At 33.3% G+C, this 61,113-nt stretch overlaps 2 protein-coding genes across 2 annotated transcripts; one reads left to right on the plus strand and one right to left on the minus strand.

The window, feature by feature from the left end:
* The first annotated feature begins 28,199 nt into the window (after positions 1–28,199).
* Positions 28,200–49,992, plus strand: LOC132714431 (eukaryotic translation initiation factor 2A-like). The gene is made up of 16 exons (XM_060697318.1): positions 28,200–28,281; positions 32,537–32,606; positions 33,087–33,161; positions 34,262–34,380; positions 34,891–34,990; positions 35,638–35,720; positions 36,011–36,111; positions 36,680–36,977; positions 37,296–37,397; positions 38,237–38,411; positions 38,822–38,988; positions 42,117–42,224; positions 44,420–44,484; positions 45,726–45,842; positions 46,332–46,397; positions 48,561–49,992. The coding sequence occupies exons 1-16, from the start codon at positions 28,263–28,265 to the stop codon at positions 48,621–48,623; spliced, it is 1,728 nt and encodes a 575-aa protein (XP_060553301.1). The 5' UTR covers positions 28,200–28,262; the 3' UTR covers positions 48,624–49,992.
* A 4,967-nt stretch (positions 49,993–54,959) lies between these two features.
* On the minus strand, positions 54,960–60,488 carry LOC132714432 (uncharacterized; the record flags this gene model as incomplete). The annotated part of the gene is given in 4 exon segments (XM_060697320.1): positions 54,960–55,163; positions 56,212–56,337; positions 57,221–57,442; positions 60,323–60,488. Coding segments are annotated over 4 exon segments (654 nt in total), but the record flags the coding sequence as incomplete, so codon positions are not given.
* Between the last annotated feature and the right edge of the window lie 625 nt (positions 60,489–61,113).

Here is a 61,113-nt window from a genome sequence, read left to right on the forward strand (position 1 = left end):
TCAGTAAAAGTGTTATTATTATTATGCTTCCTTGTTTTTAGTCCTCCCTTTTCTTGACTTAAGTCTGAGTTAACAGAATGACATAATTTCGCCTCAGAAATGGGATTTAAACACAGACGGATAACCTCCTTACATCCTGAAGCAAATGGAATCGCAGAACGTTTCATGAAAACGCTGACAAAAACTGTTCTTGCTTCACATGCTCATTTACAGTAAACATTCTTATTTGTGGACTTCTTATAGCCATTGAAAGTATGGACTCTGAAATGTTCAAACCATAAAACATAACATCTTGTAAAAAGTTGTTTTTTATCTAGGGAAGAAGTATGTATTTGCATCATTTTATATGTAGTATAAAGCATGATAATATATGTAATATTAATTATGAAATACAAACAGGAAAGTACAAAACTCATACAAGTATCAAAAACAGAAGTACACACGACTTAAAATAATCATTGCATGATTGACTATTCATGTAATACAGCAGAAAACGTAGTAATCAGACGCAAAAAAAACACACACAAAATAAAAAAACAAAAATCGTATCAATTATATAATTTCCTTCCTTATCATATTGCATCACAACAAATACACACAGCTGAGAATTCTTAATTAAGTGAATACTGCAGAAAAGATTATAATCAAATGCAAGTTAGTGCTCTCTATATCAATTTTCATATTAAAGCAGGCATAGATCGATGTGACTTCAGTTGTCCTCTTTTTCTTCTCTGACACCAGCATCCAATGATATGCCATCTTTCTGCTTTTTCTCTGGAGGAGCATCATCTTCACCAAAGGCAAAGTCACTTTCAAGGAACGCCTGTGCAAGGGTCTCACCATCCTGAACCTGCTCCCTGAACAACAGGTTTTGTTTCATCCTTTCCTCTAGACTCTCTACCTTCTGTCTTAACTCATTTTTCTCTGTTGTGTATGTATGCAGTCATTGTTGATATTTTCTGTGAGTCAGCACTAGACTTTAACATTACTTCTTTGGGAGTTACTGCTTTCTTGTTATGGAAGTCCTTTAGTGTTCTCCTCATACCAAGAATTGTTTTGCTTACATCCTGAGTTTCCTACACAGACAGGGAGAAAAGTGTGGTCCTCAGTTGTGTATCCATTTGTTCACTGAAGCTGTCTACAGTGTCTTGCATCAACTTTATCATCCCCGGGCCAGACTTTTTCACAGGACTTTGTAAAGGAGAACAGTTTGTGCTGGGACACTTACTGGGAGTTACACGAGTTGTTGCCACAGTGTCAGATGCCAATGATGTACATTGCATGTACATTGGACTTCTGAATCAGTAGACATTTTAGATTTTCTAATATCCATGTTTCAGTTTAAGCTATTTCTGAAAATACACAAGAAGGGCAAGATATATTTACTGCAGGAAGACATCATTTGAAGCGACTTCAGCCAGGAATTCTGGAAGTGTGCAGTTCACAACGGCTAAAATTGTTCCCCATCTGAAGTGACAAAAAATCCATAATGCCCATTTCCTATACACTATGTTAGGTGCTAATCTAAAGTATATTACTTGTGCTAATATAGAGTATATAAAATGTAGGGAAAAGTTGTTTGTTACTGGTTTGTATATTCCAACCATCAAGTTGTTTAAGAACATTATACTTTATTCCAATTTGTTCCAATTTTACTGATTATCAATCACAGTAAAAAGTTTAAAATTTACTTTTCATTACAATTAAGATTGACAACAAGAATTGAAGAAAAAAAAATGACAATAAAATATGCTTGGACCTTTACGAGAACAAAAACCCAAATGTTTTAGAAATGAGAAGTGCAATTGGCAAACAACTATTTTGCAATGTTTGTGGATATAAGGTAAAGGTTAAAGCACTACACTCCAGGATGCCTGTTGACGGTGCCACCACGGGAAGGCGCCGCTTCGTTTTACTGATTCATATGATAAGCTAATGTGTACACGAATATTTTCATAAACATAAATAAAAAAAGGATTAACCCAATAAAAGAAAATACAGTTACCCTCTATTCCATTGCAACCATTTAGGAATTTAAAAAATATTTAAAACAGTTTTTTTTTAAACAAATAATATTGCAAATTATTAATTTAGACCAAACAACATTGGATATGATATGAATCAGTATAACTGACACCATGAAAACATGCTATATATAATATACATATTATTGTAGATGTTGACATATTCTTTCCTGTTAGGCTGTGTCCAAGGAAGTAAAATATTCTGAAATGTCTATTCTAGCAAAGGTTTTGTTAAATACAAGTAGTAACAACAACAAGAGGGCCATGATGGCCCTGAGGTCGCTCACCTGTATATAGGCCCCCCAACCCCACCCCCCAAACGTTGCAGGGCCAATTTAACCAAAGGGCTTTTATTTGCACAAACTTGGTAGACACCCATAAGAAGATGTTTCATGCTAAACATCTAAGCTCTAGCTCATTGGGCTATTTAAAAGAAGATTTTTTTAAGTTTTTACTATACACATATAGTTAAAAACAATGACACCCCTGGGGCCGGGCCAGTTATGACCCCAGGGTTTTTATTTGAACAAACTTTGTAGACACTTACTAGAATATGTTTCATGCTTAATATCTAAACTCTAGCTATTTGGTTTTTTTCAAAGAAGATTTTAAGTTTTTGCTATACACATATAAGGAAAATCAATGACCCCGGGGCGGGGCCAATTTTGACCCCAGGTCTTTTATTTGAACAAACTTTGTAGACACTCACTAAAAGATGTTTCATGCTTAATATCTTAACTCTAGCTATTTGGATTTTTTCAAAAAAGATTTTTTAAGTTTTAGCTATACACATATAAGGAAAATCAATGACCCACGGGGCGGGGCCAATTTTGACCCCAGGGCTTTTATTTGAACAAACTTGGTAGACACCTATTAGAACATGTTTGATGCTAAATATCTTAACCATAGCTCTTTGAATTCTTTAAAAGAAGATTTTTTAAGTTTTTACTATATGCATATAATATTATTATAGGGAAAATCAATGACCCCCCGGGGCGGGGTCAATTTTGACCCCAGGGCTTTTATTTGAACAAACTTGGTAGACACTTATTAGAACATGTTTCATGCAAAATATCTTAGCTCTAACTCTTTTGGTTCTTTAAAAGAAGATTTTTTAAGTTTTTACTATATGCATATAGGGAAAATCAATGACCCCCTGGGGCAGGGCCAATTTTGACCCCAGGGCTTTTCTTTGAACAAATTTGGTAGACAAATATTAGAACATATTTGATGCTCAATATCTTAGCCATAGCTCTTTGAGTTCTTTAAAAGAAGATTTTTTAAGTTTTTACTATATGCATATAGGGAAAATCAATGACCCCCCGGGGCGGGGCCAATTTTGACCCCAGGGCTTTTATTTGAACAAACTTGGTAGACACTCACTAGAAGATGTTTCATGCCAAATATCTAAGCTCTAGCTCTTATGGTTTTTTAAAAGAAGATATTTAAAGTTTTTTCTTTCGGTTGCCATGGCAACCAGAGTTCTGCATGGAATTAAATTCTTTGAACAGTTTTTAAAGGTGACCACCAAAGGAACATTCCTGTGAAGTTTGGATGAAATTGGCTTAGTGGTTTATGAGGAGATGTCATTTAAAGTAAAAGTTTACGGCCGGACGCCGGACGAAAAGCGATCACAAAAGCTGACCCTGTCACTTTGTGACAGGTGAGCTAAAAACTTGAAATTGCCAAAGAGTTCAATTTATTTATTCAGTGACCTCAATTGGACCGGACGAAAAGCGATCACAAAAGCTCACCCTGTCACTTTGTGACAGGTGAGCTAAAAATGACAAACCTTCCCCAACTAATACAACTGTAACACAAAAAAATATTCTCTAGCTTTGATTGGACATACTTTAAGGAAACAATATTCATGAAAACCATTATCAACTGAAAATAAATAGGGGTCTTGTACATGTCACAACCAACTGCCCCACAAATTTCTAAGACTATACATTATATTATTTATTGGGAGGTAAAGTTTTTGAGTTAAGGCCACTGTAACCATGACCTTTAACCTACTGACCTCAAATGAATAAACTGGTCATGACCAACCTCCATACCAAATATGAACACAGTGGGCTAAAGGGTTTTTAACTAATACAGGGCAGTTAAGCTAACCCAAAGAGACAGAAAAGCTGATTCCAGCCAGAGACAGAAAAGCTGATTCCAGTATGTCCTCCTTACATTGTTGTGTGGGGGAATTGGTTATGACCAAAATGCACTGTGGACAGGCATAGTTAAGCATTTGAGAAGAAAAGCTTATTGTAGTAAAAGCCAAGTGACCTTTGACCCAGTGACCTCAAAATAAATAGGGGTCATCTCCTAATCATGACTAACCTCCATGCCAAAAATGAAGGCTGTGGGTCAAAGGAATCTTAAGTTACAGGGCGGACATGCTTTCTGTTGACAAGGCCCCTGTGACCTTGACCTTTTACCCAGTGACCTCAAAATGAATAGGGGTCATCTCCTAATCATGACTAACCTCCATGCCAAACATGAAAGCTGTGGGTCAAAGGAATCTTAAGTTACAGGGCGGACAAGCTTTATTTTGACATGGCCCCTGTGACCTTGACCTTTGACCCAGTGACCTCAAAATGAATAGGGGTCATCTCCAAATCATGACTAACCTCCATGCCAAACATGAAGGCTTTAGGTTAAAGGAATCTTAAAGTTACAGGGCGGACAAGCTTTCTTTTGACAAGGCCCCTGTGACCTTGATCTTTGACCCAGTGACCTCAAAATGAATATGGGTCATCTCCTTATCATGACTAACCTCCATGCCAGACATGAAGGCTGTGGGTCAAAGGAACCTTAAGTTATAGGGCGGACAAACTTTCTTTTGACAAGGCCCCTGTGACCTTGACCCAGTGACCTCAAAATAAATAGGCATCATCTCCTAATCATGACTAACCTCCATGCCAAACATGAAGGCTGTGGGTCAAAGGAATCTTTAGTTATAGGGCGGACAAAGAAAAACTGATTCCAGTATACCCCCCCTTACAACTTCTTTGTCTGGGGGTATAAATATCAACCAAGGCAACTTAAGTTGTCGAGTTATTGGACAGAAACCATGTTAAAGTACAAGATCAATTTGACACTGACCCCTTGACCCAAAATTCAATAGGGGTCATCTACTGGTCATGACCAATCATCATATAAAGTTTGAAGTTCCTACGCCTAAGTGTTCTTTAGTTATTGGTCAAAAACCGTTTTTACTTACAAGGTTAATGTGTCCCTGATCTTTGACCCCAAATCCAAAAGGGGTCATCTACTGGTCATGACCAATCATCATATGAAGTTTGAAGTTCCTAGACCTCAGCGTTCTTTAGTTATTGATCGAAACTGTTTTTACTTACAAGGTCAATGTGACCTTGACCTTTGACCCCAAAATCAATAGGGGTCATCTACTGGTCATGACCAATCATCATAGATTACCAAGTTTGAAGTTCTTAGGCCTAAGTGTCCTTTAGGTATAGAGTGGAAACCATTTTTAACTTCAAGTAAATGTGACCTTGACCTTTGACCTCTTTACCCTAAAATCAATAGGGTTCATCTGCTGGTCATGACCAATCATGATACCAAGTTTGAAGTTCCTAGGCCTAAGTGTTCTTAAGTTATTGATCGGAAACCGTTTTTACCTACAAGGTCAATGTGACCTTGACCTTTGACCCCAAAATCAATAGGGTCATCTACTGGTCATGACCAATCACCATAACAAGTTTGAAGTTCCTAGGCCTAAGCGTTTTTTAGTTATTGATCGGAAACCGTTTTTACCTACAAGGTCAATGTGACCTTGACCTTTGACCCCAAAATCAAAAGGGGTCATCTACTGGTCATGACCAATCACCATGCCAAGATTGAAGTTCCTAGGCCTAAGCGTTCTTTAGTTATTGATCGGAAACCGTTTTTATCTACAAGGTCAATGTGGCCTTGACCTTTGACCCCTTGACCCCAAAATCAATAGGGGTCATCTACTGGTCATGACCAATCACCATACCAATTTTGAAGTTCCTAGGCCTAAGCTGTCTTTAGTCATTGATCGGAAACCGTTTTTACTTACAAGGTCAATGTTACCTTGACCTTTGACCCCAAAATCTATAGGGGTCATCTACTGGTCATGACTAATCACCATACCTAGTTTGAAGTTCCTAGGCCTAAGCGGTCTTTAGTTATTGATCGGAAACCGTTTTTACCTACAAGGTCAATGTGACATTGACCTTTGACCCCAAAATCAACAGGGGTCATCTACTGGTCATGACCAATCACCATACCAAGTTTGAAGTTCCAAGGCCTAAGTGTTCTTTAGTTATTGATCGAAAACCGTTTTTACATACAAAGTCAATGTGACCTTGACCTTTGACCCCTTGACCCTAAATCAATAGGGTCATCTACTGGTCATGACCTATCACCATACCAAGTTTGAAGTTCCTAGGCCTAAGGCTTCTTTAGTTATTACTCGGAAACCATTTGGTCTACGGACCGACGGACAGACAAATGCAAAGCAATATACCCCCTCTTCTTTGAAGTGGGGGCATAACCAGCAATAATTTGGGAAAGGTTACGACATTTTAACACAAACTTCAAATTATCTTTTAACATTTTATTTGACATATTAAATTACATGTACAAATATAGAAACACTGCTTTTAATCAGCAGTCAATGTATCTCCTTTAAAACCAGCTTAAAACACAGTTCATATGTCCAGAAGAAATTCAATGATAAACAAATCACAAACTTTCACCAATCAGAACCTATAGTTAATCATTTTGAATAAACATTTGTTAATCCTTTCTCCATATACTTTAAAGAACAGAAGTTGGGCATCTATTAACAATACATTTGAACATATCTCTTCGAAGAAAATATTTTCTAGTAATAAGAAACTTATAAAAAGACGTGCGAAGTTGATAAAAAAAACCTTTTTCTTGTTTTATACAATGCACATAACTCTCACATATGTAACACTGAAATAAAATGGTACAAAGAACTTATTTAACAAACTGGAATGCTTGTAGAAAATTTCCTTAGCACAATTTACCTGCCAAACAATACAAGAATAGGTATACAATTATACTAATAGGTTTTTCCATACACAATAACTGAAAATCATAGACAATTAGAGGATTATTTTAGCTGCATGACTAGTGAGGTGAACATAATGAGATTATGTAATCACAAAAAAAGTTGTTTATTTCTTATTTAACAACATAACAAAAATTTATGAACAATTTAAATTAAGATAAAAATAAACATTTTATGTGGTGATGAAAAAAAAAATCCAAATCTGTTGATGTCACCATCATCCAATTTAAATAATTGTTCCGATTGTTTAGGACAATTTATAAATGAACAGAAAAACTGGAAAATGAATCAAAAATAGTATTACATAATTTAACTTATTCTTTGAATACTAAATGGATTCAAACTTCATTTGAAAAGAGAGAAAAAAAACAGTATACTGGCAAAGAAAATATTGACATTAGATCAAAATTATATACTAGTATGTCATTTCATCAGGTGAAAAAAAATAAACAAAAATATTCTCATTAAGTCTCTATATTAACAGACAAACATTTAAATGTATTGCATATCAATTACATATGAGCCGTATCACGACAAAACCAACATAGGGTGTGTGCGACCAGCATGGATCCAGAACAGCCTGAGCATCCGCGCAGTCTGATCAGGATCCATGCTGTTCCGAACCAACCCTATTACAAGTAGAGAAACTGATAGCGAACACCATGGATCCTGATCAGACTGCGCAGATGCGCAGACTGGTCTGGATCCATGCTGGTCTCAAACGCACTATGTTGGTTTTGTCATGACGCGGCTCAATTATGATTGACACTCGTAAAAATGGTCATGTTCCCCGAAATAAAACAATAAAATAACAACCTATTATATCATTTGGAATCAGATACATGAATCCATGATATCTTGATGGACTACGCGCCTCTATACAATAATTTCACTATAAAAGATTTTGACTAATAACATACATGTATATCTTCTTTTTTTTTAAATCGCTGATGTTCCAATTTAACAAATAAGATCCATGATCATTGTAAAGGCTTAAAACAATATTTAAAGTCCCATTATGACTCAGAAATGATGTCATTTTTATTTTTCAACACATTTATTTCATCACATTTACTGATTATTTCAAGAGAGCACATAATCCCAGAGGAAAATTTCTGAGAAAAATGGAAGAAGTTTATCCTACAAAAATTTGTTAACTTTGTTATACTGACCTAGAAATAGACAATGGAAAGATGTTAACTGACTGTGAAAAAAAATATGAAAAGTTGTTAATGCATTACATATCCTAAAGACTAAATACTGTACTGAAATTCTTAGACATTCACAAAAAAACGCTTTCTAAATGCTATTGGCAATTTTTATCTGTGGCACAGTTAAATATCCGTATATAAATTTACATATTAATCTTTTTTATGTATATGATCCCAAACGATCTGAGAAAATGTGTATTTTGCATTATAACCCAACAATAAATAATGACATTTTTTATATATCTCAAAATATATTAGTTCAAAACACAGCACTATTTTACTTTAAAATGCCATGGTAACAACTAATGTTATATTTCCATACAACTTTTAAAGTTAAAATTAGGCCAATAGCAATGCAGGCATACATGTGACTGAGTTAATACAATGACTTTTTTTGCATGCATGCCAGCACTCAACATTTTAAAATCTGTTTAATTAACAATTAACTAATTGTGTTACCATAATAAAACGGTTGCTGTAGTTTTTGTTTAGTATTTTTATATCTTTTTAAATAAAGTAAGTTTTAAATAAAAATGCTACATTTTTTTCTTCTAAAAATAAACTATATCATAATATGAATGATAAAGTTCTATGCTGCATTTCTCCATATGATTCTAAACAAGTACATTTGGAAGGAAGGCCTTCTTACATAGATAGCACCATGACAAATATTTTGTATATCAAACTTGCCTTTACATCAATTTGTATGAAATTTCTAATAACTTAATAAGCCAAATGCTGTGACATCAATATCTGGATATCTGTTATTTTATTGTTAAAAGTTTTCTTTTTTTCCATTGAAATGCATGCAATAAAAACACATTAGCATACATGTTAAATGTAATTGTCAATTTGAAAGAATTTTAGGGAGAAAAGCAGCACAGTCAAAAAAATATATAATACTATTCTATAAAACTGAATTCACTTTTACATACAATCTACAATCATACATTTATAATGCATGTAAATTTCATGTATATTTTTTCTGCTTTACAATAGTCCTTTTTAATAAAGTCAGAATTAAAGCATTTATTCCAAAAATAAAAATTTCCCATGTCTAAAAGTTAAAAAGCGAGTGTTGTGGAAATTTCACACTTGACAGTTGTTTTTTTTTCAACATAAATCCTGAGACATTACCAAGGTCGTTAATAAAAGGGAGAGAATCCATGTCCATTTTCCGCTGTTAGTACATCCGTATACTTTGAATAATTTGGAATATTGCTGAAGTAAAAAAGAAAAAATTTGTTAAAACAAGTTCATCAGTATAGTTTGAATTATTTTGAATATTGCTGAAATGAAAGAGAAAAATATTGTAAAAGCAAGTTCATGCTAAATGGAGCTTTATTAATTAATTTAATTGTAATAATATACATGTATTATCCATTTCATTTTATTTTTTGCTACATGTACATTGTATTCTTAGGGATTTTCAGTCTCTTATTATCTTATCTTGACCTAGTTGAAACATATTCAAATATAACAATGTACGTGAATTATTCTTAACCGCTGCTTAAAACTAGACACATTCCTTACATGTTTCAAAATTTTGTTATTGATTTGATTAAAACCATACATCAACTTACATGTATGAATTACCAATTTTTAACAACTACATATGTATTACCAAATTATCGTTAAGATCATGTGAAAAAAACTTTAGTACATGGTTTATATCTTGCATGTTATGATGAATAAACTTGTAACAACATTGTCATTTGTAAACTACATTAAATTTACCAGCACTGTATTTCTAAATATGTTCAGAGCAAAATAACCAGCCATATCCACAAACTATATGGTACATAATTAATTATTCATATATAAACCATGTGCATCATGTTTAATAAATAGCCAATTATTGAATAAATTTGAGCTACACAATACTGCACATAGCAAACTGTAGTGTAGCATCTGTGACCATAGCAAAGCATTTTTTTTATAACTTATGTTTATTAAACATTATAGAAGTTAATTCAAAATACAAAAAAACAACATATTGTCAGTGTAATATAACATAAATAAACCACATTGTATTTATCACATGTACATGTATGGAACAAAAAGTAAAACAGAAGTAATTTACTATTATTAAAGTAATTATATAGAAATATCTAAAATCTAGATAATAATTTTCTCTGTCAATAATTGTCCTGAAACTATCATCTTTACAAATCATATAACAATAACTCCTCATATCTCACAAAATGAAAAGTTATTTTGACAGATTTTATGACAATATTGACAATGGAAATGTCAAGAAGAGCTATTTTCCATAAATCTTCAAAGAAAATGCCTGGGGATCTCATATTACTTCCTTACACAGACAGTCCAGGTAATTATGTATAATACATACGGTAGTCTATTTCTGCCACATAATTTTTTCTTTTTAGATTGAAACATCTTAAAATAGTAACATGAAGCTGACAGACTAAATGCCAGGAAAAGTAATATCAAAATGTCCATTTTCGTTGAAACCAGTATATTAAAGCATTCTTTTAGATAGTAATATGACATAACAATAATATGTACAGGGAGGGGAAAATATTGTTAACTCAACTGTTTCTGGAAACTGTAGAAATTTAAATGGATTAAGATCATGATGCAAAGAAAATGAGCTGACATACTTTTTCTTATCTAATTACTATAAAGTGAAAAATTCAAAATAAAAAACTTAAACATTGTCTTAAATCTTCTAAAGATAAGCAATCAAATTATCTCCAAATGGTCAGACTGGCAAATGGCCAAACACCTTTTCAATAATGATGAAAGCTTTGTTTATCTAATCATTTGGTAATATATGGCAAAACAAAATCTACAAAAATCTTATTCCTGTACAATACATAAACACATTATGTTAAAGGAACAAGACAAGTTTTGGCTAAAAGGCTTCAATACTGTGTCTTTTTTTGCTTCATTTCTATGCGATATATGTAAGACAATTTACAGACTACTATCACTAGTATACAATCAAAGTAAAACTTGACATTTCCAACAATACTATTCACATCACACAAGATTGACACAAAAAATAAACTTGCAGATCTGCGAAAAACTCCAAAACGCATTCCCCCACATTATATTTTCATTAAGTGTCTTAACTTACAAAGTAAGAAATCATTAAATACATCATAAAAGTCTGTAATATTGACTGAATCAAGTGATAGGAAATGTCCGGCACACCCATTATGAAAATTGTGAAAGACAGTTCTGGATTGTGAATGGTTCCTTTATTCAGTAACCACTTACATTATAAGGAAAAAATGCCTAAATACTGATCATTATGTATCACTTTAAAAGCAAGCATTTCTGCTTGGAAAATTTGGTTAAAACTTACAAACTTAAAGCAAGAATCTTACCTGAGCCACAAACAACAAAAATGAACAAAGCCAGGAGCCATGGTCCCACTGGATACTTCTCTTCTGTTGGTTTCTGAAAAAATTATGAAATGTCTCACTTTCCACACAGCTGACTTTCAGATGAATAATACTTTTACATGATGCTTAGTTATATATATATTTATACATGTATCTACATGTAACTTATAATGCTTAAATAAGATTCCTTGGTTTAGATGTTTTATTATCTCGAAAATTTCAGTCATTATTTCACAATATCATTCTACATGTTGTAGCTGTGGGATTATTAAGGTGGGTTTGCGATATTGCTCAAGATTAAATCACTAACTGTATGCCTGATTTGCAATTTATCCATATTATTGGATACATTTAAAGTGAAAATGTATAAGTTTGAAAGAACTATTTTTAATGCATCCTTTTTGTTTTGTTATGTAATTATGACTGTTATAATGGAGTCATCGGAGTGGATCTTCTTGGGAGTAACATGTCTGCACAAACTGTGTTACCTTATGTAATTTATGTAATAATTATATTAATTATCAACACATTTAAATTATCTCAAATTCATCAGCTGATATCAACCTGACTGCAACATAAGTTAACCCAATTATCTTTAGTCATTTTTTGTTTACATTTAAACATGTATCAATATTCACTATTTTCACTGATCATTAATTTGATAACCCCTGTGACTTCCAAAATACACTGCTTTCCTTCCTTACCTACATAATGTGGCTTCAAATGTCCGCGGACTTCCAAATTTTGGAACTTAATGAAAGCCCTGCTATTAATAACAATATCCTGTTTCTCATAAACACTGACTTCAAAACAAGAATCATATATAGAGATGCTCAATAGCTTAAGGCACCTTATTAGCTTAAATAATACATTTATAATACCAGCCAAATATTTTTGTCATAATATATGAAAGTAGGCAAAACCTATGAAGGGGTAGGGAAGATAAAAAAAACAAAAAACGATTTGTTCATTTTTATTTTACAATTTTCAGTTTTAAGGTGTCAATCGTATTCCATGCACCGCTTCAGTTTTCAATCAGAACATCTCAACTAATTTTCTTATGACAAAAAGTGATTGTTGCGTTACCCCGCCAATTATTATTGAGTTTAACTGTTACATTGAAAAATGAAAATGGTGGTGCCCAATTGGAACAGACACTGAAAATTTCATTGATGGATAGAATTTTTTTATTATTTTCTTTTATTTGATTCCTTTTAAATATACATGTGAAGTCTTAAGACAGGCAAGCTAAAGCCCAGGTCAGCTTTGCAGACCCGGCCATTGACTTGCCCTTATTAACCACACGAAATTCAATGACAGGGGACCTGAATGTTTAATAATAGCATTTTAATAGCGAACTCAAAGAGCCTGCTCGCAAAGCAAGCTTTACGGTAATGCGAGTACCTGCTTGATAGTGATGGTTTTGAAAACTTTCGTCCGAATTGACACATCGCAACTTTTCGAATTACAAGATAACTATTAAAGCTGAGGTATTCTGATTGAAAACGGAAACATAGACTGGTATCCTGCGCACTTATATGGGAACCATAATAGGTCAGGGAACCAGAATAAACGGAATCAGTGTATAAAATACCAAATGACAATTTTAAAATGGAAGATGTTAATTAAAAATGAACCATTATTTTATACTATTTCATGATAAAGAATATCGAGCTCGCTTTGAGGATAAATTTACCTTTTTCATATTAAGGGAAGTCAAAGGCGGGCCAGGGCTTGACTGGTTATAGACTGCAAGTGTATAATTAAAAGAAAATCAAATAAAAAACAATTTAAAAAGTATATAGAATTCTATATCTATCAAATTTTCTATGTCACAGGCCTAGACATTAACTTTTGAATCAGGTTGTCCTGTCGGGCAAGTAGTTTTTAAAACTACTTGCCCTGACCTAAGACTTACTTGTCCTGACCTAAAAATGGTAAAAATGTATAAATCAGAAAAACAAACAAGCTCATACATTATTAAATACTTCTTGTTTTAGGTAATAAACTGGACATTTTGTTTATGAAATTGATTGTTAGTTAGACACAAATATTTTTTGTATTTAGTAGTTTTTCTAAAACATCGGTTCATCTGTTTATTCAATGTGAATATACTTCGGTCATGTACATTTGTTGATGTAGGAAACGGAAGGAAAAATATGAGCATGCGCCGCGGTAAGGTAATTCCCCGTTCAATCATCAAGTCAACAGCCGTAAACGAGTCTTCGTTGTGTTCATAATGTTGTTATATATGATTAAACAATAAATCATTTTAAATGCAAAAACTTTATTTAACAATTATATTTAAAGATCAATATGATTATTTACATATTTTAAATGATATCTTTACATGCAAACATCAAAATTTAAACAACAGCTAACCCGGGAATTACCTTGTACAAAATTAGATATAGTCTATTATTAGAACGGGGAATTACCTTACCGCGGCGCATGCTCATATTTTTCCTTCCGTTTCCTACATCAACAAATGTACATGACCGTAGTATATTCACATTATTGATAATGATTCATGGTGTATTTTGTTTTAAAGATGTTTCTTCTTCTTCTTCCAGTATAAGAGCCGGGATCCAAAAGGAACGTAATGAGGCTCTGCGAAAACTATGTACATGGTGAGATGGAACACTCTTCCGCTCAGCGATAAAAGTTGTAAAAACTGATAAAAACTTTATTTACAGAGACGTTGTGAAGTGAATTTAGACGGAGGCCGGCAGGCGCGCGCGGAAAGCATCCAATGTTTCCGCGGCGGTGACTGTTGATGCCAGGCCATTCCAATCAACAATTGTCCTGGGGAAGAAGGTATTTGTATACATCCTGCCAGTGGTGCGTTCTTGGTAGAAACGTATACGTGTTCTACTGTCGCTGGTGTTCTTCTTGGATTGGTTACTCAGTGGTAGGTACTTGTCCTTGGGGATGTCTACTAGGTCATGTTGAATGCGGTAGAGCATGCCTAACCTTGCTTCCTTCCTTCTCTGTTGGAGGGTATTCCAATCCAGGCTCCTCAGCATTTCTGTCATACATCCAGGTGTTCTGGATTTATAGTCATTTTTGACAAACCTGGCTGCCCTTTTCTGGATCTGCTCAAGTGAATCTATGTGTGTCTGAAGATGAGGATCCCAAACCGTTGCTGCATATTCAAGACCTGGGCGTACAAAAGTGCAGTAACTTGCTGCTTTCAGTTGTGGTGTACAATCCTTCAAGTTTCTCCTCACAAATCCCAGTGTTCTGTTTCCTTTGGCAGCTACATTCTGTATGTGCTTGTCCCATGAGAGGTTGTTGGAGACAGTTACACCAAGGTATTTGCTGTGGTCCACTGATTGCAGGACTTGGCCATGAAGTATATACTGGTGTTGGTGATCTATCTTTCTGTTTGATGATATGTGTAATACATAGCACTTGGAAGCATTGAAGCGCATAAGCCAGGTTCGTTCCCATTGTTCCAAAGCTTCAAGATCCTGTTGCAGCCTTGTCTTGTCATTTGTACTCTTGATGACTCTGAACATGAGGCTGTCGTCCGCAAAGAGTCGGATGTCAGATGATGTGCAGTCAGGCATGTCATTTATGTAGGCCAGGAACAAAAGTGGACCTAGAACGGTTCCCTGGGGAACGCCAGATATAACATCATCTTGATCAGACTTGGTGCCTTCAAGGACTACCTGTTGCTTGCGGTTGCTCAGGAAGGATTTGATCCACTGGTTTAAGGGACCTCTCACGCCATAGAAATCTAGCTTGTAGAGGAGTCTGGAATGAGGGACTTTGTCGAACGCCTTCTCGAAGTCAAGTAGAATGGCGTCTACTTGGGTACCCGCTGAGAGATACTTGGCGATGGTGTCAACTGTTGTTAAAAGTTGAGTTTCGCATGAGCGACGTTTCCTGAAACCATGCTGGTTGTCTCTCAGTATATGGTTGGTGTCAAAGTGTGACATTATATTACTGTGGACAATGTGTTCCAGGATCTTGCAGGTGATCGATGTAAGTGAGACGGGCCTATAGTTGGCCGGGATGTGTGTATCTCCCTTTTTGTAGATGGGTACTACATTTGCATCTCTCCAGTCCTGAGGTACTTCAGAAGAGTCAAGGGAGAACTGGAAAAGGCGGGTAAGTATTGGTGCCAGTTCATCAGCAGCTAAATGGAGGAACCTGGTCGGAATCTCATCAGGGCCTGCAGCTTTATGGCAGTTAAGATTTTGGAGTAATTTCCGTACTCCTGGTTCCCTAACTGTAATAGATGACATGCTGGGGTGGCTACTTGGTCCCTTGTCAGGTAAGTTCTCTGTGGGTTCTCGGGTGAAGACAGAGCTGAACTGCTGTTTATAAATGAAAAGATGTTATTTCTATTCATTTTGTACATGCATTTTGTCAATGATGCTTTTTATTTTCACTTGCCCTGTCGGACAAGTGCTTTTCAAAATAACTTGCCCGGACCAAACTTTTAGTTGTCCCGGGCAGTCGGACAACCGTTAATGTCGAGCCCTGTGTCAGTTCTAGTTGGGACCCGCCATTTCCAATGTAACTCAATCACTGTCAATGATAATTACTAAGCCTAATAGGTAGGGTATTCCAATAACGCAACAATCTTAACTTTTCAGATTAATAATAATAATTGTCGAATGATCAGATTGAAAGCGGAACTGGTGCATAAAATACTGAATGACGCCTTTAAATCCAGAAAATGAACTATTTATTTTCACTGACTTCCCTGTTCATAGGCTTTGTCTAATTTCAAATTACTTTTACCAACTTCCCCGATCATAGGCTTTGCCTGATTTCATATTACCTTTCTTGATTTAAATATAAAAATGGAAAATGTTAAAAAATAGTAAACCAAATAGTGAAATACGCCGTTTACCTACCCCTTGATTTTCCGGAAAAATTAATCCGACTTCCCTGCCTACATGTACTTTCATATTAATGAAATAACTTCACTATTTTAAAGGGGTCCTACTAAACACTGCTAAGGACCGCTAAGGACTGCTAAGGAGCCACAAAGGACTACTAAAGAGGCACAAAGGACCTTAAAATACCTCCTAGGCCATTCTTATATTACATGGTATTATTTTAAGTGAAAAAAAAAATTATAATTTTAAGAAAAAATATGATTTTGGTGAAAATTTTATGAGTTGTCGGACCGCTAAGGACTGCTCAGATACACAAAAGACTGCTAAGGAGGCACAAAGGACCTTAAAATACCTCCTAGGGTATTCTTATAATACAAGGTAGTATGTTTAGTGACAAAAAATGTATTATTTTAAGGAAAAATATCATTATAGTGATAAAATTCATGTTTTTGAAGAGTTGTCGGACCGCTAAGGACTGCTCAGGTGCACTAACAACTGCTAGGGAGGCACAAAGGACCTTCAAATCCCTCCTAGGACATTCTTATAATATATGGTAGTAAGTTAACAGACAAAAATGTATTATTGTAAGAAAAAATATAATTTTGGTGATAGAATTTATACTTTCGATGAGTTGCCGGACCGCTAAGGACTGCTCAGGTGCGAAAAGGACTGCTAGGCAGGCACAAAGACCTATAAATATTTCCTAGGGAGGCACAAAGGACCTTAAAATAACTGTTGGGGCCTTCTTATAATTCATGGTAGTATGTTTAGTGACAAAAATGTATTATTTTAAGAAAAAATATCATTATAGTGATAAAATTCATGTTTTTGAAGAGTTGTCGGACCGCTAAGGACTGCTCAGGTGCACTAACAACTGCTAGGGAGGCACAAAGGACCTTCAAATCCCTCCTAGAACATTCTTATAATATATGGTAGTAAGTTAATAGACAAAAATGTATTATTGTAAGAAAAAAATATAATTTTGGTGATAGAATTTATGCTTTCGATGAGTTGCCGGACCGCTAAGGACTGCTCAGGTGCGAAAAGGACTGCTAGGGACCTTAAAATATTTCCTAAGGAGGCACAAAGGACCTTAAAATACCTGTAAGGGCATTCTTATAATACATGGTAGTATGTTTAGTGATAAAAAATGTATAATTTTAAGAAAAAATATCATTATAGTGATAAAATTCATGTTTTTGAAGAGTTGTCGGACCGCTAAGGACTGCTCAGGTGCACTAACAACTGCTAGGGAGGCACAAAGGACCTTCAAATCCCTCCTAGAACATTCTTATAATATATGGTAGTAAGTTAATAGACAAAAATGTATTATTGTAAGAAAAAAATATAATTTTGGTGATAGAATTTATGCTTTCGATGAGTTGCAGGACCGCTAAGGACTGCTCAGGTGCGAAAAGGACTGCTAGGCAGGCACAAAGACCTATAAATATTTCCTAGGGAGGCACAAAGGACCTTAAAATAACTGTTGGGGCATTCTTATAATTCATGGTAGTATGTTTAGTGACAAAAAATGTATAATTTTAAGGAAAAATATCATTATAGTGATAAAATTCATGTTTTTGAAGAGTTGTCGGACCGCTAAGGACTGCTCAGGTGCACTAACAACTGCTAGGGAGGCACAAAGGACCTTCAAATCCCTCCTAGAACATTCTTATAATATATGGTAGTAAGTTAATAGACAAAAATGTATTATTGTAAGAAAAAAATATAATTTTGGTGATAGAATTTATGCTTTCGATGAGTTGCCGGACCGCTAAGGACTGCTCAGGTGCGAAAAGGACTGCTAGGGACCTTAAAATATTTCCTAAGGAGGCACAAAGGACCTTAAAATACCTGTAAGGGCATTCTTATAATACATGGTAGTATGTTTAGTGATAAAAAATGTATAATTTTAAGGAAAAATATCATTATAGTGATAAAATTCATGTTTTTGAAGAGTTGTCGGACCGCTAAGGACTGCTCAGGTGCACTAACAACTGCTAGGGAGGCACAAAGGACCTTCAAATCCCTCCTAGAACATTCTTATAATATATGGTAGTAAGTTAATAGACAAAAATGTATTATTGTAAGAAAAAAATATAATTTTGGTGATAGAATTTATGCTTTCGATGAGTTGCAGGACCGCTAAGGACTGCTCAGGTGCGAAAAGGACTGCTAGGCAGGCACAAAGACCTATAAATATTTCCTAGATATATATAGATGAATACACACAAATCAAATAATATTGCAAGTCTTAAAGACATATCAAAACATCTGTATTGATATACAGACACATATCATGACAGAATAAAAGAAAAAAAGTTTTTATACGAATGTACAAGCACATATCAAATAGTGGATATAAAAAAAATCATATTTTGGTGAATCACATACCATCTTTCTTATATGCCTAAATCATTGATCTAGGCTAGCATGCATATCTGTGCAGTCTGACAGATCAAATCTTTCAAAAGCTACAATTATTCATTGTTATACAAGCACATTTCATTGTATCAAATTTTAAACACATAGCAAAACATCTATATATAAACATATATTATTACAAAATAAATGCAAGTACACATATTTATGTTTAAGCACATATCAATTATGAAGCCGGTCTCTAACACACATCATAACATCTATATACAAAGACATACCCTGACAAAAATGCAAGTACACATTTATGTTAAAGCACATATCAATTATGAAGTCGGTCTTAAACACACATCATAACATCTATATACAAAACATACCCTGACAAAACAAATACAAGTATACATTATTTATGTTTAAGCACATATCAATTATGAAGCCGGTCTTAAACACCCATCATAACTACTATATACAAAGACATACCCTGACAAAACAAATGCAAGTATATATATTTATGTTTAAGCACATATCAATTATCAAGCTGGTCTTAAACACACATCATAACATCTATATACAAAGACATACCCTGACAAAAATGCAAGTATACATATTTATATACAAGCACATATCAATAATAAAGCCAGTCTTAAACACATATCAAAACATCTGTATACATGAACACAGATCCTGACTATACATATAAATGTACAAGCACATATAAAAAGAATATATATACAAACACATATCATTATGAATCGATCGCATTTTTTCATATACATGTATGTTGAAAATGTGTATATTGGCTGAACAAATTGTCCCTTCTGCACAGTAAATGGACTATCTATGTCAAATAATAAAGTAATTAAAATATCACAGAAAGGATAACTATTTGGATGAATATTCTGAAAATTGTCAATCTTAAAACAAGATACAAACACCAAATCATTCTTAAATCAAATATGCAAACACATTTCCTAAAAAAAACATCAAAAATTCTATGACTTTCTAATCATTTTTTGTTAGAAAACCCAGAAATTACACACCGCAGGGAGGCGTTTGTTACATTTTTGGGGGAAATGTTACACTAGATGTTCAAATCTCATAGTCCCTGGGATTTGGGTTTTAATATAATGATAATAGCTTTATTTGCTTTAAATAGTACATAATGTTCAATTAATGTTAAACAAATAGAACAAATTTCAGCAAAAATACATAGAATCAAGCTCCTTGATCAAGGAGTTCCTTTCTTTTTGTATTTCAAAATGAATAGTTGCATAGACATTTGAATGAACTGTTCTGAATTAAATAAGAACATTGATAATGAAAGGAAGATTCTTTATTTCCAAATATTGTATTACCATTGTGTTAAAGAAAATTATCATACAGACAGTAACTTTCTATATATATTTACAAAACAATATATAGTGATATAATCAGATTTATGTTTTTAATAGATATTATACAGGCTGAAGTAAATTATAAGTTGTCATAAGCTTGAATTTCTATTTACTAAAATAGTAAATACCAACAAATAAAAATTTTCATTAAAAAATTTACAGATCTGCTTTTAAATTGTTGTAATTTATTACTACCAATTGATGAAATTTTATTTTTATTTATGTGAAATGTCAGTAACATTATTATATGAAGATGTTATTATGATTCAGTGTTATAAGTTCATTATTTCCCAGTATTGATAGTTCTCTATGTTAATGTTTCAGTATAAATGGACAGCTGATCATTCATTAAAATTTATAGAGTCAAAATATTTGTTTAGGACTTAATGTTTACAAACACATTTTAATTATTATCACTTTTTCATTACTGGGGTCATAACCATATATTAAAATCCTTTTTCTTATGATCTTCTTCCATTTCTTATAATAATTATATTGGTCAAGTGATATGACAATGTGCTGGAATATGGAGACAAATACTTTATTCAGGGTGGTTATATATATTTGTTTTTTGGGGTTTTTTTTTCATTGACTATATATTTGGCCAATAAAAAAATGATGTTCAATAGATCCTTAGACTTAATTGATCTACAGCCTACTTAATAGGCATTCTCTAACAGAAAGTCCCTCCCACTGTTTTGAAGTATATCACCCTATATTGGCACCCCCACTGGTTTGTAATATATCACACATCCCAATATACAATACACAGCTCCCAATATACAGCTTGTTAACTTCCAATAATGTGCCAGCCCCATCTGTATGTATATAGTTAGGATCCTTATCCCACTGTTTTATGAGGGGCTGGGATAGATGATTTGTTTTTTATTGAAGTAAAAAGAATGATCTTAAAGAATCTATGTTTTAACCATTGATTAATTTTAACCACAATGTCACTTCAACATTCTATATATCCTACTTTAATAGTTTTCTGTGAATATATAGCCTGATAAGATTATTCTGTTATGATTATTCTATTTAATTTTAGTGTGAAATATTTCTATGTACAGTTGCAAAGCTAACTACTTCCATATCATACAACATAAGAACAAAATAAGTTTAGTGTTATTGTAAAAAGAATCATTTGCTCATTTCTGTTACATCTGTCCACTTCAGTTCCTTAAAAAAAATATTTATATATATATATTTTTATCACATAAACCCCGGCGCGGGAGTGTTATAAAGCCATTTAATAAAAACGATATTACACTAGTGTAATAACACTTTGACATGACGTCATTTGCGCTATATATAAACATAGCGTTACACTATGGGCGCGTCATTGTAGAATTACTCATTTTAACAGTTCACTGTTCTTATTTTGTATATGTGATAAATAGAATATTATATTTGTGTAGATTCAATTCTAAATTTATTGAACTCGTTGAATAAAACAGTATTATGTTCGCCAGAGGCTCGCATAATATGATTTTATTCAACTCTTTCAATAAATTTAGTATTAAACTACACTCACTCAATATCCTCTATATATGTGTCCGAAATTCATTTAAGCTTTAATATTATGTTGATAAATTGTTGGTCCACTGAAGGTTAGAGTAACATATAATCTATTTTATTTAAATAATTTTCGTAGAAAAAAATAATATCGGTTGCTTTGGAGATTTAGGGTAAAACTCCCTTTGTGATATTAAGTAAGCACCATATGAGCAGTGTCATGACAAAACCAACATAATGGCTTTGTTGTTCGCTTACCAACTCTATTACATGTAGAGAAACTTATAGCGAACAGCATGGATCCTGATCAGACTGCGCGGATCTGGATCCATGCTGGTCGCAAAGCCATTATGTTGGTTTTGTCATGATGCGGCTCATATATATTTAATACTGATGATAGGGACGGATGTTACAGACAACTGTTACATAATTGCCGGAGAAAATGGCAATTTTTGTAACATTTTCATTGTTAGACTATCAATAAGCACCAGTAACATGGTTTTGTCATGCGTAATGCGCATTTGTTTCACAATTGGATACTTTATGTGGGGTGAGGGGGTGTTTTAGTTTTTTTCATTACATTTTATTTTTCTCCTCTATAATGAGTGTTATGGTAAAAATGTTTTAAATATATTATATAGGATTACCTATACCAAGTGATATATATCATCGGAAAGGTCATTACATTTTCTATGTGCATGTAAAAATAATTTAGTAAGAAAATGAAACAGATAATAGTGGTGGTTACTCCACTATCACCAAAAAAAAACAAACAAAAAAACAAAAACAAAAAAAAAACAAAAAAAAAGATGCTTATGTATTACATTACATATAAAATTGGGCAATTTTAGGGTATAACAATGTCTGTATCTATATTTTGATATGTGAAAGGTGTTGACAATAAACAACTGGTTTCTTTAATTTGGAATTGACCCCTATATACACTGGTGGGGTTTTGTCCGTCTTCCATACATTACTGATAATCCATTTATTGACAATTCATATGTCACTGTATTGAAAATGGTAAAATAAATTCAGATTCTTTTAAATTGAAAAAAAAAAAAGACTTCAAATCAATCCAAATCAAAGTTTATGAAATTATCACCATAATAAAACAACAAATATAAATCATTGAAGTTTAAATACAGAAGTTTACATAGTATTACATAGTTCAAGATTATGCCTTGACATAACATGCAATACAGGTTTATCAAATAATGACAGTGTTTGTTTTCACAGTGTTTGTTTTCATTGTAATATAATTAGTGCATAGATTCTTTCAATTCAACAAGTGAATATTCTGTTATATGTGAAAACAATTTTCAATGTATGTCTATATCAAGTTTCCCTATCCTTAATATTCAAATGTGAGGAAGAAAGCAAATGAGTTCTGAGTACACAGAAAATTATTTTTTTTGTTTATTTGATCATTTATTACATCTGATTTCCATTGAACTTAAAATTGTTCTTCTTCAATCCTTCATAATATAATTTCATTCACTACAGTGATTTTCTTTATATATTTGATTACCACTTAACATAAGAGCATTTACTTAAAGACCTAGTCAATTTTCACATCCTATGCAGTCCTGTTACTCATCCAAAACATAATAATCAACACCAAAATACATAAAAATAGAAAGATCACTAAACAAAATTAAAAAGAATTACTATATACTCTAATAATTATTATTTTAAGATTCTTTGTACCTCCCTAGCAGTCATTAGCGGTCCTCCAATTCATCGAAAACATAAATTCTATCACCAAAATTATATTTTTTCTTAAAATAATACATTTTTTTATCTATTAACTTACTACAATATAATATAAAAATGCCCTAGGAAGTAATTTAAGGTCCTTTGTGCCTCCCTAGCAGTTGTTAGTGCACCTGAGCAGTCCTTAGCGGTCCGGCAACTCATTGAAAGCATAAATTCTATCACCAAAATTATATTTTTTTTTAAAATTATACTTTTTTTTCTTACTAAACATACTACCATATATTATAAGAATGCACTAGGAGGTATTTAAATGTCCTTTGTGCCTCCCTAGCAGTTCTTTGCGCACCTGAGCTCTCCTTAGCGGTCCAGCAACTCATCGAAAACATAAATTTTATCACCACAATTATATTTTTTCTTAAAACTATACATTTTTTCTCACTAAACATACTACCATATATTATAAGAATGCCCTAGGAAGTAATTTAAGGTCCTTTGTGCCTCCCTAGCAGTTCTTTGCGCACCTGAGCAGTCCTTAGCGGTCCAGCAATTCATCGAAAACATAAATTCTATCACCACAATTATATTTTTTCTTAAAATTATACATTTTTTCGCACTAAACATACTACCATATATTATAAGAATGCCCTAGGAGATATTTAAAATGTCCTTTGTGTCTCCCTAGCAGTCCTTTGTGCCCCTAGGAGGTATTTTAAGATTCTTTGTACCTCCCTAGCAGTCCTTAGCGGTCCTGCAATTCATCGAAAACATAAATTCTATCACCAAAATTATATTTTTCCTTAAAATAATACATTTTTTTATCTATTAACTTACTACAATATAATATAAAAATGCCCTAGGAAGTAATTTAAGGTCCTTTGTGCCTCCCTAGCAGTCCTTTGCGCACCTGAGCTCTCCTTAGCAGTCCAGCAACTCATCAAAAACATAAATTCTATCAAGAAAATTATATTTTTTCTTAAAATAATACATTTTTTGTCACTAAGCATATTACCATATATTATAAGAATGCCCTAGGAGATATTTAAAATGTCCTTTGTGTCTCCCTAGCAGTCCTTCGTGCCCCTAGGAGGTATTTTAAGATTCTTTGTACCTCCCTAGCAGTCCTTAGCGGTCCTGCAATTCATCGAAAACTTAAATTCTATCACCAAAATTATATTTTTCCTTAAAATAATACATTTTTTTATCTATTAACTTACTACAATATAATATAAAAATGCCCTAGGAAGTAATTTAAGGTCCTTTGTGCCTCCCTAGCAGTCCTTTGCGCACCTGAGCTCTCCTTAGCAGTCCAGCAACTCATCAAAAACATAAAATCTATCAAGAAAATTATATTTTTTCTTAAAATAATACATTTTTTGTCACTAAGCATATTACCATATATTATAAGAATGCCCTAGGAGTGATTTTAAGGTCCTTTGGACCTCGCTTATAGTCTTTGGTGTACCTGAGCAGTCCTTAGCGGTCTGGCAACTCATCGAAAACATAAATTCTATCACAAAAATTATATTTTTTCTTAAAATTATACATTTTTTCGCACTAAACATACTACCATATATTATAATAGTGCCCTAGGAGATATTTAAAATGTCCTTTGTGTCTCCCTAGCAGTCCTTTGTGCCCCTAGGAGGTATTTTAAGATTCTTTGTACCTCCCTAGCAGTTCATTAGCTGGTCCCCCAATTCATCGAAAACATAAATTCTATCACCAAAAAATATATTTTTCCTTAAAATAATACATTTTTTTATCTATTAACTTACTACAATATAATATAAAAATGCCCTAGGAAGTAATTTAAGGTCCTTTGTGCCTCCCTAGCAGTCCTTTGCGCACCTGAGCTCTCCTTAGCAGTCCAGCAACTCATCAAAAACATAAATTCTATCAAGAAAATTATATTTTTTCTTAAAATAATACATTTTTTGTCACTAAGCATATTACCATATATTATAAGAATGCCCTAGGAGATATTTAAAATGTCCTTTGTGTCTCCCTAGCAGTCCTTCGTGCCCCTAGGAGGTATTTTAAGATTCTTTGTACCTCCCTAGCAGTCCTTAGCGGTCCTGCAATTCATCGAAAACATAAATTCTATCACCACAATTATATTTTTTCTTAAAATTATACATTTTTTCGCACTAAACATACTACCATATATTATAAGAATGCCCTAGGAGATATTTAAAATGTCCTTTGTGTCTCCCTAGCAGTCCTTCGTGCCCCTAGGAGGTATTTTAAGATTCTTTGTACCTCCCTAGCAGTCCTTAGCGGTCCTGCAATTCATCGAAAACTTAAATTCTATCACCAAAATTATATTTTTCCTTAAAATAATACATTTTTTTATCTATTAACTTACTACAATATAATATAAAAATGCCCTAGGAAGTAATTTAAGGTCCTTTGTGCCTCCCTAGCAGTCCTTTGCGCACCTGAGCTCTCCTTAGCAGTCCAGCACTCATCAAAAACATAAAATCTATCAAGAAAATTATATTTTTTTCTTAAAATAATACATTTTTTGTCACTAAGCATATTACCATATATTATAAGAATGCCCTAGGAGTGATTTTAAGGTCCTTTGGACCTCGCTTATAGTCTTTGGTGTACCTGAGCAGTCCTTAGCGGTCTGGCAACTCATCGAAAACATAAATTCTATCACAAAAATTATATTTTTTCTTAAAATTATACATTTTTTCGCACTAAACATACTACCATATATTATAATAGTGCCCTAGGAGATATTTAAAATGTCCTTTGTGTCTCCCTAGCAGTCCTTTGTGCCCCTAGGAGGTATTTTAAGATTCTTTGTACCTCCCTAGCAGTCATTAGCGGTCCTCCAATTCATCGAAAACATAAATTCTATCACCAAAATTATATTTTTTCTTAAAATAATACATTTTTTTATCTATTAACTTACTACAATATAATATAAAAATGCCCTAGGAAGTAATTTAAGGTCCTTTGTGCCTCCCTAGCAGTTGTTAGTGCACCTGAGCAGTCCTTAGCGGTCCGGCAACTCATTGAAAGCATAAATTCTATCACCAAAATTATATTTTTTTTTTAAATTATACTTTTTTTTCTTACTAAACATACTACCATATATTATAAGAATGCCCTAGGAGGTATTTAAATGTCCTTTGTGCCTCCCTAGCAGTCCTTTGTGCCCCTAGGAGGTATTTTAAGATTCTTTGTACTTCCCTAGCAGTCCTAAGCGGTCCTGCAACTCATCAAAAACATAAATTCTATCACCAAAATTATATTTTTTTCTTACAATAATACATTTTTGTCTATTAACTTACTACCATATATTATAAGAATGTTCTAGGAGGGATTTGAAGGTCCTTTGTGCCTCCCTAGCAGTTGTTAGTGCACCTGAGCAGTCTTAGCGGTCCCACAACTCTTCAAAAACATGAATTTTTTCACTATAGTGATATTTTTCCTTAAAATTACACATTTTTTATCACTAAACATACTACCATGTATTATAAGAATGCCCTTACAGGTATTTTAAGGTCCTTTGTGCCTCCTTAGGAAATATTTTAGGTCCCTAGCAGTCCTTTTCGCACCTGAGCAGTCCTTAGCGGTCCGGCAACTCATCAAAAGCATAAATTCTATCACCAAAATCATATTTTTTTTCTTACAATAATACTTTTTTGTCTATTAACTTACTACTATATATTATAAGAATGTTCTAGGAGGGATTTGAAGGTCCTTTGTGCCTCCCTAGCAGTTGTTAGTGCACCTGAGCAGTCCTTAGCGGTCCGACAACTCTTCAAAAACATGAATTTTATCACTAAAATGATATTTTTTCTTAAAATAATACATTTTTTTGTCACTAAACATACTACCTTGTATTATAAGAATGCCCTAGGAGGTATTTTAAGGTCCTTTGTGTCTCCCTAGCAGTCTTTTTTGTATCTGAGCAGTCCTTAGCGGTCCGACAACTCATAAAATTTTCACCAAAATCATATTTTTTCTTAAAATTATATTTTTTTTTCACTAAAAATAATACCATGTAATATAAGAATGGCCTAGGAGGTCCTTTGTGCCTCTTTAGTAGTCCTTTGTGGCTCCTTAGCAGTCCTTAGCGGTCCTTAGCAGTCCTTAGCAGTCCTTAGCGGTCCTTAGCAGTGTTTAGTAGGACCGATTTTAAAGCAAATAAAATAACAGTAAAATATTTAAACAGTGCACATGTGTACAGTGTACACGTCAAAGAAAAAGAAGAACCTTCATACAATTAATTAAACTTTAGGTTATGAATATTACAAACTTTTGAATTTGAGTATTGTATACAAACCAATGATTTTGGTACATTTCCTCTGGTTAAGATGTTTCTACTGTGCTTTTCACTCTGAAGTCTCATTCTTTGTTTGGCAGGCATGATTAAGCTAGTATTTTTTTATCAAATCTTAAAAGAAATAAGATTTAATCAAGCAATATTGCTCTTTCCCAACTGATTTCTGTCAAATCTTTCCACGTAGTGAAAGTAGCGGAAGCAGTTATTAGCCTCACCGGAAATGACTACGCGTGAAACTTTAAATTTTATAAACACAAAACAAGAGAAAGAAACTATATTGATTCCTAAAAACTGACATGAAGTTATAAATATCACGAAATAGATATTTAATTTATGTCGTTATCTTCAAATTCATATATTTATATTCGCGTATTAATACAGCCACGCACCAGTGCTTACACAAAATGGCGCTGCCCATTGCACGTGAGAATTTTTCTTTTTGACAACTTTCAATCGAGTTTGACAACTCTGGTTGAATTGTTTTCAGTTAAAGGCTTAAAAGATCTAAAAGATAATGTTTACTCGTACATTGCGAGATGGTGTTCATGTTTTTCAATATTTGAAATTGTTTCGTCCCCTTGTATGTTCGTACCCGGCCGTCTCTAAAACTGAAAATTATTGTCAACAAATTATTGCTATAAAAAATAAATTAAGGTCTTTCCCCTTATATTTTTGGGGAAAAAGTGCCTTGTTTAAAGAAGGGAAATTATGAGAAGTTCCTCAAAATTTTATACTTACCAAAGAAAACACAGCCCTGGTCTTTCTTTGTCTTGCTTATGATAATATGGACCTGATCAAATTAGACCCATAGTGCTCAAAAATACCAGTAAAGAATTAGCCCCTATAGTGTCCAAACTTTTCCAGAAATCACTGCAGTCCAGCACTCTACCAGACATCTGGAAAATGGCAAATGTCGCCCCTGTCTTTAAAAAAGGTAGCAAGTCAGACCCAGCCAACTATCGCCCTATCTCTCTTACCTGTATCTTGTGTAAAACCCTGGAACACATTGTCTCCTCCAGTATAACAAAGCACTTTACTAGATCAAACTTGTTCTATGAATTGCAGCATGGTTTCCGAGAAAAAAGGTCATGTCAATCCCAGTTATTAATGCTTATAGATGATATTCTACAGTCAGTAAATCAGAGAAGCCAAGTAGACTTAATCCTTCTTGACTTCTCTAAGCCTTTGATATGGTCAACCATGAAAAAACTCCTGTATAAGCTGCATTTCTACGGTATAAGGGGTCAGACTCTTAAATGGATCAAAGGTTTTCTTGATAACAGGTCACAGTCCGTGGTGGTAAATGGCTCCACATCCAGCTCCATACCAGTCTCCTCCGGTGTTCCCAGGGCTCGGTCCTCGGACCTCTCTTATTTCTTATATACATAAATGACCTTCCTGAATATGTCCAATCCTCTAAGGTCCGCCTATTTGCTGATGACACAGCCATCTATCTATCTCTGACTGTCGCTTCTCATTCTAGCTTACTTCAACATGACTTACACCAACTTGAACAATGGGAAACAAAATGGGACATGCAATTTAATCCATCAAAATGCCAGTTATCCAAATCACAAAACGAAAAACAGTCATTCCAACAAAAATACCTCCTACATAACACCACAGTAGAAACAGTTCCATCTGCAAAATACCTTGGCATTACAATATCAAATGATTTAACATGGAACAAACACATAAACAACATCACAACAAAGGCGAATCAAACACTTGGTTTTCTACGCCGAAACATCAAGTTCACTCAGAAAGGTTAAAGTCAAACAGCATACAAGACACTTGTCAGACCCCAGCTTGAGTACAGCTCCACGGTCTGGTCCCCTACACAGGAACTCTCATTGACCAGATAGAGTCAGTCCAAAGAAGGGCTGCTAGGTGGGTCAAACATGACTTTGGCCGTATGTCAAGTGTCACTGACATGTTGACTTCCCTTCAATGGAGGCGCCTTGACCTTCGGCGTATTGACCAACGCCTGGTCATGTTTCACAACATCCTGCAGGACCAGGTGGCTATTCCTTTCCCAAAGTATATCGTCCCTCTTACAAGATCATCTAGAACATCCCATCTCCATGCATTCCAACAAGTCCAAACTAAAACTGATTACTATAAATATTCATTTTTCCCAAGAATAATTGTCCACTGGAATGCTTTACCACCTGAAATCATAAACTTGTCTGGCCCCAAGTTCAGTCTGGCTGTAAGCCGGATTGAACATACGTCTCCTTAAAAATACCTTTTCTGTTTTTAACCTGTTTTTAACAATATACTCATTTCCTTTACTTTTATATTCTTTTATTTCAACTCTTTTACTAACATTCTTGTCAGTTGACGCGCGTCAAGTCTAGGTCCCCAGCAGGGGTTTGACTATATGGAAGATAGATAGATATGCATGTGTAGTCTATAGCCGGGCAAGCCAAATCCCGGGCCCGCTTTGCGGGCCCTGACTTTGACTTGCCCGTATTAATATGAAATTAGGCAAAGCCTATGAACGGGGAAGTCGTTAAAAAATTTATTTCATTCTTTCCGTTTTAAAATTGTCATTCAGTATTACATGTAGTCCAATATATTAGACGTTACAGGCTTGTTATAGTTTTTGTCGGTCAAGCCTGACGTCTAATAGTTATTGCTCAAAAACGCATAGCATCATAAAAAATCAAAAAATGTCTATTGTCTTGCCTTTCAAGCTTTATTCAAAAGCTTATCATATTTTCTTTCAATTTCATGCTCAATCATACGCAAAAACGTTCAAACGATGTACTTATCATTTAAAATGAAATATAAACATCAATCTATTTTTGTCTATCAGCCATACTGGTTAAGCAATGTGCTTTACAGATTGATTCCAAATTTTTGAACGGAAAAATATATTCGAACACACTGACGGTGCATGGGCAATTATTTCGTTAAAAAAATATTCCGTTAGATTGCTCTGACTCAGTTAAATGCTTGCATTTGAATTAGCCAATCAGATTTCGCGCACTTTACGGCCGCCATTTGTTTATCGGCTGTAAAAGGAATTGAAATAGACCTCTACATGAGAGGATTTAATCATGATTTTTCGGATGTGACAGTTTAATTATTTTGACAAAAGGTATTTATTTTTTAGTTTTGTTCATAAATAGGTCAAAAATTATGTAAATAAACGCTGTCTTCATTGTTTTTCGTTCCGCCCGATTTTCTGGCGGAACATGCTATGGGTTTTTGAGCAATTTCGATATGACGTTGCTTTGCCCAGAAGCAAAAATATCTCAAAGCGACGTCATATTTATAGGACTATATAACATGCACCGCTTCCGTTTTCACTCGGAACACTCAACGTTTATTATTTATCCGAAAAGTTGAGATTTGTTCCGTTATCGGAATACCCCGCCTTTTATCATTGAGTTACATTGTAAATGGCGGCGCCCGACTAGAACTGACACTGAAAATTTCATTGATAGGTATAGAATTCTATATATTTTTTAATTGTTTTTTTTATTTGATTTTCTTTTAAATATACACGTGTAGTCTATAGCCGGGCAAGCCAAAGCCCGGACCCGCTTCGCGGGCCCGGTCATTGACTTCCCCGTAAAATCATAATTATAGAAAAAGTAATGTTTCAGTCTTTAACTCGTTTTGTTTTTAAAAGCATTATATATGATACAAATAAAAATATTTGAGATGCCTTTTATATTCATTATTTCGCTTCTTCATATTTTCAGGAAACAAAATACTTTAGAGTTCATATGTTACAATATGAAATTCTTAACTTGTCCAGCTAATGTTGATTAGCATGTGAAGTTGTGCACCTGGGTATTTTAGTGACAATTTATTTAGAATTTGGCAATTTGTAGAGTAATTGCCCTTGACTAAGTAAAAATTTGCAATTTTCAACTTGTGTCACACGTAGCTCAAAAAGTATTTGGCATAGGGTCATGAAACTACAGGAATGTTGATCAGCTGACAGCATGTGAAGTAGTGCACCTGGGATGCTTGGGACTTTATATGTTTTGTCAGAGTTATTGCCCTTGACTTAGTGAAAAATTGCAGTTTTTAATTTGTATCATGCATAGCTCAAAAGTATTTAACCAAGAGTCATGAAACTGAACAGAAATGTTGGTGAGCATGTGTAGTTGTGCACCTTGGGTTTCGCTTGGGGATTTATCCAGTATATTTGTAGAGATATTGCCCTTGACTTAGTAAAAGCTGTTTCATTATGTTGTTATTTGTTCCTTGAGTGCTTGAGTTAGAATCAACTCACTTTACAGGAATAATGATGAACATCACTGTGAAGCTATGAACCTGGGATTTTGCATGTGGATTTAGTCCACATGTAGCCCAAAAAATATTTGACCTAGAGTCATAAAATTGACAAAACAGTGGAGTGTGCCGGGCACCCTTGTCCTATGGAAACAATCTTCTAGTTTATGTCATAAGCCTGAGTCTGCTGAAGAATATTGTAGTGATTTAAACTTAGGAAAGAACTAGATGGATATGTGCAGGTTTTTCTGGTTTTAATTTTTTTTTTTAGAATTTAAGTGAATATGACAGATGATTTTTTGTCACCATTTTGGGCGCACACCAACCTTCCCCAAAATATGAAAAAAGTCACTGTAAATATTTGAAAGTAAAAATTTGTATCTATAGAGATAATCATTCATAAATATCATTTGTAATATTACAGTGAGAGGTTCATCAGGTATATGGATGATCAATGGACCACCAAAACATGGATCTGATGCACCATTCACGAAGTAAGCCTTCAATACTTACACCCTAAGCTAGTCTGCTGGGTTTGTGCAATGGATTTGCCCTGTTTTTGAAATTGGAATGGTACATTCAAAATTAAATGAATTTGAATATTAATATTGATAAAAAAAAGAAAAGACTTAATCTGCAGCGCTTTATACATTATGTAGTTAACATCAAGTTGTTATAAACATAATGCTGATGGAAGGGTCTAGAAAGTAGAGCTGTCATCGATAGAGACAACATCTATGTATCGTTGATATTTTTCTGATAAACATGTCAAAAAATTGATAATTTTGATTAATTATTTAAATGTCTATGAATTATGAAAATTCACCCAAAACATATGTAAAAGTAGGTGGCCATGTTTAACACTAAGCTGTTGTTACATAATGGACACATTTCATAGCAAAATCATGCAAAGGACATTTATAAACAGGACACAACATTTTTGTATGAACAGAACATTATTTTAATTATTTCAGGGAACCAAGTGGAAAATGTAAGGTTATGGTGTTCAGTAAAGATGGTTCACTATTTGCCTGGAGCAATGGTGACTGGTAAGACATTAATTTAACTTATTTTCATGATTTATAGATTTGATGCTGTCCATTATGTGATCTATTTGTTATATGAAGAAAATTTTATACATTTGTTGTATTGGATTGAACTGTATTTAAAGATTAATTATGTTGCAAATATTACAAAAAGTACAACACGGAGATAGTACAAACACTCAACATGTGACAGCATTTAAAGTTGCACTTCAGAGAGATTAAAAAAAAAAAAAAGTAACTAGAGAATACCTTTTTTGCTTTAAATTGTACCATCATTTACTTGATATTTATTTACAGTTTGATTAAATACCATTCTTTTGTTTAAAATATGAGTTTCAGGGTTTACCACTTTGAATTGTTTCATCATTATTTCTGTTATTCATATGATAGTTCAAATAGCCAAGTTGAGATTTCATAGTATGTTGTCACCTTTGTGTAGTAACCGGTTTATTTCCTTCTAAATTAATTAGGAGTTAAGCAGTTACTGCACTAAGGTGAAGGTAATTTATTTTATGCATTGAATTAGATGAGGCACATGCTTCATCTTTGTAATTTTTCACATATAGAGGATATTGAATGAGTGTAGTTTAATAACTAAATTTATTGAACGGGTTGAATAAAATCATAGTATTCGAGCCTCTGGCAATTATAATATTGTTTTATTCAACAAGTTCAATAAATTTAGTATTGAATCTACACGAATATAATATTCTATTTATCACATATATAAAATAAGAACAGTAAACTGTTAAGATAAGTAATTTTTCAATGACGCGCCTGTAGTGTAACGCTAACATTAGGTAGTTAATCGCTTTAAGAGAGAATGGCATGTGCACAAAAATCATTGCTGAACGGATAAAACCCTACTTAAATTAGCGAATAATATTTTGTTCCGGAGCATTTTATTCTGTTTGTATACAATATTCATGTGTGTTAAATAATGGAGACATTCTACGTTTTTTGGGAACCAACCATATAATAATGGAACCAGTATAATTTCACTGTTGATAAATTTTATAAAAATATTTCATAAGAGATAGATCTATACCCTTTAACCAAATCACTGTTTTATATGTTACAATGTATGTCACTTGGTTTTTTAGTGTGAAGATTTTTGATACCCAGAAGAATGAAGTGATACAAGAGTTACCGAGACCAAAGGCATCATGTATGGCATTCTCTCCACAAGGCTCATTACTTACCATCTGGGAACCATACTCGGGTAAACTTTTCACTGTTACAATTGTTAATTAACTGACCTTTGTACATTTACAATTTGATGTTTTTCTGTAGTAATAGTATAATGTAAACAAAAAGGTATCAATTGTTTTTACCAAGATCTGATTAATGTTATGAATGCTTCAATGATATAAGTAATTAATCAAAGAAAACTGGAATTAATGCATATCTTAATTTTCATTTTGTGATATTCAACATACATTGTACGCCTCTTCTAAAGTATAAATTTTAAATTAACAAAGATTCATTTTGTGTGGAAGCATTTGTAAACAAAATAACTGAAAACATAAAGTGATTCCATGATTATCATGACTCTCTTTTCATGAGATAAATAATGCACAGTGTTGTACCTAAAGTCTGCCTTTACCAGTAAAGATAGTGTTAGTATATGTTAAAGCCCAACCAAAAATAAATATCAGCAAATACATTATTTACATGTATCATAGTTTTGATATAGTGAATTGATATTTATGAAATATGTAATGTCTTGCAGTTGACAAGGAAACACAAGCTGGAGTTCCTAATCTTCATATCTACAATGTGGCTACAGGAAAATGTGTGAAAAGTTTGATACAGAAAAAATTCAGCTACTGGTAAATTAGTGTGACAACCCATCTCATATTCTATATAGAATTGTTGTTTACAATTATTCAACTTATTGTCTTGCTTTAGTTAAGGAATTGATTAAAGAATAATTGCTAATTGGCTGATTCAGTCTGATTGGGCAAGATTTGAAGTTAAAGGATGAGGGGAGCAGTGGTCTAGTGGTTAAGGTTTCTGCCTCTCAACCCAGGGATAATGGGTTCAAGCCGTACTTTGGTTACGACCATGTTTCTTCATATGACACTAGTTCTGGTTGGTTCCAGGAAGCTGACTAGAAAGTGATAAATATAAGTTGCAAGAACTTGTTTTGCAATTAAGTATAATAATAAGTATGTTTAAACCAAAGGATGAGGGGTGCCGAATATATTTCATTTGCAAAGAAAGAAAGAAAAAAACATGTGTTGACAATTTTGTATGATATAATTTTATAACTGTGATATAATAAAAAATATAAGTTATGCATGCTTCTGATGGGGTAGATTGGAAAATATAGCCTGTGAAGATTTTGTATGCGTAACGCTATTATACATGTGTTTTAGCTATATTAAGAGAGAAATATATTAATTTTCATTAATTTAGCTTATTTGATGAAGACATTATTTACAAATGTATTTGTATATATCATTGATTCATGTAGGGCTCCCCAGTTTTCTAATGACGAGAAGATTTGCTGTAGAAATGTCAACAATGAGCTACACTTTTTCGAGGATAAAAACTTTGGTAAATAACTGATAACTTTATTCTGTACTTTCACACATTATTCTCCGTCGTGATTAAAATATGATATGATATCTTCCAAGGTCATCTGCATGTGATCAATTCTGATTGGCAATGATCTCTTTTGACATAGATATAAACATGACAGTATTTACATGTGTCATTGATGACATAAATTTAACATTTTCTGCTTTTTGTGATAAAGATACATGTATGTTTTATAATGTGATATTTTGCAAATAGTGACATGCCAAATATATTGCAGTAAAGATGTAAATAATGTTTATTTTCAGATGAAATTAAGACAAAATTACATCTACAGAAGGTAGCTGGGTATAGTTTAGCCTCGGCAGGGCCTCCATACATGGTATCTGGCTATGTGCCAGGTGGAAAGGTTAGTTTATTCTAACTTGCTATATTCTGTTGGGAAGTTCAAGTTTTAAATGAATTTATATTATTTTATTTTTCATTGATAATGACATATTTGTTTAAGATATGTTTTTATCTGGGTTGTATATTAACTAAATTGTATGCAAAACAGTTGATTTAAGAACTAGGCCTTAGCAAGCCATAGCAACAAAAATAACAAGACTTTTATTTTCACTCTTTTGAAAGATAATTTTTTTTACAAATTCCTGTGTTTTTGATCTAATCAAAAATATTAATATTTATGAATTTTCCAAAAATGTCCATGTTATTTGATAAACATGAATTATTTAGAAAAAAAAGCAGAATTAACTTACTTTAAATATTTCATGCATTTTATCACCATTTTTTTTTGGAAAATTTACAAACATTTTTCTTTCAATTGATATACTTTGGTATGAAATTTATCAAGATAATAACAAAGATTTTACTTATCACAGACAAGATGTATACTTATAAAGTTCAAATTTATATGTAGAATTGTAAGTATATATTTCTATGCCACAGGTCAAAATTGTTTTATTTTTATGACACAGGGTCAACCATCATTTGTCCGAGTATACAAGTACCCAAATTTTGGTGGACCGAATGCTGCAGTGGCTAACAGAACTTTCTTCAAGGCAGATAAAGTGGAGATGATGTGGAATAAAGCGGGGACAGCTCTCTTGTTGCTAACGACAACGGATACGTCAGAATCTTCTTACTATGGCGATCAGGGTCTTCATTATCTAGGAGTGAATGGGGAAAGTAATTTGGTACATTTAGGTAAAAATGGGCCTGTTTATCATGTAGAATGGAGTCCCAAGTCAACAGAATTCTGTGTTGTATATGGATGTATCCTTTATTATAAGACACTTAAAACAGTATTAGTAATTTTCAATATTCTTTAAGCTTAAAGGGTATAAAACAATATTTTATGAAATAATTTTATAAAATTTGTCAACAGAAAAATTATATTGTCTCTGTTATTTAACATAAACAGAATAAAATTTTCAGGAATAGAATATTCTGCTATTTAAAGTAGGCTTTTATCCATTTAGCAATGATTTTGTACATGCTTTATACACTTATTTTGTTGTTGTTGTGTTATATTATTGTAAATGGCATACACGAATATACTGACTTAATTTCCTTGACTAAGATTTTGTTAAGTTATGCCAGCAAAGGCGACAATTTACAACTTGAAGACAGAAGCTGTGTTTGATTTTGGAACTGGACCTCGTAACTTTAGTTTCTACAACCCTCAGGGAAATAATATCCTTCTTTGCTATTTCATTAGTGAACAGATGACATAGAAACTAGAGATATCATAAGATAAAAACTTAAATCTAAATTTATTGACTTCAATATGCTATATTTAGATATAAACCATTAGAAAATAGGGTAAAACAAGCAAAATGTCTAAAAGATCTATGCTACATACACTACAGTTAAAGCATAACATACACCTTTGCATGTGTTTTGAGATTCTATGAGTAGGATCTGTTGAAGGGTAGTTGTAATAGTGACCCTGGTTGTGATAAAAGATATTACATCTTATACATTTCCAATATATGTAGAGCCAGTATGTCAAACATTATCTAATAAGCCCAGTTGCTGTAGGATATACACTGCTTATTAGTCCCCTATCCGGTTATCCGGAAAAAGTTTTATGTTTACCCTCCGTCCATCAGTTTTTGTCCGTCCACAGAACTTGGTCCCGTGATAAGGTACATACATGTTGCAGAGAGAAGTTCACGAAATTGACTTGAAAGTAAAATAATTGAATTGGTGTAAACTGTTAATCATTACCTTTCTGGCTGCAACTGAAGATGTCCATAGCAAACAAAAAAAAGCTGGCACATCTGTTCACTATTCAGTCACTACCTGTTTAAAAATTTTCCCTAAAATCAGTCATTACCTGTTCTGAAATTTTCTCTAAGAATTGTGAATGGTCTAGTCCAGATTTAAAGATGGACAAGTCCATTTAAGATATTTAGCAGAGTAAATGTCAAAAACTTGATTATCAAAATTGCCATTTGATTTTTTGTTAAATCTCCTTGTTTTAAAAGTATGTAACTATGCATGTGTTGAATATCCTTAACTAGCATTACTTTTGTGTTTGTGTGGTTTTGGAAATCTCCATGGCAACATGGAATTCTGGGATGTTAAACAGAAGAAGCTGATCTGTCAAACACAGTCCCCAGACACAACAAGTTTTCAATGGTGTGCCAACGGAGAACATATCATCACAGCTACAACCTCACCTAGGTTACGTGTAGGCAATGGGTAAGTTTCATTGTCACCAATCAAAAGGAGTTCCTGTTAAACGAACATGACATCTTCAAGTTTAAATTTAGACTCCCCATTTTTGGTAATCCTGTCAAAAAGTATGGATAATATTGTGTCAAACTTATTTTGCAGCGTGATTGGCCAAGTTTAAGTTTGCTGTTACCTACAATTTACTGTTTAAAAGATATAGGCCCTGCTACGTTGTAATACAGGTCATAGCCATGTTTTCCTCAAATAACACCAGTACTGGTTATTATTACAGGACTTTGACCCACTAGTGACTCAGATTTGCCTCAAGCTTTCTTTCACAATCAAGCTTATAATGAATAGTTTTTAAACTGACATGTTAAAACAAAAATCGAATATTGGCACCTCAGCATGTTTTGAAATGCTCTTTGTATTAACAGATACAGAATATGGCATTACACTGGTGCAGTATTAGAACAGAAGTTGGTTGACAAGGGAGAAGAATTATGGGAGGCATTCTGGCAACCTGCCCCTGACAACATGTTCCCAGAGAAGTCAATCAGCTATAGGCAGGTGGAATCAGAAGTACAGGCTCCAGCTACCACAGGTACATGTACTACTGTTGTGGTGAATTTTTCCAAATGCATTATAACACTTATGTTTCTAAAGAAGGTATTGGGCAGAAGTTGTAAACATGTCATGTGGTTAGCAGATTACCACTTAACTTTAACACATAATCTGCTGAAACAGAATGTGATTACACTTTGCCATCAGTACAGAGCCAGGCCAGCCTGCACATTCATACAGTCTGACTAGGCTCAGTAAATGTTGATGGGTCAATTTTTATGCCCATACTTAAAGAGTGGAACTAAACTGTAATTTGATCAGCCTGTATATATGAATGTATATCAGTCATCCTTGTTCAGTCAATAATTTAAAAAGAAATCAGCCACCTTTATGTGTCTTGGTAGGGACCTTGTTCCAAGGTCAGTAGATAACTCCTATTGATTTTAGGATAAGAAGATCAAAAAGGCCTTTGTATGGCCAATAATTAGGAATGCTTTGATCTACTTTCCTCAGATTTGGTGTTGGTGTTTGTTGTGACTAGTAAATAACTCCTGTTGATTTTTTGGTCAAAAGTCACCATTTAAACAGTATTTTGTAATTAAGGTATTAGATGCCTAATGCAGAGTCTCCTTTCTAAAGAGTATTCATTTTCAGTGAGGACATAGAGTTTCGATATGTTTCCAGATTCATGATAATTTCCATGAAAATTTTGAAAATAAATCAAAAAGTTAATAACTTTGAAGTGGACAAAAAAGTGATAAAAATGACAAAAGAGGACAAAAATATGCAAAAATAGCCCTTATTGTATTAGTCATGCAGTAGAAATATGGTGATAAATACTACAAAATCAGTCAATTAATCACACATAACTTGTAAATTATTACTAGAAAGTTGAATCTTTGTACTTTTCTTTACATTTTCTTGAAATATTTTGGCTCCATCTGTAGGCATGCAGCTTTAAAATTTTAAAACATGAGGAATATTTGAGTTGTTATTATGTGTTTTTCTTATTAGCTCACCTGAGCTTGCTCAGGGTGAGCTTTTAGGATCGGTATATGTCCGTCGTCCATCCGTCCGTCGTACGTCCACAATTGCTTGTGGACACACTAGCGGTCGCATTTTTGCCTCAATCATCATCAAACTAGCGGTCGCATTTTTGCCTCAATCATCATCAAACTTGGTCAGGATGCTTATCTAGTTGAAAGCTCGGATGAGTTTGAACATGGCTCATCTTGGATGAAAAACTAGGTCACAAGAGCTAAAAAAAGAAAAACCTTGTGAACACTCTAGAGGTCACATTTTTGACCCAATCATCGTCAAACTTGGTCAGGATGCTTATCTAGTTGAAAGCTCGGATGAGTTCGAACATGGCTCATCTTGGATGAAAAACTAGGTCACAAGAGCTAAAAATTGAAAAACCTTGTGAACACTCTAGAGGTCACATTTTTGACCCAATCATCATCAAACTTGGTCAGGATGTTTGTCTAGGTGATAGCTCGGATGAGTTCGAACATGGGTCATCTGGGATGAAAAAGTAGGTCACCGGAGCTAAAAATAGAAAAACCTTGTGAACACTCTAGTGGTCACATTTTTGAACCAATCTTCATCAAACTTGGTCAGATTGCTTGTCTAGTCAATTGCTTGGATGGGTTCGAACATGGGTCATCTCTGATGAAAAACTAGGTCACAGGAGCTAAAAATAGAAAAACCTTGTGAACACTGTAGTGGTCACATTTTTGACCCAATCATCGGATGCTTGTTTAGATAATAGCTCGGATGAGTTCGAATATGGGTCATCTCGGATGAAAAAGTAGGTCACAAGAGCTATAAATAGAAAAACCTTGTTAACACTCTAGCGGTCACATTTTTGCATCAATCATCATCAAACTTGGTCAGGATGCTTATCTAGTTGATAGCTTGGATGAGTTCGAACATGGCTCATCTTGGATGAAAAAGTAGGTCAGCGGAGCAAAAAATAGAAAAACATTGTTAACATTCTAGCGGTCACATTTTTTCATCAATCATCATCAAACTTGGTCAAGATGCTTGTCTAGGTGATAGCTCGGATGAGTTTGAACATGGGTCATCTCGGATGAAAAAGTAGGTCACCGAAGCTAAAAATAGAAAAACCTTGTTAACACTCTAGTGGTCACATTTTTGCATCAGTCATTATCAAACTTTGTCAAGATGTTTGTCTAGGTGATAGCTCAGATGAGTTTGAACATGGGTCATCTTGGATGAAAAAGTAGGTCACCGGAGCTAAAAATAGAAAAACCTTGTTAACACTCTAGCGGTCACATTTTTGCATCAATCATCATCAAACTTGATCAAGATGCTTGTCTAGGTGATAGTTTGGATGAGTTCGAACATGGGTCATCTCGGATGAAAAAGTAGGTCACCAGAGCTAAAAATAGAAAAACCTTGTTAACACTCTAGTGGTCACAATTTTGAGACAATTGTCATTAAACTTGGTCAGGAAACTTGTCTAGGTCATTGCTGGAAATAAATCGAACATGGGACATCTCGGATGAAAAACTAGGTCACGGGAGCTAAAAATAGAAAAATCTTGTTAACACTCTAGTGGCTACTGTTGTGATCCAAATATTCTGTTAATTGGTCTGAAAGTTTGTTTTGATGATTTCTAAGTCAAGATCGAACATGGGTCATCTTGGATGAAAAACTAGGTCACACCGCCCAAATATGGAAAAACCTTGTTAACATTCTAGTGGTCACATTTTCGACTCAATTATCATCAAACTTGGTCAGGATGATTGTCTAGGTAATTGCTTGGATGAGTTCGAAATGGTATGTGAAACTAGGTCACCGGAGCTAAAAATAGAAAAATCTTGTTAACACTCTAGTTGCTACTGTTTTGATCCAAGTATCCTGGAAATTGGTCTGAAAGTTTGTTTTGATGATTTCTAGATCTAGTTTGAATATGTGTCACCTGGGTAAAAAACTAGGTCGCACTGCTCAAATTTGGATAATCCTTGTTAATACTGTAGTGGTCACATTTTTGACTCACCTGTCATGAGACTTGGTCAGAATGCTTGTCTAGGTAATTGTTTGGACGAGTTTGATAAGTCAGGTGAGCAATCTAGGGCCATCATGGCCCTCTTGTACTTTAATAAGCAGAATAAGTGATCAATGATGTCTTATCTATTACAGCTGCAAAGCAGGCATATGTTCCGCCTTCATTAAGAGGTCAACAGAATAAACCCTCCACTAAACTGCACGAATATGAGCTTCCCTCTAATGTCAAACAATCTCAAGCAGGTATTATTTTCTTTCTATTTATTGTTTACAAAAAAAAAAAATGTCAATCATGAAAACTACTAGTAAAAGTTTTGTTAAGAAGATTAAAATAGTATTTTTATGCTCCCCAAAAAATTTCGGGGGAGCATATAGTCGCCGCCTTGTCCGTCCGTCCGTCTGTCCACACTACAGAAAAGGGATAGGGGGGCCATCTAACTGTAAACAGAACAAAAAAGAACAATAGAGTTCATTCCGTAACAATAAAGTAAGGGGCCATTGGCCCTCTATTAAACAATAGAAAATAACAAAAGAAATGGCCCCTTATTCCATTTAGGTCGGACGGCCGTCCGTCTTTCCGTCCGTCTGTCCCCTTTTCTTGTCCGGGACATAACTTTGAAACAACAAGAGGTATCAACATGAAACTTTGTAGGTAGATAGATCTCATTGAGTAGGTGTGCAGTGCACAAGAACCGTAACTCTGCCTTGCCTAATTTTTGAATTATCCCCCTTTGTTTATTTTACACTTTGAACTTTGTCCGGAACATAACTCTAAAAGTATAAGAGGTATCAACATGAAACTTTGTAGGTAGATAGATCTCATTGAGTAGGTGTGCAGTGCACAAGAACCGTAACTCTGCCTTGCCTAATTTTTGAATTATCCCCCTTTGTTTATTTTACACTTTGAAATTTGTCCGGGACATAACTCTAAAACTATAAGAGGTATCAACATGAAACTTTGTAGGTAGATAGATCTCATTGAGTAGGTGTGCAGTGCACAAGAACCGTAACTCTGCCTTGCCTAATTTTTGAATTATCCCCCTTTGTTTATTTTACACTTTGAACTTTGTCCAGGACATAACTCTAAAACTATAAGAGGTATCAACATGAAACTGTTTAGGTAGATAGATCTCATTGAGTGGGTGTGCAGTGAACAAGAACCTAAACTCTGCCTTGCCTAATTTTTTAATTATCCAACTTTGTTTATTTTTACACTTTGAACTTTGTTCGGGACATAACTCTAAATGTATAAGAGATATCAACATGAAACTTTGTAGGTAGATAGATCTCATTGAGTAAGTTTGCAGTGCACAAGAACTGTAACACTGTCTTGCCTACTTTTGGAGTTATTGCCCTTTGTTCATTTTGACACTTTGAACTTTGTCCGGGATATTACTCTAAAATTATAAGAGATATCAACATGAAACTTTGTAGATAGATAGGTCACATTGGGTGGAAGTGCAGTGCTTAAGAATCATTACTCTGCCTTGCCTTATTTTGAAGTAATTGCCCTTTGTTTATTTTTACTTTTTGACTTTTGTCTGGGACATAACTTTAAAACTATTAGGGATATCAACATGAAACTTTGTAGGTAGCTAGATATAATTGGATAGAACTGCAATGCTTAAAGAACTTAGACAAAGCCTGGTCTAATTTTGGAGTTATTGCCCTTTGTTCATTTTTACACTTTGAATTTTACTCGGGACATAACTATGATGTCATCAGGAAACTTAATAGATAGATAGATCTCATTGAATAGAAGTGCAGTGCAAAAAAAACATAACTCCGCTTTGCCTAATTTTGGAGTTTTTGCCCTTTGTTCATTTTTTTATACTTTCCTGTGTCCAGAACCTCCTTTGGGAGCATCACCCGGTTCAACCGGTTCTTGATTTATTGATTGGCTATTTGAAGTACCACCCTTGAAATTTGTGATATTAAGTTGTAAATGATATTTATTTTCTGATTATTATTTTTTCATTCGTTATTCAAGTTTAAAAAGTTTATTAGTACTAAGGCTTCTGGCCAATATACAGCATTTCTACAACATGTAACAATAACATAATTATGAATGTTGATAAGATGAGAAAATGAATGTCAAACATATATGTTTATAATACAGTTCTTATACAGACAAAAGTACTTTTGTTTACAGTTTCCAATAGTTAGATTTATGACTGATGAAGAAAATGGCATCTTACAATAACTGAATGATATAAATGCATTGCAATGCTTTTTATTACATGTACGTTTTTAGAAGAAGTCAACATATGAAATTCTAGCAAAGTTGTGTTACTTGTATATTTTGATTATTCATCGTTCTACCTAAACTACTTTCGAGTAACACTTTAAGATAAGGCCTAACATTTTCAGTATTAGATTAAAGACATTGCAAAAGTCAGAGAACTAATAGTATCAAACCTTTAACTGTATTTATTTAGATGCAAACAAACCAGCAAGCAAAAATAAAAAGAAGAAAGAAGCTCGAAAAGCCAGACAAGCAGAGGTATGTTTATAATACATGTAATTATAAATGATGGCCATATGTTTATTGTTGTAAATGTTCTAAAAAATTTGATAATTTTATGAGACAGGTTCTATAGATCAATGAAATTTAAAGATGTACTATGCTCATCTGTGAGTTAAATTTTTTAATCACCGAAACTTATCAAAGTCTATGGAATTCTTATTGAAAATGTGAAATATGAATAAAAGAATGAATAAACTATGTATGGGAAGCTGTGTTCCTTATTACTGGTCAAGTAACGTTGGTCTTTTCTTAAAAAAAAAACTGCCAGTTTTTTTAATGACACAATGACACTATGTATTCATAATGTGTCAACCTATAGGGTATAGAGTTTGAAACATACTATATCTAGTTCATATGAAGACAAACCCTGTTTATTTTATACATTCAAAGATACTGCATAGCAATTTACAATATTTTCAAATATCAAATTGGAGCATAGTATATCTAGAGTTGTTGTTTCTGAAAAACTGCCACTGTTTGAACTTTATTTAGATAGCATGTCATTGTTAAAATATTGTCTATGTCTACAAAATAACTCTGCAATTTGTTGGTGAGATACTGGAAGGAAAAGAAAGCACTGGTTACAAATATTTGCATTAATGGCTCATTAAATGAATACCAAATTTTTCTGCCATGCCAAGATACTATTTCCCGCAGTTTTAACTGTTACTGCTGATACAGAAATTATAGGGGATTTGTTGTACATTTGTAGAGAAGATTATATATCCAGGAAATCAAGTTACTGCCAAGTTATGAACAAAATATTAAAATCAGTTTAATAAAAAAGAATGTGAACGAATATGAAATGAGCAAGGGCTATACAAATGTACAATGGATATTAAAGTGACATTATGCCCATCCAGGGGTATAAAGTGAGTGATAGTCAAAATAAGTTTACAAATTTGCCATTATTCCTTTCAATTTAACTTACTTGGCTTGAATGACAAATAACACATGGCCCCAAGGAAATTTCTATAAATATCCATCGGAAATTACCTGTAACTTTCAAATTATAAAAAGAGTGGGACAGTCTTTTTATATTTAATGTAGATTTTTGTTTCATCCTAAACATTTTCCCATATCATCTGATGGTCATTCACTATATATAACAGTCAGTCTTTTGAAATATATAGTTAATTCAGCTCAACTTGCCAATGCAGAAATGAGCATTATGTCACTTTAAGTCAATATATATTTCCTTATGTTATATAATATAGAATGATGAGAATGAATCAGCCAATCAGGCAGCAGCAGGAGCAAGTAGTGCACCTAGTGTTCCTCAACCATCTACTGGGGACCCTGAAAAAGACAAGAAAATCAGAAATCTCCGTAAAGTAAGTCATGTTTGCCTTGTAATAGGGTTTCTCTTATTAATCTGCAGTGAAAGACTTGACAGGTTTTGATTCACACAAATATTTATTATTATCATATTTGCCTAGAGTTTTGAGTGATTCTTTTTAGCACAATGTATGCTGATGGATTTGTCCAATGATATGCATGTGTACTATAATAATCAATGACATTTTACTGGAAATTGTATTTGGGTTCCAAGTTGTAAATTGCAAAAAGAAAACTTCTGCTTCTGGGTTAATATGTAAATACAAGCAAAAGAGATAAAAAGTTTGAATTCTTTAGAAACCTGGTTTTGAACGCAAGGTTTAAAATCTTAGATAAATTGTGTATAAAGCACAGTTATGACCCCTAATTTCAACACTATTCCTGCAGTTGAATAATGCATATTTCCGTACTAGCATTATAATAAATCATGGCTTTAAAAACAATAAATTAGCAAAATAACATGAATTTCAACATTTATATTGTAGAAACTGCAGCAAATTGAAAAATTGAAAGAACAGATGAAAGCAGGAAAACAGCTTGAAAAAAATCAGGTTTGTTTACTATGATGTTGTATTCAATTTATATCAGTAGTTTATTGCATAAAGCTAGGTAATACAATACCTGTAGCCAACACATACATGTATACCATACAATTTTTGTGGTTTGACATGCATGTTTTAAGTAAAGAAACATCATGTAATTTAGTCCTAATATAAGGAGAGCTTCAGTTCCCTGAATCTAAACATGTATTACTGGATGTTATGCTTTACCAGTGGAAGAAGGCCTGGGTGTGCATCCATGTATGATTTCAGGCACAAGGGGGTATCTGATTCTATCTTTGGGCAAGCAAATATTTTCTGTGATGATTATACCCCCACAAACGAAGTTTAGGGGGGGTATATAGGAGTCAGCTTGTTGGTCGGTCCGTCCGTCCGTCGGTCGGTCCACATCATGGTTTCCGGACGATAACTAGAGTTTGGAATGAGGTATTGTTATCAAACTTGGTATAAAGCAACCTTATGTGGAAACGGTTGGTATTGCATTTGGACCCTCTAGGGTCAAGGTCACCGTTACTAAAAATAGAAAAATGGTTTCCGGACAATAACTAGAGTTAGGAATGAGATATCGTTATCAAACTTGGCGTATAGCAAGCTTATATGAAGACCTGGGTTGGTATTGCATTTTGGCCCCCTGGGGTCAAGGTCAAGGTCACCATTACTAAAAATAGAAAAATGGTTTCAGGACAATAACTAGAGTTAGGAATGAGATATTGTTATCAAACTTGGCGTATAGCAAGCTTATATGAAGACCTGGGTTGGTATTGCATTCCAGCCCCCTGGGGTCAAGGTCACCGTTATGAAAAATAGAAAAATGGTTTTCGGACAATAACTAGAGTTAGAAATGAGATATTGTAATCTAATTTGGTGTAAAGGAAGCTTTTATGAAGACCTGGGTTGGTATTGCATTTGGACCCCCTAGGGTCAAGTCACCGTTACAGTGTTTCTAAGAATAGAAAAATGGTTTCCAGACATTTGGGCGCCCTTGGGTCAAGGTCACCATTACAAAAAATAGAAAAATGGTTTCCAGACAATAAGTAGAGTTAGGAATGAGATATTGTAATCTAATTTGGTGTATAGGAAGGTTATATGAAGACCTTGGTTGGTATTGCATTTGGACCCCTAGGGTCAAGGTCACCGTTACAGTGTTACTAAAAATAGAAAAAGGGTTTCTAGACAATAACAAGAGTTAGGAATGAGTTATTATTATCAAACTTGGCGTATAGCAAGCTTATATGAAGACCTAGGTTGGTATTGCATTTAGGCCCCCTTGGGTCAAGGTCACCGTTAAGAAAAATAGAAAAATGGTTTTCGGACAATAAGTAGAGTTAGGAATGAGATATTGTAATCTAATTTGGTGTATAGGAAGCTTATATGAAGACCTGGGTTGGTATTGCATTTGGACCCCTAGGGTCAAGGTCACCGTTACAGTGTTACTGAAAATAGAAAAATGGTTTCCGGACAATAACTAGAGTTAGGAATGAGATATCTTAATCAACCTTGGTGTATAGCAAGCTTATTTCAAGACCACAGTTGCGATTACAAATAATTGAAATATTTCTTTGTACACAGTTGATAGTTTGTGTTATATATATCTTCTGATTACTTTTTTTCAAAAAGTCAAAGTTGCAGGTGGGGGTATTAATCACCTTCAGTGATAGGTCTAGTTAATCTTATTATCTAGGACATTGTGTCTTATGGTCATGTTAATATATTAATTATTAATTATCTCATTGCTGATTCAGTGGGATTAGTTGTAAATCATTATAAAAAGTGTGTTAAAACCAACCAACCAAGTTAACTAGTTAATGCTTTTTGGTCACATTGCTTAAAGATCTTGTAACACATTTTTTCATGGTTTTAAATTATGAATATGATGTTCAAATTAAGATTTATAAATACATATTTTTAAGAACATATTTTACATATTCTTTGATGTTTGAAAATTGTTTTATTTGCATAATTATGTACATGTAATATAATTTCACTTAGTGTGGTTTATTACCACTTTGATCACGACATACAGGATCTTTAATTTTGTTTGTTAAAAAGCAATTGAAAATAAAATTGAATTTAGCATTAGCATTAAGAAATTTACCTTCACATTTCATCATCATTGAAATACATTGTTACATAACTTTATTTTACAATTTTTAGTTGGAAAAGCTAAAGACTGAGGAATCTTTGATATCAGAACTTGAAGACTTAGAAATCAGCTGAGAGATAATGGGGATTTAGGTTGATAATATAGTGCTTCAAACAATTCTGTGATATTCAGATAGATATAAGAAGGTACTGAAATTACAGACAATTGTGTGTTAAGGTCTTTGTCTTTGGTTTTGAAAGCCAAAAGGATTGAGGTTACTTCGTAAATTAATTGAACTCGTAGCAGTGTCAAGTTTTTTAAATTATTTGTAAAATAAATTATAGAGATATGAATAGTAACTATAGTTACATACAGCATCAGGAAGTTACAGCAACAGGAAGTTACAGCAACAGACATACGAAACAACTTCATGTATATATGAATGTATTATCCACTGGTGGCCATAATTTGTTACCCTAAGTCTTTTACAGCCTATTGTTTAATACACTTTATTTTCTTATGATCCAAACATTCTATGTTGAAGAAATTTGGCAGATATCATGCATTAGATTTACTTTGCATTATATTTAAAAAATATCCTAATCTTTTCCTTCTTAACAAACATTTGTTGAGACTATCTGACATACACAGTTAGTGTGTTGACTCTAGGACAGGGACGAATTAAGGGCACCTGACAATCTATGATACATTATTTAAAATGTTACAGATGTAATATATGTCATATCTTACCATTTATCAACTTAAGACCCCTTGTTCTCAAAGATATAGAAATTCAAGAGTAAGATCAAAATCTGCAATTTATTCTTATAGGAATTATATTTGTTGTTACATTTATTGTTACTTAAAATGACATAAGATAGAGAAATTTTAGAAATGTCATTTGATTAAATGGCTATGTGCTTCTAAGAGCTCTTTAAAATATTGATCATGACCTTTTTGTTGATCATTAATTTTAACTAATTAATTTTAATTTATAGCGAGGTTTAGAAAAAAAACATATCAATCATGTTCACTGTGCCATTGTGGTAGTCTTCATTGACGATGTTATCTTGCAAATAATTTAATATGTAGCTAATTAATGGAACATTTTTAAAAGATATTAACAGAAAACTTGGAATTCATGACAAGGTGCTGTTATATGTCAATGTGTATGGACCTTTCCGTTTTTTTGTAGCGGAACATTCAGCCACACCTTTTCCATTCATTGCTAGGTCAACTGCTCACAAACAGTATCACAAACATAACAATGTGTTCTTTTGTTCAAACCAGGTCAACCAGTGACTATGTATTATCTCAGTGAAGCAATTGGATAACAAGTTAGCCAATTTACATAAAACTGTAAACACTGGAAAGGTCCATTATTTTGATAGCTTTATTATAGGAGTTAAGTCCCTTTTGTAAAATTATCATTTATGTTGAATCATTTCAATGTTATAAAAGGTATCAAAACATGACACTTGAAATACTTGCTTATTCATGACAATGGACATTAATCTGAAAGGGGGGGGGGGGGGGGTTATTCCCCCTTTTAACATAGAATGTGACAAAAAAGTTTGTTATTAATAGTTGTTTAATGTTAACAAACAACTTTTTAAACAATTTGTGTGCGTTACTCCCGAATTTCAACTCAAAATACGTTACTGTAGTTTCATTGCTTATGTCACTGCTAATTTGCAGTTATTATATTTTGAGTATATTCTAAAGTTTGTATGTTGGCATAAAGAAAAAGTAGTTTCAAATGCTAGAAATCGAAATTGCTCATTTATCCTGATTTTGATCTTTTTTTTTAAAAACATGGGCCAAAATTAAAAATCTTATATATAAAAAAAAAATTTATTACAAGTGCCCTTTCTATGTGTCCCAGTTAATATATTTATAATTTAGTAAAAAAAAATTTTTTTCTTTCATTTTCATTTTTTTGAAAACAGGGTTTTTGAAATTTTCCCCTTTTTCATGTCTTCATGAACTGTTCGATTTTTAAACAGTCAGTTAGTTAGTGGGGGTGTCTTCAGATTTATGTATATGACTTTTTCAAGATTTTGGTTATTGGATAGTTCAGATTTTTTTTATCACTATGTCAAAAGCTTATCTTCTTGCACAAGGATTTTTTTCTACACATAAAAATCTCTTAGTCCCTGGCCCAGTGGGTTAAGGATGTGACTTCAAACCCCCTTGCCCCTTTTTAACGTGGGGAAAAACCCTAGGGGGCTTTGGATCTTTTTATGTAGGTTTCTATCCGCAACTTACAGAAAATCAGTGGTTCTACTCAGGTGAATTCTGTTTCTGTCTGAAATCATGCATGAAGGCACCTGGTGTCTTCAGAAGTAAAGCTTTTTAGTCACCATATGGCCTTTGTTGGTGCATGGATCTTAATTTATATATAAATACATGGTTGGTGTGATGAAATACTCCACCAAAAAATAAAACCTGAAACTAGTAAAACTGTACCTAAAAATGCTTCTTTGACAAAGTTTAACAAAAAAAAATAATAACGTTATTTTGTGCAATACTATAGTAATGAAAATAAAGTTGGAAATGTCTGAGTTATGAAAGGGACTCCACTGAGTTTGTTTTTTTTCAACATATGGGACTTTAAATATTTTTCTGAGATTTGTGTACCACTTCATGTACCTTTTGATCAATAACTGGTGTGAAGATTTTCATGTCATTCTCCCAACTATCTGTTTCAAGAATAATTATTTTTATTGTGCAAATTGACCCAAAATTGAAAAGCATTGCAACACTTTTCACTTATATCCAGTTAAGAATCAGACAAACATCGATTTTTTAAGTATTTCTTAATCATCATTTGCAGATTATTATCCCCCGCCGAAAAATTTCGGCGGAGGATATAGAAATAGTCTCCGTCCGTCCGTCCGTCCGACCTTCCGTCAGTCCGTCCGACATTTTTGTCCGTAGCATATCTCTAAAAGTATTTGAGTTATCAACTTGAAACTTCATAGGTGGATAGACCTCATTGAGGAGGAGTGCAGTGCACAAGAATGATAACTCTACCTTGCATGATTTTTGAGTTATTGCCCTTTGTTATTTTTCAAAATTGATTTTTGTCCAGAGCATAACTCCAAAAGCCTATGAGATATTAACATGAAACTTCATAGGTGCATAGATCTCACTCAGGAGGTGTGCAGTGCACAAGAATGATAACTCTACCTTTCAATTCATAATTTTTGAGTTATTGCCCTTTGTTATTTTTCATACCTAATTTTTCACCTGAGTGGAGCATAACTCAAAAAGTGTTTGAGATATCAACATGAAATGTCATAGGTGGATAGATCTTATTGAGAAGGAATGTTGTGCGCAAGAATGATAACTCTTCCCTATACAATTTTTGAGTTATTGCCCTTTGTTTTTTTTATGCTATTTTGTCCAGGAGCTTATCTAAAAGTATTTAAGGTATCAACTTGAAACTTCAAAGGTGGATTGGATCTCATTGAGGAGGAGTGCAGTGCTTAAGAATGATAACTCTACCCTGCATTATTTTTGAGTTATTGCCCTTTGTTATTTTTCAAAATTAATTTTTGTCCAGAGCATAACTCAAAAAGCCTTTGAGATATCAAAATGAAACTTCATAGGTGCATAGATCTCACTCAGGAGGTGTGCACTGCACAAGAATGATAACTCTTAACCTTTTATAATTTTTGAGTTATTGCCCTTTGTTCTTTTTCATACTTAATTTTTCAATTCAATTTTTTTCTCAAAAAGTATTTGAGGTATCAACTTGAAACTTCATAGGTGGATAGATTTTACTGAGGAGGGATGCAGCACACAAGAATGATAACCTACCCTGCATTATTTTTCAGTAATTGCCCTTTGTTATTTTCAGCCATCAGTATTCACATAGGTTTCAAATCTGTAATCACTATAGCCATCAGTTTTCATTACCAAAAGACCTCTTAAAATGGAATTATTCCGCTCTACTACATATACATTCTTCCAATGAGCAAACACATTCGGCGGGGGATGGCCATGTTGACATGGCTCTTGTTCCATTTTAAGTGCTCCACTTAATCTTTGTAAGATTTTCAAGGCTTATCAACCTCAGTGGAGTTCCTTTAAGGTAAACAATATTCAGCTGCATGTATAAAATGTATTTTGCATGTATGAAATTTAAAGCAATGTTGATGACTGAATTTAAAGAAATAAAATGTTGAAGTAAAAACTTGAAAGTTAATTGTTTCTTTTATTTCACCTTGTTCACAAATGCATGTATAATAAGGTAGGCAATGCACCAACATATATTAGACCTTTTTAAAGTATGAATGTTAATCTATTTGTAACTTTTAAAATTTTCCTCATCTTGGATGCATATCGGTGTTGCTTTGACTGTCGGTATTAGAATTTGGCCCAGGAAGCTTCACAACAAAGGGCAAAGGGGTTTGCATATTAGCAGCATGATACCGTTCAATTTTTATTTTTCTCCAAAGAGAAAGCATTTACATTGTAGTCGCTGCCTTGTCTGAATTTGTTTTAAACTCCAAACAGTGTGATAGAGACCCGTGAGAGGAAAAAACAACAATCCTACTGTACTTAATTTCTTAATTATTTATAATTATCTTAATTTATAACCGAGTGTAGCTTTTAACCAGATATGCCATTGAAATGCCATACATTTATAAAGATCAGTTGGAGGAAGTTAAGTGTTCATTTCTTAGTCATTTCATATTGCTTATCGGGCTAGTAACTTGTAAAGTATGGAAGGAATTATAGTACTAAAGATGAGAGAGAGCTTGTTCAGTGCCTGGGAAAGCTTTCCAGAGTATACCTTCTACATTATCATAGAATGTCGTACAAACCCGTAATTTATTTTGTCGATTGTTTTACGTAAATATTAAAAACCAGCATGTACATGAGGCAGACAGAACTTGTTTTCATCGCTGATTCCCGGAGCTGAAAATAAGTTCTACTGGCGTGTCAAACAAGACAGGTCTCGGTACTGTGTGGCTCTGGCTCGGGTGCACTTTCAATTATTCAATCCAGTCTGACGGACTGGTTTTTATCGTAACAGTTGACCGAACTCTAAGAAAGAGCTACTTGAATCAGCTTTAACTAGTGATGGAAATCAGATGAAATTTGTCCCAATCGATCATCGGTTCAATTGGATGGGACATAATCGATAACTTTTCAATTAAAGTCGCGTTAAAAAGAAATAGGGAAGAAATTTTCATTTCACAGTTTAAACCCTATATAGTTATAATTTTAAGAAATAGATTTAATTTTCCAATGGATGTCAAATAATAAAATTCACATCACATTATATATCTATTGTTTACATCACGTATTGATCCTAATCAACTCCAAATAGTCTCTGAGATAATTTTTTGCGATCGGCGATGTGTTCCTAAAAGAAAATTAACGTCAGAATTAATTCCCTTTGATACTTTAAACATTTTTGACGATGTCGCAGAACAAATTTTTGTGAATTGATTATTGTCGCTTTACAGAACAGTAACTGATTATCGACGACTTGCGACAATCGGAACATCACTAGCTTTAACCAATGAGACTTTTAACGAAACCTTTCTATGCATGTTACAATTCGATTCAGGGTCACGCTAACCGTCAAACTTCTTGTATGCCTCCAAAAAATGGCACATTTTTTCGTCACTGTTACCCGGATAAAGAATCACTGATGTCAGCTTAAACTAGACCCATACTGCTTTCCAAATTGTGTTTTCACGACATGAAGCATATCAGATGAAGGTCAAACAGACCGTCAGAGTTAGTACATAGTATTAAAGTGGTTTCTAGCCAGATCTCCAAAAACTTATCAGTTTCCCGGAGTCGAGCTCGACGACAGAGCTACTGGTACCTGCTTTCAGCTAGATGTTCACAGCTGCCAACGAGACCTTTTACAGCATGATACGACTCGGTCCAGGGTCACACAGACCGACAGCTGAACGTCATGAAAGTGCATGCATTTACATTTTTTTAGTTTAGACCTCCAAAAATCCCCCCTTTTATATTCATCAGCGCGAAAACACGACCAACTTAATTTTGCTTTTTCGTGTTTGGCAAAACGTCAGCCGCCGTATTTGAGCTTTTTATCATAAGAACAAAACTGATTTGTTTTGTCGATTGTTGCCAAAAAAAAAAGACTTTAAAAATTAAATTTTACAATTCAATTATTTGCTTGGAGGAAACAATGCATTACATGTAATTAAAACAGTGCGAAATATGTAGTTGAAATTGATCAAACTTTAGATCTATTTAACAATGCTGTTTATTTCGTTTATTGACGACATTGATACACAGGTGTATGTCATTATGTATAACACAAATACATTATAATTATCATTATTTACTGGAAGAAAAAAATCGCAAAATTCTCGTTTGCTGCCTGTCGTAAAATCCAAACTAATTCAAAGGTTAAACTTGGGTTACTGATATGTAACAGAAACCCAGGTTATACAAAATTGAAAGTGTGTGGGTTTAAAATAAATATATTTATTGACATTTTTGTTTATGCAACACCAAAAAAAAACCATACAAATCTCATTTACACTTTAAAAGTTCTTGATCAAAACATGTCGAAACAGGACATGTGTTAAGTTTTCGTTGAGAACACTCTATGTACCCACATGGTTCATAAGGGTTGTGAATCAATTGTGAACCTTTCGCCTCACAAATGTTGGCTGAAACAAATAAAAGTGATGTAAAAGTGACCTTTTTCGTAATAATTCATTAACTTTGTGGCACATCTTATTTAAGTGTAATAACCCCCTAGATTAAAAAAGAAAAATTGTATCTGAAAAATGTTTCAAAAAAATTAAAATCTGAAAAAGAAGTTTGGGGAACCAAATTTTATGAAAGGGTTTTCACGGTTACATAGAAAAAACTTTGGTTTTTCTGTATTTAGCCAGTTTGTTATTGTACTTTTTATTTCCATTACAGGAAACTTAGAGAAAAATATTGTTTTGTGAAATTTTATAGTTATAAAGTCTGTTAAAATTTTCATGTAAATAAACACTTGTTAGTTCTATATTTACAAACACTAGTGTATGGTTTAATTGATAATTAGTACTCGGGCAGTCACGTGTATCGGGAATGCTTGATTAAAACATATTATTTAAGTAATGTTAACATTTGACCTTTAACTATTCACAATTACCGCTTAGGCGTCCGCTATCAAATTAATTGTGGTAAATGTTCATAGTTATTGACAGTTAATATAATCAATTAATGTAATATTGGTTCATATAAAAAGCAGTAAATAATCTTTTTAGTATATGATGTATGTTTGATTAATCACTGACGAGATACAATAACAGTGCATTTCTTTATCCGAACTTCAAATTTGTACCTTTCCACCCAAATTCTTTTTTGCTTCAAAAGAGGGAGAAATTGCCTTCCAGCTTTATAGTAAAACATTATCTAGAATTAAAAATGACCGTATAATCAAAGATTTTTTTCTTCAATTTTTGGATGATTTTCCTTTTTCCAAAGGTAACAAATTTGGTTCTTCTGAATGCAAAACTTTTCGAACAGTGTGAATAAGCAACTCCAAGATTTATGGTAGGAAAGTAATCTATTACCAAGCAGCCACGTATATTTTTCTATTTCATCACTGTATACGTTTCAAACACACTTCTCCAATTTAATTTCTATTAAAATGAACGACTGCGGAGAGCATGAAAACCTACTATCGTCTTGGAATCATTTAGTAGATCTAATAAGTCTTACCTGGTACAATCCTCACAGGTTTTTCAGGAGACATTATATAACCATCTTCCGAGCGTATAGCGTTGCTGTCATATACGCCACATTGTATACGCGTCAAGTTTTTCTCTAGACCTCGGTCGAAGAATCCTACATGTAAGGCAAAATATATAATGTTTAGCTTTAAAGAGACATAACATTTAAACAAGCCTTGATAATTGAGAGTTTCTTTAAACACTATTTTGTTTTGCAATCAAACAAATAAACAAAATTTGATGACAGTCAAATACAAAAAAAAAGATAAAGTAGAAATTGACAGTTGGAAACTTGGTATTACTGCTTTATTGGTTCTCAAATACTTTTATTATTATCACTGTTAATTATTTAATATAATCCAGCATTGTGCGCGCGTGCGCTGAAAGTTCTACGAGCAATACATTGTTACTGAAATTTTAATTTCATCAAACACTTGAACGAAATAATTTTTTATTAAGGTAAGTATACATGTGAAGAACTTTTAATTAAAGTACTATGTTAAGCCTCGATAAAGATGTTCGCAGGTAATATTTTATTACAAATCTCAAACAGTCGTGTAGAGAGATTACAGGCAAAAAGAGTGTTGCGTATACAGTATAATTATCTCAAACCCCTTTGTATTGTTTAACGTGTTCTTGTATTATATGAGTACATATGCAAATGTATCTTAAAGCTGCATGCCCACAGATGAGCCTAAAATATTTCAAGAAAATCGAAACTTGAGTAAAATGTTCTCATATTATAAGAAAGGTAAAAAAATAAGATTCAAGTAATAATTAACATGTCATGTGCGATTGATGACTGATTTTGCAGTATTTATCGATCACCATATTGCTTCTGCGTGACTAACGTAGTAAGAGCTATATGTGTATTTTTGACCTCCTTTATTTTTGGTAATTTACGTGGATTGAAAGTGATGCTTGCAATGTGTAAAGGCATGCTGGTTCAATGATAAAATCCAATAACTGATTTAATTAAAAACATCTTGGGCACATACCAGTAAAGTTGACGGACACAATTTCCTTGCAAGGCTCGGCTATTTGCACGTCCATCATTTCTCTAGGAACGAAATAATTCTCAAAATTTGTTCCTTCATCATAGGAGACTCTCATAACAATTTCACCGTATGGATAGCCGATATCTGCTTCACACTTGATATTATCTAAAGTTTCGTCCGAAAACAGGTACTTGGGTGTAACTATTTTTGCAGTTGGTTCACCTGTAAAGTATACTATTATGATAAAAAATCTTTTAAATTACGTACATTTACTCACAGATTTATATTACAAGGATCGGACACTTTCGTTTAGCTTAAAGTCTCGTCGCGCGCATGCGCGGAATCGCATATAGGATAAAGGTGGACAGAATGAGAGATGGCGGAACGCGCGGAGTGCGAAATATGACAGATTTTCACAAGAGTATATGGTGTTATTGCAGCTTTGTGAAAAATTATACACATATGAATGTATTGATACAGTATTATTTTGTGCAGCGAAAGTATTAATATATGAAAATATTCCGATATAACGATGCAACGCTTAGTTAAAAAAGTACCTAATTTAAAAAATATTCGCCTATTGTTTAGGCATACTCTCTACACTTTGACGCCCGTTTACTTCAAGCACAAATAATTACCGCGATTCAGATTAAGATAATTCTTTTTTAGATGGTTTAATGGGTGCATTGCAAAAAAATGTTTCTTGATTGCTGAAAAACTTTTAAAGAAATTCATGTTTGAAATTTGTCTCTATTTCTGTAAATTATTTCCAAATGATTTGTACATTTTTTATTTGATTACCTGTATATTAGTATAAATATAGTAAATATTCTACTAATTAGTGTATAAAATATATTTTCAGATCATTCTAGACAAGCAAGGAAGAAACTTTTATTGGCATACAGAACAGCTGTTTTATATAAAAAAAAATGTTTTGAAGCAGATTTTTTTCCTCATAGTTATCCTTTACAATTCACGTCAAATGATTTATTTGTCATATGTTTATTTCCATTATATTTCAAAAAAGGGCTATACAAATTTAATTGTATATTTTCTATTTCATTTATAAATGTTAATAAAGAAAATAGATTTACATTGTATTTATATACATTGTATATCCTCTTCAGAATCATTTTCTGATCACACATACCATGGACTGTAGTTAAAGACCGCGCACATACAAAATATACGTTCAAATTCTATTTGTTTTTAAAGATTGACTGTTGCAATTATCACATGTAACCTGGTAATAAATGAAAGTTTGAAAATAAAGTTTTTCAATTATCACTTGTTACCTGGTAATTGAACCCCTTCAAAAGTAATTAAACTTCAAAGAAATTTAAGCGATGTGTAAAAAAATAATCAAAAGTTACTTTTATTTCGCATAATACTGACTCAAACTGTAAAATATTTTTATTGTTTTTCTAGCGTTACATTAAAAAATATCAGAAATATCTTTCTACAGGCATTCAAATAAAAAGAATAATTAAAATATACGAGTGACATTAAAAAGGCCGGAACCGAGACCACGAGAGTACTAATAAAACTGTTACGATGATTGTCTACTTCACTGCACCGACTTTTGAAAACAGATTTACAAAAAATAATACTGATATAAATGATGAATGAAATTTAAATATTCTATGAATATGGCAATATTAAAATCTCGGCAACATTTTGTACTAAAAAAAATGAATAAATTTTCTTCACGTGTTGAGCGAATAGTAAAGCCCGCAATACATTATCCGTAAAACAATTGTGCGTACATAACCCAATGAATTTTAAATATTGCAATTTGGTCATCGGCTTCTTCTTTATTTTGAAATTGAATTTATTTTATTACCATAATAATAAATTTCAAATACCTGCTTTTTATAAAAATGTAAATTTACCGCGGATTTCTCAATTTAGGTGATTCCGCTTTCCCCACCCAATGTTTTGTTTACAAGTCTGTCCAAAGTGAAATAGGCCAAAATTCAAAAAACAACAAAAGCTCAATTTGTTTATGGGGATGAGCCTTTTCAAGTACATTTCCCTTTTACTTTTTTAAAGACTATTTTAAACAAAAATAAAAATGATAACAATAAGAAAATTTACCTTGAATGTGCTACATTTCTGAAGACCAAAAACATTCTGTTGCAAAGTTTTATGCACATTTCATGAATGGCAAAATCCTTTTTAAAGTCTGTTTTAGTGACTACAAAAGCTATTTTTTGCAGAACTGGAAGTGTACTTTCAAGTGTTTCATCATTTTACATTGTAATCTTTGTTGTTATATGAATTTTGACCTACTTTCACTTTGGACAGACTTTGTGAAAACAAACATGGCCGACAAAGCAGAATCACCTTAATTTTTTAATCGTCGTTGCGGACAGATAAACTGTACCTTTACAAAATAAATTAGATATTTGAATTAAACAAGTATTTTTCTTTAAAATAAAATTTAAATTTCCAAAATCGGATAATAAATGGGAAAGCTATATGGTATTTTGTAAAGTAGGTATCCGTTGCGAACGGGCATTTACGCTTAGCGCCGGTAAATTATCGATCGATGTACCTTTATCGGGTGCACGACAAGATATTTAAGCATTTATATAGGGTTAACTGGGAGTGTCCGATCCCTGTTATTTAAATCCGTGATTTACTTAAAGCAGTATCGAATTACGATCAAAGGATAGCTGTGTGTAACTACCAGATGAGCATACTTGCTTTTAATCGTATAAAGAAAATGCAGTCAAATCAACTATGATGATGGAAGGTCGTAGTTTCTCATCAGCAATTAAGGTACGGTATATGGCGATCTGAGATATTTTTCCTTGGATGTAGAAATACGTCACTCCTAGGTAATAGCTCAGACGGAATGACAGTGTAAGAAACATTTGAGAAATCTGCCTACATTGGTTATATATGAAGATAATATTAGTACATTAATATGAAAACATATTGAGGCAACTAAAGTAAAGTGGATGGTGTTACTTTCTAGGCAGTGTGCGCACATGCCTGTATGACCTGAAAGTATTTATTCTGAACGCCATCAAATGGATAACAAGTATAAGTCATAAACAAAGTTAAAATATGAGTAACAAAAATAATCAGACTCACGTAAAACATGTAACTCTGTTTGTCTTTGAATCTGTCCCAAGTCACTTGTTATACGTACTGTATAAACAGCTTCGTCTTGACATTGAAGCACTCTTATATCGAGGTACACTGTCGCCGAAGTTTGATCAAATATTGTTCGTGGTGACACGAAAAGGGTGCTGTTACCATATGAAATAGTCTAAAAAAAACGATATTTTAATTTTACTTTATACTAAAACCTTATATATTACTTTTTGAAAACTACTGACACTAGTTTAGCCTTAAACAATGTTGTTGCTTTTAAGGATTTTAGCATTTTTCATACCACTAAAAATATATTGCTGATTCAAGAAAACAAACAAACAAAAAAACTTCGAAAAAGTGAAATCTATCGACAGGCAAACATCTTAAAATCGCGCTGAGTCGATTTTACCAAGTCTGTCCATTAGAGATAATGGAAAGAATGAAAAGAGCAACATCCTTTGCATTTCTAGGTCCGGCTGGGTGGTATTCATTCATCAACACTACAGAACTGAATCAAAGATCCCAAAAGACCAGGAAAAATATAATATTACTGGACCATTTTACATCTGCCAAATTTAACACCTGCTGTTGTGAGTATAAAACCTATCATTGAGCAAATTCTTATAAGAAAATTCAGGGCCGCAACTGTGCGACACTCAAAACCTACGACAATGACAATGACACTACATAAATAAGAACTGTACAAAAAGGAAGACTTAAAATAGAGGAGAAACTGGAGAAATTGAAACAGTGGTTACCATGGTATCTGCGTGAATAGTTGCAATTTT

This window comes from Ruditapes philippinarum, unplaced genomic scaffold (genome assembly GCF_026571515.1).
Source record: "Ruditapes philippinarum isolate M1 unplaced genomic scaffold, ASM2657151v2 ctg5125_1_1_1_1, whole genome shotgun sequence".
NCBI classification, from domain to species: Eukaryota; Metazoa; Mollusca; class Bivalvia; order Venerida; family Veneridae; genus Ruditapes; species Ruditapes philippinarum.

Bases quoted from the DNA above. Each gene is read 5' to 3' on its own strand.
- LOC132714431 (XM_060697318.1), top strand. The intron at 37,398-38,236 runs ATATCCTTCTTT...AACTAGCATTAC, and splicing joins CTACAACCCTCAGGGAAATA to TTTTGTGTTTGTGTGGTTTT. The intron at 44,485-45,725 runs GTATGTTTATAA...TATATAATATAG, and splicing joins GAAAAGCCAGACAAGCAGAG to AATGATGAGAATGAATCAGC.